The sequence below is a fragment of the Eriocheir sinensis genome, unplaced genomic scaffold, assembly GCF_024679095.1.
Source record: "Eriocheir sinensis breed Jianghai 21 unplaced genomic scaffold, ASM2467909v1 Scaffold1411, whole genome shotgun sequence".
Lineage (NCBI taxonomy): Eukaryota > Metazoa > Arthropoda > Malacostraca > Decapoda > Varunidae > Eriocheir > Eriocheir sinensis.
This window is the reverse complement of record NW_026110753.1, coordinates 1-72,089: the sequence shown is the minus strand read 5'-3', so window position 1 is coordinate 72,089 and position 72,089 is coordinate 1. Positions and strand designations below refer to the sequence as shown.

Below are 72,089 nucleotides of genomic sequence, written 5' to 3'. Positions count from 1 at the left end.
CCCTCCCGGAGCTCATCTTTAATCCTAGAATCTAGAGTCCGGGTTGATAGGTGGTCTTCTGGACAGCATGTGGGTAGTTTTAAGCCACTCGGCGGCGGCTGAAAAATCCCAGCTTGGTGGCACCGTTCGGGGATTGAACTCGCGTCCTCCTGAACGCGGAGCCGTCACGCTATCCGTTCAGCAACCGCTTCCCCATATACGCAACTTCTTTGCTGATTATAAGTTGTAGAGAGAATCTCCATGATGGAAAGTCCGCTGGAGTTTAAATGATGAAACGGGATGCAATTTGACTATTTTATTGCAAAGACAAAAGCATCTGACAGATTACATATTATTGCTCTGCATACAAACACATTGCAAATTCCTATTCTTGAGAGTCCTTTGAGACACTCACACACTAAGAACACGATTAAAATGTTCCTGATAGTTGGTTAGATACACTTGGCACCGATGATATTGTATCTGGTGGAACCACACAGTGGTTCATATGACAGCCATCTTCTTACACCTGCTTGGTCTTCTGTATGGATCACAATGGGCGTATTGAGCAGGGAAGCTGCTGCAACAATCTCTACATCTGTTGCCCACACAGCATTAGCGTTCATACGACTGTTGTTCACGAATTCTTCCATGTGCTTCTGACCTGAATAGTTTTCGAAGTGAGACTTATATTGCTGATTTGTGAGAACTTCCACCACACTGTGTAATTTTCTTGTGGTGGTTCTCAGTTCCTGTAATTTCCTTTGGTAATGCTCGGAACAGGCAGCTGCCATCCCCAAGAACTGAGTCAACAGATGATGGTTCATCTGACAGTATTCCGGGTCTACGTCTGGGGAGTCTTCCCTTAGGAAATGGTACGCCAAGCTTAGTGGCAATGGATTTTCTCCAAGCGCCGTCACTTGGGATGAAAAGACCCTCATATTGTTCCTGTGTTCCAATCACTTCCACATCTTCATTACCTTCCGCATCATCAACTCTAGCCCTGTAATGTTTCATATTGCAAGCATTTGATTTTTTCTTCAGGACTTGAGAAGTTTTAGGGTTCTTCAATGGATACAGTCCCTTACCCACCTCCATGTAGATGTCATATGGACCAGACCAAGGGTCAACGCTTTTCCCTCCTTTCCTGTCTGCACGCTTGCTATTACACAGAACATGATCACCAATTTGAAAGGAAGCCTTGTTGTGTTGTCTCTTGTTGTAATCTTGTCGTTGACGAGCTTGAGAAAAGTCTATATTTGAAGAAACTTTCGGGTACACAACGTCTTTAAGGTCAGCAACAGACCGCAGGCGCTCTTCAAGGGATGATGCATCGAAATCACAATTAGAAGCCTTACATGAGGCATCTTCACACTGAGTTGCTTGGACTTCAGCAGGTAGCACGGCAGTGCGACCATACATCAAATAAAATGGGCTACACCCTGTTAATTTATTCTTGCTTGTGTTGAAAGCAAAGAGCACACCAGGCAGAGCCTGCTGCCATTAACACTTTAGCCCTCCTAACACCTTCTGCAGGGACAACTGTATTGTACGGTTGTTTCGCTCAACTAAACCGTTGGCTTGGGGATGATATGCACTGGTGATTCGTTGTAACGGGCTTGTCGGGGGGCGTTTAAAGGGTGTTGATTAAGACTTCAGCTTCCTTAAGGCGAATTATATTCGTAGCCTTTATGTACAAGAAGCGACGGAGCGAGAGCGACTGTCGTTGTGTGTCAGTCGGACTCTCGTGAAGGAGAGGTGAGTTACAGGTTGGAAAATAATTGTTACAATTGGTCACGTATGTCAAGGTGACCTCCACGCACCATCGGAGTGCGAAGTATACAAAACTGGGACGGTAAACACTGACGGACGACATTCCTATAAGGTGGCGTGATCTATCTGTCGGGTTTTTCCATTGACAATTGTATGCCTAATTCGTGGTGATATTAAATAATAATAATACATTGATATCCTACTATAACACTGCTCGGTCACCTACCAGTGATCGCGACCTCGCGATATATAAAAATCGAAATAGCAGTCTAGTTACCATGAACATACATAGTGGGAGTTTGTCAAGCAGACTGCCTATGATACAATTACATTAACACACTGGCTATGTAAGAATAGATGTGGAGTTATAATATAAATAGGGAGAGGGAAACCACAACGTGTGTGACATGAAACATAAGAAACCTCTCAAAAGATAAATATAAGGACACATGTATAAGAAACTATCAACTGGCATAGTTACAGACAATGAAACGTTCATCTAGCTCCTAAAAAAAATACAGTAGTGAAACACAGTACAATGTTAAGTATAGGAGCAGCCAGGTTTCTGTCCCCTGACTTGTCTGAGAAAAGGAAAAACTACCTTGCCAGTGGCCTCCCTGCATCCAGTCGCCGTGTCTGCACAACCAAATAATCGTGCAGGACAGAGTTTCTCCTAATAAGGTAGCACATGACGACGAGACTGACGAACATCAGAAACATTGGTACAAAAAATCCAGGGTACAGGTAGGGGAGATGCAAATAATCAGGCAGCGTTTCCTCCAGGGTTTCCGCAAACTCTGTTTTGTTCGCGAAAGACAATGAATTAAGGGAATTAGTCACATACGAGATGCTGGAGAAATGAATGTCATCGAGAGACCGTAGAGGAAACACTCGATGGGAAATATTGGCCGTGAAAACCAGACGGATCCGGGACGGGTACGTTGTTATGTTAGTGGAGCGGATATAGCATGCTTCCGCTATGGCATAGTGACCAGTAACCCGTTGATAAGTGGTACCCTCCGGACAGATGACCGATACATAGAATGAGTGAGGGAAATAAAAATAATGCAGACCCTGAAAGTTCTTATGGAAAACAGGCGTTGGTGTTAGCTGCTTGTAGGGGCACAGGGAAAGAGCGTCAGACGCGTTCACGCGGGTGAGGGCGATCTCGCATACCCCTCCCCGAGCTGGAAGGAAGGCAAAGAGAGACGCAGAGCAATAGAATCGCCCGAAGACCGTCTCCTTGCAATACTGCAAGAGTGAGTAGCTACCCGTTGAATACAGAGCGAAATCCTTCGCGATTAGAACAAGAGACGGGGACGTGTCCAAGGCTAACACACTGTGCTTTGCTGAAAAAGGGAACGGGACAATTTCGTGTGCCTCAAACACGTCCGCCGTCTGAAATGGAACATGAATGATTATGGCATCAGGGGTGAGGCTGGACTCAATCAAGGGGTAAAAATATTGACTCATGTCCGGGGTGAATAAAGGCGTTAGGCTATAATTTTGATACCCGATATCCCACCGCTGCCACCAAATGTAACGGGCTTGTCGGGGGGCGTTTAAAGGGTGTTGATTAAGACTTCAGCTTCCTTAAGGCGAATTATATTCGTAGCCTTTATGTACAAGAAGCGACGGAGCGAGAGCGACTGTCGTTGTGTGTCAGTCGGACTCTCGTGAAGGAGTGGCGAGTTACAGGTTGGAAAATAATTGTTACAATTGGTCACGTATGTCAAGGTGACCTCCACGCACCATCGGAGTGCGAAGTATACAAAACTGGGACGGTAAACACTGACGGACGACATTCCTATAAGGTGGCGTGATCTATCTGTCGTGGGTTTTTTCCATTGACAATTGTATGCCTAATTCGTGGTGATATTAAATAATAATAATACATTGATATCCTACTATAACATCGTTGCCCCACACTCAAAAGATCATGTAGCTCCCTCGACACATTGTTCACAAATTCACGACCCTGGTCATTGATTTGGATAGCTGGAACGCCATGGCGACATACGGTCTCAAAGATGAAAACATCTACACCTCTGACAGTCTTGTCCTTCCGCGGGTTCGCTTCAATCCATTTGGTGAAGTAGCTCACCATAATCGCCATGCTGACATAGCCCTCCTCTGATGGTGTCAAGGAGCATATGTCTATGTCAACTTGTTTCCATGTTTTTTTTTTCGGGAATAGGTACAGGATGCAGGTCCAGTGAGATCTTCTGGAACCTAGTCTTCTGACAACGATCACATGTTCCTAGGTATTTCTTCACATCAGCTGCAACACCGGGCCACCAAAATCTGTAAATTAATTTACTGGCATTAGAAGAAAACACTTGCTTATATTGACTGAAAAATGTCGTGAATGACTGAACCACTGAATCTGCAGTGTGTGTGTGTGTGTGTGTGTGTGTGTGTGTGTGTGTGTGTGTGTGTGTGTGTGTGTGTATATGTGTGTGTGTGTGTGTGTGTTTTATAGTGAGTTTGTGTGTTTGTGTGTGTGTGTGCGTGTGTGTGTGTGTGTGTGTGTGTGTGTGTGTGTGTGTGTGTGTGTGTGTGTGTGTGTGTGTGTGTGTGTGTGTGTGTGTGTGTGTGTGTGTGTGTGTGTGTGTGTGTGTGTGTGTGTTACCTGTCCATAATTTTGACCAATGTCTTATCCCTGCCGATGTGGCCTCCAAGAGCTTTTACTGTTTGTAGTTACCAGTACCCTCATGCCACATGGACATTATTCTCTTTGGTTCAGCTTCTTCTGGAATGACTCAGGTGGATAACTGAAATGAAAAGGAAATGAAAATGATGACATTAGATCATTCTCTTAGAAATATGTTGGTTTACTGAATTACTTCTTTTCATGTTCAGACTTTTCTGGATACTGGGTCGGAGACTAGACTTGTTTCTCTGGATTTTTCTTCTGCATCTGATGTAGTTAATCATAAGGCTTTATTTTTTAAACCTTAGTCTGTGGATATTAATGGTTCATTTCTTTTTAATATTTTTTTCTGGATTTTTTTATCTGACAGGCACCAACATGTTGGTATTGATGGCTATTTTAGTAGTTTCTCTCATTTCACGTCTGGTGTCCCCCAAGGCAATGTTCTTGGGCCTCTTCTTATTTTTTATACTAGTGATATGTGGCATGGGATTTCTTCCCATTTGATGGCTTATGCTGATGACACTTCTTTTATTTTGTCATGTTCCTGATCCTTCATTTAGATATCACGGAACAACCCAATTGAGCTCTGATCTTTATTTGATCTTTTCTTGATGCCAGCGTTGGGGTATGAAATTAAGTCCAGTCAAGACCAATATTATCATTTCAAGTTGTTCAAGGACCCTCCATCCCCCTAATCCGGATATTATAATTAACAACCAAGTAAATACATCCTGTAATTCATCAAAACTTCTTTGGGTAACTTTAGATTCTAAACTGACTTTTGAAAATCTTATTAGGATAACTTCTTTCCTAATTTCCCAGAAGATTGATTTGTTGCGAAAATGCAGAGCCATTTTTAATGATGATAAGAATGTTTTAAATAGTTTTTTTTCCCCTTCATTTTACCTTTCTTTGAGTATTGTAGTCCAGTTTGGATGTCAGCTGCTCCATCTCATTTAAAGCTTTTGGATCGTTCTTTTAATTCAATAAAATTTATACCGCCTAATTTTAGCATACATCGTCGAGTCGTTGGTGCATTGACCATGCTTTTCAGAATTGTCAATAATAATGAACATCCTCTTCATAGTGCATTACCTGCTCGATTTCAGCCTGTTCGCCGAATACGTCATAACTTACGTTTCAATGTGCATGCTTTTCAGCAAGTTTTTTGCTCAACCAACCAATTTTCCCGAACATTTGTCCTCAGTTTGACTAAAGTGTGGAATCCACTTTCAGATCCAATTGTTTCAGAAGTTGCTATTGATAAAATCTAAAACAAAAGTTAACACCTTCCTGTTAACTTGCTAAGTATTTACTCCCTTTCTTTTATTTTATCTTTTCCTTTTCATATCCATGTTTGCTCATTGGGAGGACCCTGCTTGGGTCTATATCAGTATTAGGATTTTCCCGTGATGCCCTTTCATGGATTTCAAAATAATGAAAATAATAATAATAATAATAATAATAATAATAATAATAATAATAATAATAATAATAATAATAATAATAATAATAATAATAATAATAATAACAATAATGATAATAATAATGATAATAATAATAATAATTATAATATAAAACTTACTTCTGGGTCATTTTCTGATGCCTCATGCTTGTAAAACAGTTCTGCATTCTGCAAGACATACTTAGATGCCTTCCGACGGAAACTTGACTTCTTTCCATGATCACTCTTGCACCAATCTGGATATTTACTTGACAGCAAATATGTTTGTATTTTACGAAATTCCATTTAAAAAATGCAAGGTAAAAAAAATACTGAAATCAACAGCCTATTTGAGAGACCTCTTGCCCGTAAGGAAGCAGAGTTAAGACTGATGGAGAGTAAATATCCAGACTGGTGCAGGAGTGATCAAGGAAAGAAGGCAAACTTCCGTCGGAAGGCATCTATGTATGTCTTACAGAATGCAGAACTGTTTTACAAGCATAAGGCATCAAGAAATTAACCCAAGAGTAAGTTTTATATTATTCAAAGAATATGAAACGAGAAGTAACTCAATAAACCAATATATTTCTAAGAGAATGATCAAATGTCATCATGACCCAAACTTTTAATTTCAGTTGTCCACCTGAGTCATTCTAATTAGAAGAAGTTGAAAGAAGGAGAATAGTGTCCAAGTGTCAAGTTACCAGTACCCTCACGACACATGGACACTGTTCTCCAGCGGTAACTCCACACAGTCAAAAGCTCTTGGAGGCCACATCGGGAGGGATAAGACATTGGCCAATATTATGGACGGGTAAATTAACTGAAAAAAAGTATTACAGTGGATTACACACACACACACACACACACACACACACATACTGAAAGTTCAGTGGTTCAGTCATTCACAACATTTTTCAGTCAATATAAGCAAGTGCATTCTACTTATGCCAGTAAACTAATTTAGAGATTTTGGTGGTCTGGTGTTGCAGCTGATGTGAAGAAATACCCAGCAAAACGTGATCGTTGTCAGAAGGCCAGTACTAAGCTCCAGACGAATTCATCGGACCTTCACCCTGTACTTATTCCCGCAAAGCAATGGAAACAAGTTGGCATAGACATATGCTCCTTGACACCATCAGAGGAGGGCTATGTCTGTATGGCGATTATGGTGATCTACTTCACCAAATAGATTGAAGCAGAACCGCAGAAGGACAAGACTGCCAGAAGTGTATCTGTCTTCATCTATGAGACCGTATGTCGCCATGGCGTTCCAGCTATCCAAATCAATAACCAGGGTCGTGGTTTTGTGAACAATGTGTCGAGGGAGCTGCATGGTCTTCTGGATGCGGTGCAACGAATCACCAGTGCATATCATCCCCAAGCCAACGGTGTAGTAGAGTGAAACAACCGAACAATACAGTCGTCCCTGCTGAAGGTGTTAGAAGGGCTGAAAGGTCAATGGCCGCAGGTTTTGCCTGATGTGGTCTGTGCTTTCAACACAAGCAAGAATAAGGCAACAGGGTTTAGCGAATTTGATTTAACTTACCTCTAAAGTGATTTCATCCTAGGTCCAGACTACTCTAGAGTGATTTCAACCCGGGGAGTGATCTGAACCTAGTTCCAGCTCACTCTAGAGTGATTTCATCCTTGAGTGATCTGAACCTAGGATGATATCACTCTAGAGTGATATCATCCTAGGTCCAGATTACTCTAGAGTGATTTCAACCCGGGGAGTGATTTGAACCTAGTTCCTGCTCACTCTAGAGTGATTTCATCCTTGAGTGATCTGAGCCTAGGATGATATCACTCTAGAGGGATTTCAACCTAGGTCCAGACTACTCTAGAGTGATTTCAACCCGGGGAGTGAGCTGGGCCTCCTACAACGGCACAGAGGGAAGGCACTTAATGAGCACATGACTCGCAGGGCGCGCTACTTGTTCAAGATCCCAATGCTAATGTAAGTTATAGCCAACACTGCTGCCTCCATTGTGGTGGTGTTCCGGTGGCTAAGGAATCTGCTTGGTGATGACGGTGATTAAGGAACAACCCACAGGCACCACCACCGCCGCCCTGTCATTATCGCTGGTTTTATCGCCACCACCCTAGCTGTTAATTTGTCTGAGCGTTGATTATGCATAAAAAAAAGTTAATGTATTGAACTTGATTTTCTGGTGCAGCAGACGCCCCACCCCGCCCCGCCCCCTCCTGCTGGTCCCGCTCCCTCCCCGCGCGACGGCCCTGGTGGAGTGAGTGTGCCGCCTCCGTCCATTACGAGCTTCTCATCACCACGTCGGGGACCTTTGGCGGCTCATTTTCTTGGCGTAAAGTGTTTCAGATTCTCATCTTCCATAAAGTAATATTACAGTGCATATTTAGCATAACTTGAGGTTTCTGAAGAGTTATCTGATGGTGCAGGGGATGGCTGTCTTGATAATGATGGTGACGATGATAGCGACGATGGTGATGCTAGTGGTGCCGCCGGAGCCATTGTTGATCATGAGTGCAGGCAGGCGCAAAGGATAACCTGATTACCTCGATGAGCCTTGGTGAGAAAAAACACCTGGGTCGGGCTGGCAAGAACTTACTCTCAAGCTACTTAAGCCACACCCAAGCTGATGAGATCATCTGAAACGCATTAACTCGATTTCACGCTCCCCTCCTCAGTAAGAGTGGCATCAGCCTCATCAATATAAGCTCCCGACAGACACGCTCAGCAGCTCCCGTAAAATTTTAATCTCAGACATACGTATAGGGGGCTACGTAAGAATACTCTATGATCTCCAGAATGTAGAACACATCAAGGCAAATATAGTTAACATGATCATTACTATCACTTAGATTTTTAGTTCAGGTCTTGGCCACACGTTCCCACGCTTCCAAAAGGAGGATTACCACAGCTTGATGTGAGCTCAGCAAAGTGAGAGTGACGGCCTGCGATGGGTTTCCAGCACGCTGCCTGTGTTTCGCAGTATATTTTTATTTTATTTATCACCATTGGCTTCGCTTTTAGTTGCACACCAAAAACTCTGACCATGTGTCAGGAGAAAAAATAACTAACATTTACTTTTATATCTATCAGTAAAGTTAACTTACGTGCGTGCCCCAAGAAAATGTGTGTGGAAATGAAAGAGCAAGTGAGAGCCAGTTCGGTACTTGTTAGGTATGGATGGAGACATTGGCTAACATGATTGCTTTGAGAAATTAATAATTAAATACAATTGCTGGCTGACGTGGATCCGAAGCAAGGGTGCGGCCCGTGGAGTCATGTCCCACACGTGCACAGCCACTGTATGGGTGCTGCATCGTGCGCCTGCGTGGCGGTATTTACTCAGCTAATCACAAGGTGCGAGCGAGGCGGACCGATCTATTCCAAGCTTCTCCTTCACCCCGCCATCTTCATGGTGGCAGCTGCCTTAGGAAGGGATCGAAGGACGTGAGTTCTGGCGACAGCATTAAGATCGATCAATCAATCAATCAATCTCTCTCTCTTATATATATATATATATATATATATATATATATATATATATATATATATATATATATATATATATATATATATATATATATATATATATATATATTCCTAGTCATGCGTTAGTAAAATCATGGCAAGTAACCCGAACAGCAGCGTGACCAAAAATACAAACCTTTACTACGTTAGCCCTTCAAGTACTGTTATACTACTGCCACTACCACTGCGGTGACCGTAATAACACATTTTTCAACAAAGAATACTGTGTCTACTAAGCAACGAAAGACAATAACCTGAATTTAAGGAAAAGCAAGCAAACAACAGGTCAACACAACACCAGGTTCCCCAGGTCGCGGCCGTCTGCGTCCGCCGCCGCGAGCCTTGCCGTCGTCGCCACAAGGCCAAGGGCTCCCCCTCGATGCCCACAGCTGCCCGCGTTACAAACCGGTACAGTAATTCTAAACAGGTTTGCTCGTAAAGACTGCCTCGCAAAAGTTATTTCTAAACGTAAAAGTTTCGCAGATAATTTAAAAGAAAAGTGTCAGGGCTTGGGGAGGGCAGGCCGCCATTATTACTGTTATTATTTATCTTTATTCCTGCTGAGTGTTGGGTCAGGCTTCGAAGAGGTGATGCTGATGACGCGTTTGTGATTAGTGCAGTCAAATGATGGCTTGCTCTAACAACCTTATGACCTAATCAAAGGAGAACTCGAAGAATATTAAGCAAGAGGAGAACTTACTATGACTTATTTACAAAATGGATACACAGAAGCCTTGGATTTTATACATTGATGATATGTAATGATCTAGGCACTAATAAACGTTATGAAGCCCTAGGCGAGTAAATGACTCCAACGATAAAATTACGTTGTACTTTTTCTCCCTGCTTTTATTTTTATGGCGCAACAAGTTAAAACATCTCGGAAGAATTAATGTCTTTATCCGGCGCTATGTACGACACCGAATGTTCATCACTGTCCTCATACTATGACAAGGAAAGGCCCCATGGCAAAAAAAGTGGATGCTATTAGATGCTGTAGATAGAAGCTACGATGCTGTATAGTAACGCCCGTCCCTCCACAGCTTATGACGATGAAAGTGTTAGTCATGCATGGCGGCAAACCCTCGCTCAGCCACAGCGCTCCTCCACCGGGCAAGCACATCACAGCTACAAGTAACATAGCCCAAGGCCACACTCCCTCTACTAGCCTAAACACACACCACTGCCTACCATTAGTTTGGGGGCGTTAGTGAAGCGTTGCAGCACACCCAGGCTCAGGCAAAGCACACAGCACCTCTCCCCAAAGTCAAGACAGAACAGCCCACATCCTTCACTCGTTACGCAGCGCCGAGACGCACTCCGACAGTCCCTACACAAGCCTAAACACACACCACTGACTACCATCAGTATGCGTGCGTAAGTGAAGCGTTGCAACACACCCAAGCTCAGTCACAGCACACAGCATCCCCTCCCCAGGCCAACACAGAGCAGGTCACACCCTCAGTCCTTCCACCAGCACGACACACCACTGCCTACCATCAATACAGGACGCTCCATCTGGCTCACCTTAGTATCGAGATGGTTGTCGTCTTTGTAGGTGAGCCAGACCTTGGAGTCGTTGGAGTAAGTGAGGGTGTAGGCCTTGACCCAGTGGTTGCGCCCCGTGTCCCTGCGGCTGCGCGTCACCACCCCGGTCACTAGGTGCGGCGGCCCCAAGTCCCACTGCAGCCACTGGTGCTCTGCAGGAAGGAGTTTAAGGCGGTGCTCTTGGTAACTATGTGGTGACGCATCATGCTGAAATTGCAGTGTGATAACTATCTCATAATAAACAATTTAAATGACCTCTGAAAAAATGCAGTGATCAGTGAAAACGGTAATAAGTAGAAAAGTGTGTTATTCACCATGGTCTGATCAAGTGCTAGACCATGCCATCGCCAGGCAGTACCCTCCCCGAAAGTGCTTGGAGTTGTATAGTGACGGATCTTTGCGTGCGGGTGAAGCTTCACATCACACCTATACATACCCGAGAGGCGGGACACAACCCCCAACTGACATCTGGGACCCATTTACTGCTGGGTAGACAAGGGATACGGATGAGAGGCGACTGCCCCCCGGACATCTTAGTTGTAAGCCGAGTGCGCTAACTACTGTGTGTGTGTGTGTGTGTGTGTGTGTGTGTGTGTGTGTGTGTGTCTCACCGTCCTTCCTGCGGGCACACCAGGCTCGGTGGGAGTTGAGCGCCGCGTCCTTTGGTTGGCATGATTTGCTGCGGCGCAACGGCTTGTGCGAGCTGGCGGTGAGCACCACGTCCGAGCCCTCGCTGATCACCATCTTGCACTCTGCGGCACAAACACATACACAATCAGCATACACTTGCTCTTTATTACGTATATTTACATATTTTTGTGTTCTTTAACACTGCAATACAGATACAACCGCCACACAGACTCAGTGTACGGTCTCTGTGTCATGTTATTTCTATTAGCATCTGCCTGTGAGCTGTAACGTTGTCTGCTAATAATACAAGACTGAATTACGTGTTTTTCACAATAAATTATGAACGCCATTTTTTTATGGTATGCTGGGAGTAGATAAGAACTTTGTGGTGCCCCGCGGGACGCGACACCACTCACTACGCTAGCTGCAGTATCACCATTATCCGCCACAATATCTACCGAGGGCGACAGCGGTATAGCACGTTAAACATTCCCCTTACAAGAACACTGAAGAACACTGAAGACAGCACGGAGCCCGGAGAACATACAGACGAGGCGCCAAGGTGTCCCTAAAACTCGCCGCTTATCTACCAGCAGTCAACACACGAGCAGCGGGACATCCATCGACTCCATCGACGGGTCAAGGGTCACGCAAACCGAGCTGCTCGGGTGCGCCACCTCCCACGTGAGAGCCACCTTCTCATTCTAAGGATTAGAATCCATTAACCATAAGGCTACACACCATAAGGATGTTCCTATGATACTCACCCCCACGTTCCTTGTACACAAAATCAACCGGTGCTAACCCTAGCTCATAATATTGTAAAAGTCAGGCGCGTGAACCAACCTTATAGACCAGCCGGTTAGGAAGATTGTTATATAAGTTTGATGTAAGACTCACACATTACCCTCGTGATGTATGTATGTATGTCATGCCCAAAAACCCATTTTTGCAGGAGAGACCTCAGATCAGCCAGCACTCTGCTCTCTCTCTGTACACTTAGTTGTCCTCCGTAGACAACATGGGCAGAGCACTCATCTTTATTACCGTGAGTACGGAGTGAAGTGGTACCGTAGAGGAAAGCGTATCCATTGTGTTAGTAGTTATGTTTGGGAATATTTAGGAAATAAGTGATTATAATTCTGTAACAGTTTATTTTCGTTTTGTTGAGAACTTCTCAGTGTTATACAAGTATTGACGTCAGTAACCAGCCGTGAGAGAAAGCCTGAAGACTCATTGAGTCTCGTTAAGCCAGTCGCTGGTTTTAACAATATTTTTGCCTCTTTGTAGTGTTAAAATAGTATTAAGGTAGATTAAAATAAATATAAGAAAAGCGACACCGTTCCATCACCCCAATTTACGAGCTCCTTTAAATACTCTTAAAGTACCAGAATCTTAAGTCAATTGTCGCAAGTGCAAGCAGTGTGTTATCTCCCTTTAGAGCCCGCTAGCGGGTTACAACAACTTCATTAATTTGATCTCGTGATTTTTCTTTCTTATTTCATGCAGCGAATATATATATATATATATATAAATATATATATATATATATATATATATATATATATATATATATATATATATATATATATATATATATATATATATATATATATATATATATATATATATATATATATATATATATATATATATATATATATATATATATATATATATATATATATATATATATATATATATATATATATATATATATATATATATATATATATATATATATATATATATATATATATATATATATATATATATATATATATATATATATATATATATATATATATATATATATCTATATATATATTCTAATAAATATTCTTTTCATGTCTTCTTCCGCCTCACTAAGCATCAGGATGACAGGAACAACTTCACGCACAATAGCAAGGGTTTAGTGAGGCAGCTCAGCCGTCGACTCGTATTTACTCAGATTTGATCAGTGCCACTCTGACGCGTACCATCTGTATCTTTTCTTAATTCTTTTCTGCCTTAGACTCGTCCAGAATATCTTGAATCGAATATCCGTGTATGTGAGTAAGATCTTTGAGCAATGGCAAGAGCTTCATACAATTCTGTGAGACAAGTCGTAGTGTTGCAGAGAAAAGGATCCTGCTACCCCCCCCCCCCAGCCCCCACTCCTCAAAAAACAAAGCAGAGAAAAGTTTACGTTCTTAAGTCCTATTTACGCTCACCATCAAGTTTCGCGATGTGTTGTCCTATGTTGCCAACTCCTAAAGACTACTCGGCCCTACAAAGTCCTGAAATTGAACTATTTTTTCTTCATTACCTACGACGACTCAGGAAAAAAAATCTCACTATGCTAGGCAGTACTGTTTGATGTATATGACTATTTATGGTAACAATGAAAAATGTATGTTTTAGGGTTTTGTACAAAAATATCATTCTTATACTATATAAACTATCTTCTGTTCTATAGTAAGTTTGACTCCTACCCACAACTCCCAATTACCCTACGTTTTGTTCTAAATTTCTGATGTTGCTAAATTTTCATACAAACGAAGAAATGAAACTGAATTACTCTCCGGATGGCAACACTGCACGGAATCGAGCTCTTGCAACGAGTTGAGCAACACATCGCGACGCCTGATGCCGGGGGTCGTGGCTGAAGAGACACGGGTAGGTAACACGCTTGGGTTTGTAATGGCTAAGAATGCCTAAAGAAATCGATTTGTTGCAGAAATAAGAAAACAAAGGAGACGAAATATAAGCAGGTACACATTCATAGAAACGAGGGAAGACGCCAACCAACAACGGCAGCACGCTACAAGGTAATATAATCCAGGTGGCAACTGAACTATACATATATTGGGCCTTTGGTCTGTTAAAAAAGGTGAGATGGATCCAAGACTATGAGAAAACTTAAACTCTATAAGAAATAGTTCACCATAAATTTACCGACATAATGGGTGTATTTAGCACGGTAATATCACAATTAGATTCCACTACTCACAGCCTGCACGTTGATTTCAGGTTGCTCATGTGAACATGGCTTGCACGGACAGATCAGCAGTCAATCTTATATTATTTTTTTTTTTTATTCGCCTAAGCACACACACACACACACACACACACACACACACACACACACACACACACACACACACACACACACACACACACACACACACACACACACACACATATATGCACCCGTCCTCAAAATCAAATAAACAGGAAAAGAAAGTAGCAGCATGGTCTTAATATTTATAAAGTCAGCCTCTCACCCGAACTATTTACTTCACTCGAACAACTCAAGATGCATGTAAAGTCTTGTCTTGAGTCTAAACTTAAACGTGGAAACTGTACCAGGGATAGATGGACCAACTAGTTTTCTCAAGAACAACAATATTCACTCATAGTTTACCCATGTTATAACAATACTCCCTTCACTGAATTTGTTTCGTTTCGTGTGAATCGGGGCCGCGGGAGGGGGGGAGGCATGCAGTTAGTAAGTTCAGAAGAGCAGTCAGCATGGAAATATCGATAAAAGATAGAAAGAGATGCAACATGGCGGTGGAATTTAAGAGGTAGAAGACTGTAAGTAAGAGGAAGGGAGCTGATGATACGAAGAGCCTTACGGCCATAGTGTTAGACTTCCCCACTTCCCCATTCCCATCCCATCCCCATCCCTTACCCGTGGCCATAGACCGTAGTGTAAAGCGTCCCCATGTGGTTGGGGTTGCTTTACGCTACCCCGTGAGGGTGCGGATGGGGTGGGAAAAGTGTTGACTCCGCGGGGTGGAGTGCAGGACATCTTCGGCTTTTCCTTCGTATATTTCATGACTAAATAGTGTTCTATTTGTTATTATAGAAGGGCATATTTTGAAAAGCATCAGAATATTTTTATGACTGATATTATATCGCAAATTTTGCTAAGGTTAATATATATTTTTTTGTTTGTAAAGTCTGTGGTGTTTCCATTTGATTGTAAACGTAAAGTTATTCTTGAAAATTCATTTATAATTGTCCCCAAGAATGGCAAAAGACGGCAGATTGATGACTAAATATGTCATTATTATGTGAATACTTAACGTATACTATAAAAATACCATTTCTTGGCCACCACCTTGATTTAAAACAAAAATGCCATAAATGACACGACCTGGTAACCCCGGTGTGGCTGTCCAGGTGTGTGTGACGAGTCATGGATACCAACCTGTCTCATAAATTAACTTACCCGCGTTACTTGTTATTTACTTGTAGATCAACAACGCTATTGTTTTGTTTTATGAGATATAATGTATATGAATACAATGTTGTGTAAAAAATGCATTATTTATTTCGTTTTCTGTAATTATTGGTTTGAAAGTGCTGCCAACATTATTATGACGTGCGGATTGGTGCCTCATATCTGTCCCGGGGATGGGAAGGTGACGGGGCGGCTTGTCCATACCCCAGTCCCGCGTATGGGGATGGGGACGGAAAGGGAATGGGATCTCACCTTTATCTTACCAGGAATAAGTTACCCAAACCATTCCAACAAGTCCATTTAGTATCCACAGATCTACGTAATTCGCAATTTCTCCCGGGTAATAACAACTCTTTTGCAAACGAAAAGATGAAAAAATGACAAAAGGAATTCTTTAACTTTTTTTCCCGTCATCGATTCTAGCATTATTGCAAACTTTGGTTTTTCGATAATTTCTTTGTGGAGTTGAAATCTATGAAAACTTACCCGCCGTCTTTCCCTTTCCCTTCCATCACGGCAGCCACCACGTGACTAATTACCGAACTATCCTGAAGATAACGAGTGTAGCTCGTTTTTCATTCCTTTCCCTTGTATTATGACGATTGTATGAGAAGCCACGCTGGTGAAAAGGTACAGATTCCTGAGATACGAGTACTTGCCAGTTAATAAATAATCACTATCATCGATGACTTCAGTGATTACCTTATCATATAAAAATAATGTTATGAATTATATGAGAGGACGAAATGAGAAAATATTGGAAATGCATACAAATCAAAAGAGTGACAACGATACGAGTGAGTCACACAATAGGTATAAATGGCAGGGACAGTTAGGCAGACAAAACACTTGTGCTTAGTTAAATTTCATCCTTGTAAAACATTCATTCACCTATTTACTGGGAAGGAGTCCAAACCAGATTCTGCCACAGTCTTGCGCTTGTTCTTTGAGTACTTGGATTCCAAGCAAACGCCAAAGGCCGCCACGCTGCAGGCATTACTACGTCCACTCTAGCGGCGCGAGGACTACAGGAAAGGTTAGCGATGATACGGCAGCTCCTTTCAACAAACTCCTATAGTACCCTCCCCCCCCCTTATCATCATGATATATTTCTCTTATGTTATATATTATGTTATTTTCTATGCATCTATCTGTACATCAGCACACACACACACACACACACACACACACACACACACACATACACACACACACACGGATATCCCGATGAACCGTTTCGATACCCACGGGTGAGCAGCGGTATTACTTTAACAACTTTGTCCTCGCCGCATCAACACCCGGGTTTGGTGCAGCCGTCCCACGCACAGCCAGAGGTCAAAGGGCACGTCTGGGCTAGCTTGGATGGCAACAGCTGTCCATAAAGCCTAGGCGAGCTTATTGGAGGCGAGAGAGACAATTTCGCGTCGCAAAACAATGTATGCTATGTAGTATTATGTCAGCACGAACTTGTGTTTGCCTCGTCTGACCGTAGGAAATGTAAGGGTACTGTGAGGTAATTGTAAGGTAAATGTTATGGTAAATGTATAGGGAAGGGCATTGTAAAGAATCACGTGTCCGATAATGCTCGGAGCCTGAGTGCGACATGGGGTTTAGGAGAGGCGGGTGGACTGCTTGGCGAATTCGTTTTATTTTCATATTATTATTATTGAGCTTATCAGAGGTGCCAGTCACACGGTTTCTAGTTGACAGATCACCTCACTACCACCTGCTACCTATTATATTCTGTAAGCGGATACGGGTACTACACATTAATAAATCTACATATATTAATTACGATGAGTGCGAAAACTACATACGATCCTCGAGTCTGGGAGCGGAGGACGGAAAAAAAATAAGGAAGAAAATTGGGAGCAGCGGAAAGGGAGAGATGAATGTCGTGGAATGACTTATACAACTTTTTGGCCACTCCTATGTGCTCTACTCGGGAGCAGTAAGTAGCGGGCTTCTTTTTCTTTATTTTTTTTTCACGCCCTTGAACTGTCTCCATATCATAATCGCCGGAGCAACACCTGAGTGGGAAGATTTCGTGCCTCATTGCTAATTATTCTTGCGTCAGATGTAATTATTATTCAGTATTTCAATGAGCTCCGAACACCATTCCCACCATCTCCGAAGAACTATAACATGGGTCGTATTATAAGACACTTCGTCACCCAAGTACGCATATTTTATAAGGGTTTCGTAGCAGGTGTGGGCATTTCCAGTAGTAGTTTTATGACCCTGGTGTTAGTTTGGCCCTTCTTCTGTACCATGAACCTGAAGAAACACTTATTAGAACCCGAAGGACCCATCTTTGAACTTTAGAAATAGCTGATGTGAGAAGCGAAAGTGTCTTATAATACCGAGCACAGTCTCCAGCTCGATAACCTCCCACCACACTCCTCCCCTGGCCGATCTTAGTCACCTTATCATTGCCATCGCTCCATGATGCCACCACCGCTGTCACTGCCATCACCATCATCATCCTTGCCCACCTTATCATCGTAATCGTTGCTATCATTATCACCATCAGTACTTGGTCCATGTTTATCTCCATATCACCCTCTGTTTTCAGGAATCTCACCTTCCCCCTCCTCCTTCACTCTCCATATAGTCTTATCGCCTCCTTTTTATTACCCTGCTCTGCGTGCTCGGGGATGAAGACTGCTTCACAACAGGTCAGTAAAATCACAAGAGGAAGTGGCGGTTTTGGCAGGGGAGGACACCTGCTGAACCGGACGTACTACAGCGGAACAACGAGGAACATCTGCCACTAAGAGATTTATTCACCTTGAATGCGTTGATACTCTTCATGGATTGCACAAGTTTGTGTGGTACAGCTTGAAAACCCTTAACAACATATAAATAAAAAAATGTTGAATCGATAATAGTGAGCAAAGTTCAACACAAAACTATGCACTGAATGCTCGCCTAGTATGGATAAGGCACTGAAGAAAAGTCATAAAATGTTACGCGGAAGTCAAACGGAGCCGTCTGATAATTTCCTCACAGTTGACTTTCCCTATAATATAGGTCCCGAGGTTATTTATCGATCAGCCCGAAAGGGAGGCTGAACAGCTGGGTGAGGTGCACGTCGACTGCCCGGGCCGGGATTCGATCTCGGGTCCGTGGAGTCGTAACCGGTCACGCTGACCACTGCTCCACTGAGGTGCATACAGTCATAACGTCCCATGTATAATTTCTGGGCGGAGTGCAGACGAATGGGCCCCTGTGCACCCAGCAGTGAATGGGTACCGAGTATCTTTCGGGGGTTCTGTCCTGCCCCCGGGGTGGTAGTCTGGTACCACCCATGGCAAGTAACCTAAGGGTAAATGTCAAAGGTCTTACGACCTGTGACATATGAGCTTGTAGCTCAGTCCATGCAATATATGCAAAAAAAAATCATCCATTTAGTGAGTATACGATTAGGCGAAGCACTCATTCGTGTGAGCTGCGGCGGGATAAGCGAATCGCTAATTAAGTCATAAAACCTCAGAGAGAAAAGCAGTCACAGAATTAGAAAAAAAAAATATTCGTAATAGCCGTATGTATGAACCTAGGTGTGTATATATCTAGTTTACTTTTACGTCTGTTAGACTATTTATCATACTACATGTATTTGTATCTCTGTCTGCCTACATATCTACGTCAAGATATTTATCTTCTATCATAATACTTCTTCCATTTATCATCACTTAAGTATCCCTTGTTATTTAAAAGAAGAAATTTTACAATGCTTTCAATATTTACAAAAAAAATATCATAGCAGTCTATTTTAGTTTAGGAGCAAACAAGCTTAAGAACCTTGAGAACCAAAAACCTTGAGTTTCGTCTAATTCAATGGAAAGAAACAGCGCGAAGAACTAAATGAACCGGCCAGTGTTGCTTGGCATCTTTTCTCTTCACGGTGGCAGCGCGACGCGGCCTTCTGTTTTGTTAAGCCTCTCGGCCCATCTCCTTCATCGTGGAATTAATAATGATAGACGTGACCCTAAAACGAAAGGACACTAAATGAAGGTTCGTCTAGTCATCCGCTTTCTAGAATCTTCGCCACGCCTCGGCGGAGGAAGGGTGAAGGCGACGGTCCTTTAGTTTGACTCACTGGCAATTAAACGCCTATAATGTCCCCCACATGGCGCGGTGCCGATAGTAAAAAATATGGAAATGAGGGTGGCGGCATCTCATCCGCGTAAAGCAGAGAGGAGGACGTCGTGAAAGGAGAAAATTTAAAATCAGTGTCACACAATTCTCATGGGGCCGAAAGGTTATCCTATCGGTGGAGGTTTAACAACCGATCGTGTGGCCGTTCCCTTTAGCCGCTCGCTGGTGTACATCCAAATCCTACTACTCTTCCCTGCCCTTCTCTGCCCTCCGGTCTTTTTCTTTTCTTCCTCAGACGCTTCAGTGGTGCTGGCCGGCGTTGCCAAGCGGGCAGAGTGAAGGGTGACGGACGTGAGGATATGTGGATTCTGCTACGTAAAATTAAAAGATGGAAACGATATTCCTCGGCTAAATAATCATTTGATTGATGGACGACGCGGGTTCGAATCCCCACGCTACCACTCGGATTTTTCAGTCACCGCCGAGTGGCTTAAAATTACCCACATGCTGTCCTGAAGACCACCCATCAACCCGGACTCTAGAGGAAGCCGTCCAAGCGAATCAAGAACGAGTTCCGGGGGGCAGCATGAGCCAATGCAAGATGGCGCCACTATAAACACTCGCCTGCGCCAGAACGGGCTGGGCCGACCATCAGGCCCCACCTGGAAGAAGCCTTGGGCCGACCATCAGGCCCCACCGGGAAGATGCCTACCGGCGCAATAGGCAATCAACGTAAAAAATAATAAAAAAATAAAAAGAATAAAAAAATTGCTTTTTTTCCTGAAATTCCTTCGTGCCGTATCAGGGAATATTTCATTGTAAAGGAAGAGCTGCCTGTATACAAGCCTTTCTTAAGCAGTGGCCAGGAATGGCTGGACATCGGATTGGCGTCTTCACCTAGTCAACCAACGCTGCTAAAAAAAAAAAATGTTATGACATGCTTTCAGAAATGTTAAAATATGCCATGAGAATTTTGCTTTGGTTATCTTTTATTTCGCAACGAGTTTTTCGCGCGCACACACAGACACACACACACACACACACACACACACACACACACACTCACACGCGCGCGCGCGCGTGCGTGCGCACGCAGACGCACGCACACGCACGCACACACGGACGTACGCATGCACGCACGCACGCACGCATCCACACAAAAATAGGGCAAATATAAGTTAACCTTTCAAACCTTGTTTACTGCGACTCATTTTGCTCTAAACATTACCCTCGCGATACGTTTACACGCGCCATTAAAAATAAGAATCTATGGAATGCTTGTTATCCTCGGCAAATTGTATATATGTATACATGTACTTTACCAAATAAATACATAATAAACGTCGATTTTTTGTTACCTATTTTGTGAGGTGGCGACCCATAATTTGAAGAACCTTAGCGTGAGGGACAAGAACACAGAGAAAAGCAGCGTCCAGGATCGCTGGTGTGGAGAGCGTGGTGGGCAGCCTCGACCCTGGAGGCTCCGCGGCCCTTGGCGGGGAACACTTCAAGTCATCGGTGAGTCATCCATCCGTGAGCCGCGAGTCTTAACAGTCACCATGATATTTTTTTTACATCAAATGTCAACATTTTTACGGCTCAAAAAATGAGATATTCATTACTATTGAAAATGCTTTACAGTAATGATCCAAACAAAAGTTTCTGGAGTTAAAACATGTATCTTGTTGCATCGTATTACTCCATTGTGGTTGCATGATCCAGCGCCTGATTCTTCCTGACTCACAGTCCCTCGTCGCCGCGGTGGAGCGTCATTCACAACACCTGAGAGACGTGGGAGGTGTCGCCGGCGGCCCCAGCGGGACCACCAACAAGCCGCAGGTATGTAACAACACCTCACAGCCACACACCCTCCCCCCCCTCTTCACCCCCATACACTTCCCTCCCATATATCCATTATCATAGTTTTTATCCTTCCCTCCCTACCGACATCAGCTATCCAGTCATCCTCTGCCCCCCACACCGGCGCCCCTCATTCTCATTCCTCCAGTGTCGCCTTTTTGGAGAAGTTGTGATTCATCCTGTCTGAGCGACGTCCACACGCCAGCTTTAGGTATTACTAAAATAAATCATGTATAGTATTTTTTACACCAACAGTAAAATTTCTGAATCTGAATTCCAGCAACTTAAAAATAGACGGGTATTATAATGAGGCTTAATTACATCTTCTTAACACACGTAGCTACTAAGTTTGGGATTGACTAATTCATCGTAAGTGAAAATCTATGTGCACACCAGCGTTAGTTTACTTGAAAGAATATTTGGGAAAGCACTAATATATAACAACATAAAAAATCAGCTGTTAAGAAAAATGCTTGAATCTGGTGAGAGAACTGCGGTGATCTCCATAGCTCACACGATTCCCTGCAAAGAATGTACGGCAATGGTCGGACACTCGGATACAGTTTATGGATGCACACGAATTTATACCTCTGAGGAACAGTAGAAAGTTCGCAAGCGGTTTAAATTTAATATAATGAAGCTTCCTTAACTCTCAACGCACAGTAGATACTAATGTCGTTAGGACAACACCCAGCGTCCGCAGCTTAGACTTCAACGGCAGAACCTAATGTCGGAACACAAAACTCGTTCCTCTTTCCGCAAGCGAATTAAATTTCTTCATCCCTTTTTCAAGATTCAAATCAAGTCAACTTATGCCACTGTATATAAGCTTAAAACTTCAGCATTTACTTCATCAATCAGATTACTGGTTTGTGCAGGACGGCACCCTCTAGATAACTGGCCGATTTCTTGAAAGGGGACAGAAATCTTTTTTATATTGTAAGTTAAATTTTTGATTCACTAACTCACTTTACTTATGCATATAATGTACCTAACTAAAGAAAATAATAGAAAAAAACGCATAATCATCTTCATCTATAGTAACGTGTGTGTGTGCGTGTGTGTGTGTGTGTGTGTGTGTGTGTGTGTGTGTGTGTGTGTAAGAGAGAGAGAGAGTTTGGGATCGTATAGTGCCAGTCTGGCGAGGCTACTCCCCCCCCCCCCCACACACACGCACACACACACACACACACACACACACACACACACCCTTCCCTCCGCTCCGGGCAGATGGAATGATACGGTCGTGGGTGGCCGCCGCCGCACGATCTGCGCCAGTCAGGCGGCCCAGCCCCGTGCCCATCTTAGCATAAATTAAGGTTAAATCCAATTAACCACCTTATTAAGGGCTACCAGCAGCGTAGGAGATAGCGTCTCTTTTCCTCCCTATTATTTAAACATATATGCGAGATTGATACGCTGCTTGTTTAGAAAGAATTACGGAATTATAACAAATCCCGGTGTTTGAAATGGTTAACTTCTTGTATTCATATGTCCCATTTTGACAAGAGTTGATTATCTTTTTCATATGGCTGAATGGAGATCAACCTAGCACGGTGGGTGAGGTGATAGCTGTCATCTGCGTTTAAACCTCTCACCACTTTTCAATGTCTTCAAGTGGCTGAAGAGAACTATAAGAGCACGGAGTTGATCAGACCTGACTTTCACTGTACCTCAAGACGATACCAGCAACAGGAGGCAGTATGACCGTCAGGAGATAGATAAATGGATAATTAGATAGATAGATAGAGAGAGAGAGAGAGAGAGAGAGAGAGAGAGAGAGAGAGAGAGAGAGAGAGAGAGAGAGAGAGAGAGAGAGAGAGAGAGAGAGAGAGAGAGAGAGAGAGAGAGAGAGAGAGAGAGAGAGAGAGAGAGAGAGAGAGAGAGAGAGAGAGAGAGAGAGAGAGAGAGAGAGAGATGAAGAAATTGCTTCTAAGTACGCTAATTAGCTTGACGGGGAGGCAATTACAAACGACAATGAACCTGTCCTCACCGGTCGCCGAGGGTCTTTGCACCGAGATGCGTATCAGTTAAGGGAGCAACAAATTATCCACACTCCGGCTCCTCATCCCTTCATCTATTCTGTTTTGTCCTACCACACGTAGATTACTAGTAGTAGCGGTAGTAAACAGACACCCTCGCCGTAGACCGATAGGTCTTCTGGTGTCTGTTCTTCCTGTGTATTCTTATGTATTCCTCCCGTGTGAGGGTCGTGTACGAGAATTGCATTTATTGGAAATCACTTCATCTGATCTGTAATTAGTGGCTGCGTTGCGTGTAGGTGAGGGTGTGCGAGGGGCGGGGTGCGGTGGAGGCCGACTAGATGGGCTGCCCCCCTTCGGCCAAATGCCAACTTGAGAAACCGGAAAGTAAATGCGGATGAAAAGAAATCCTCTTGCTAAATATTCAAACCAGTATTCCGAAGTTTTGAGAGACTTCAGCTCTACGAAACTGAAAAAAAAAGAAAAAAAGAAATGTTACAACTGTAAATTGATATGTATGACGACAAGCAAACTATATATATATATATATATATATATATATATATATATATATATATATATATATATATATATATATATATATATATATATATATATATATATATATATATATATATATATATATATATATATATATATATATATATATATATATATATATATATATATATATATATATATATATATATATATATATATATCTATATATATATATCTATATATATATATATATATATATATATATATATATATATATATATATATTTTTTTTTTTTTTTTTTATCATTATCACTAATTAGATATATTCATAATTTACCGCATATAATTCTAATATGTTTATTGAAAATGTACATTATTAATACTGAATGGACATAACCGTTTTACAGATTAAGTAAAAACAATTTAATTGTGGAATGTATCGATAATCTTTACTCACGATATTTTATTTTATATGATTTTTTTTTTTTTATGTTAAACAAGCGAAAGGCAAAGAAACACAAGAGCAACTGCGTTGAACTGGTAGCGACGATAAACCACTGGCCCTGGTGTGAGGAGTCGCTGCGCGGGGAAGTACTGCCGGCCCGAGCCCCTGACTGTCCTTGGAACGCCAATGCACTCCCTGCCGTGTAATTTACCCACGGCCTGATCACGAGCTAGACTCGTCATCGCCAGCAAGTACCCTCCCGATCTGAGCAAGGCTCATTAGTCGATCTCTGAGTACTGGTGGGACCTTCACACACCACACACCCGATCCCCTTTGCTCAACGGAGGATAGTAATCACTCTTCGTCAGTGGAAGAGTCCCGTTTTTAGCGGGGCTCGAACTGCCTTCTGCCGGACCACGAAGCCAGGCAGCACACAGCTTTATCACTAAGCTACCGGAGCGGTGTGTGTGTGTGTGTGTGTGTGTGTGTGTGTGTGTGTGTGTGTGTGTGTGTGTGTGAGAGAGAGAGAGAGAGAGAGAGAGAGAGAGAGAGAGAGAGAGAGAGAGAGAGAGAGAGAGAGAGAGAGAGAGAGAAAAAAGCGAGGCAAAAAGAGAGAGAGAGAGAGAGAGAGAGAGAGAGAGAGAGAGAGAGAGAGAGAGAGAGAGAGAGAGAGAGAGAGAGAGAGAGAGAGAGAGAGAGAGAGAGAGAGAGAGAGAGAGAGAGAGAGAGAGAGAGAGAGAGAGAGAGCGCGGATGGGGGCTCTTTTTCCTGTTTGTCCGTCAGCCTATTCTTGTCTCTTCGTGTGATTACGTCGAGATAACTGTCTTTTTGCCTGTCAGCGTCTCCGTCTACTTCCTTGCTCATTAATTAGTCTCTCTCTCTCTCTCTCTCTCTCTCTCTCTCTCTCTCTCTCTCTCTCTCTCTCTCTCTCTCTCTCTCTCTCTCTCTCTCTCTCTCACTGAAGTTTCCACTGTTCATTCTTCTGAGAGCAAAACAATATTAAAGCAGCAAACCTTATATTTTCAGAAGTCATTTTAGTTGGTGAGTCTAAGGTCCGATGTTGTCATTCACGGTTAAAGTAAACCCTTACGCCACCGCGCGAAGGAATAAAACTATCCTGTGACGGCCGCTGCTAAACGCTGTTGGTATTCTCAGACGAATTATAATTTCCGCAGAAATGTGATTGTTATTTCGAGTTCTTATAGTCTGTAATTTTCAAACGTGGGCATCAAATGAATGTTCCTGCTGCCTTTGGTCGAGGCCAACACTGTTATCGTCGTCTCTATAAGGAACGGTGCATCTGTACCTCTGCGGGCTGGAAAAGGCGGCTGATGTTGCATTTTTTTAGGGTATAGCAAATAAGAGCATTATCAGCACCTTTCACCACTACATCGTCCCTCACTGGTCTTATGTGTGTCAAGGTCACATCGGCCTACATCAACCACCGGCTGCTGCGTGGCCCACACCCTCCCTGGGCATCACACCACCGAGGCTGCCGTCAAGATCCTCGGTGTGCAGCAGAATCAATGAGCACGCCGCCTCGCTCACCCAGACGGAACCACTCATCCATTAAGACCAGACGCGGAAACCTTCCCACTCCAGCTGATCACCCATCACATTAGCCATCAGCATGATCGATTGACTGGTTTGGCCTTGAAATTAGTGACCGTTTCACTGATCTGTCCCGCTAATAACTGCCTTTTAAAGAGACAGTAAGATATATTTATGTCATATATTTAGCATCGCAATCTCAAATATCCTGGAATTTCTTACAGTAAAGCTAGAAATGGCGAGTAAAGCTTAGGGCAATTTCAGTATACAGGGTTTGTCTGTCATTGGATAATTATCTAAAAGCTGAAACTTTAATTGATACGTTCAGGTTCTTTTCAGTTGTCATGACCCTCAACATAGATAACAGCATAAATACCACGGCAGTGAGGTGCTCTTAGTGTTCACCAAGGTTCTCTAAAGGACAAAAAAATAAGTTACATATACGACTATAGTGTGAGAAACAAAATTCTTGGTCCCACTACTGGCTGTGTCGTCATGAGCTGTCGCAAACTGGCTTGATGAACGCATGGATATATCCATCTGATAATAACTACATGTATGTATGTTTGTATATATCTATATATATATATATATATATATATATATATATATATATATATATATATATATATATATATATATATATATATATATATATATATATATATATATATATATATATATATATATATATATATATATATATATATATATATATATACCCACTTGACAATTTTGCAATTTTTTTATAATTTCTCCTCTTGCATGATCATAAGATTATATTTACCTAGTCAGCTAGTTATTTTATATGCGCTGTTGACAAAAATAGTCATAATCTGCCAGGCTACCAGAACGCAGCGGTGATGAACGCCTTTTTCCATATCATTACCAGAATTCCCATCTTATAAATCTGCGCTAACAGGCAGCGAAATCTCAATCCAAACAAATTTCTCCAGTAGAAAAATGTCAAGAATGACATCTTAATTTATATTTTATCAACACCATAAACTTGAAGCATATTGGCGAGTCTAGGATCTGTTTGGACACCTGTCTCTGAGCGCCCGAGGCCGTGTAGAGACAAGCCTACGCATCGCGGGGCGTGGGGCAAGGGACGAGAGGAGCAGAGCCACACGAGCTGCCAGGCCCACCAGGCCGGGCGCCGCCACGCTGTAATCGTTTCCATACTGAGCTAATATAATAATTTATACTTTATATTAAAACTAATAAAGGTTATAAATGATCTCTTAAATAAGTTTTCAAATTAGTCTGTGATAGCTATGTGTGCGTGGGTTATTGTTTTATAGAAAAAAAAAACTCAAACGAAAACTGCATAACAATCAAGGAGAGAGAGAGAGAGAGAGAGAGAGAGAGAAAGTGGTGTCAGCTGTTAAGTTATATACATAACAATTACCACCTCTTGAATCTTGCATTTCCCTTCCGGCGCGTGCTGATGTTGCGTTTAAGAAGTGGCACGTGACAGGAGGCCTCGGCCAGCGATCTGCTGACGGCCGTAACTATAACTGTTCGGCAGAGAAATAACAGGTACAGGTGGAGACACATGCTGCAGCTGCGCGTGGCGTCGGTGCTCGTCTCTCTCTCGCTGGCCAAAGATCACGTGGCGGGTGCTGCCCGGGTACAGGTCCGGTGTCATGTGCGAGGCACCACAATCTATAATCTCCACGTTTCCCCAGGTGCCCATTTATTGACGAGCCCGAAAGGGAGGATGAACTGCTGGGTGCGCTGCGTGCCGACTGCCCAGGCCGGGATTCAAACCCGGACATGCAGATTCGAGTTTATCGTGCTAACCACTTCCCCACGAAAGAGCCGAGGTAGTAGACAGGCTCTCACATTGTGTATCAAGAGCTGCGCCCAGCCAGGCCTACATCTATGTCTTTATCAAAACCCTGATCTATTATTTTCACTGCATCTACAAGCACTGTCTGAATGCCTCTTGAAAAGAGCTATCTAGGCCTACACTCACTCCCCTGTAGTGCGGGAGATTTTTATCACTTCCTTATTATAAATACTTTCTCCTCACCTGAGCGGCGTGACCGTAACCATGCACACATTCCTCAGAGACTCTCCTAAACTGAGGACATCACCTCAACCTGCCGTCTGCTGTCTCCTGCTGGACGCGTCGGAGTTGAAGAAATTTGCGTCCCTTCAAGATCTTTGAAACTCATTATTCGCAATCAAATCCAGGGTTTGCTGAGAGGTGCCCCAGCGTTAAGGTTTACTTGTCCCGACACAACTTTGGTAAACTGGACTTAAACTAGAATGAAATGAAACATCGGCTGACCCTCACCGAGTAAAGGCTGTTTCTTGAAGAAGGCAATGTCTCGTTGGTGCCGCACCTGTCTCGCTGATGGGAAGAGCAGCCATAATGTAGTGCCGAGAAAATTTTGCTTTATGAATATCTCCTTTAACGTTTTTTTTTATGAATGCCTGCTTCAGTCTGCCCTTCCACGTGTTTATTTCGTTGTTGGTTGACAGGACGGCCATTCATCCGCCTGTGTGTCTGTGCGTCTGATGCGTTCTTATTTTGTGTCTTTCTCTCTGTTTGTCTACCTGTCTCACTAAGACAGACAGCCAAACAGACGGATACATATACAGTGTGTGTGTGTGTGTGTGTGTGTGTGTGTGTGTGTGTGTGTGTGTGTGTGTGTGTGTGTGTGTTTCATAAGAGCCTGTCAACATTTTAATTATACCAAGAAAAAGTAGGAGCAGATAAGTGAGAGTAAGCCAAGAAGACTTGCATCGAGGGCCCGAGGGCTGGCGTGGCGGCGCCTGGGTTGGTGGACCCGGCGCCTTGGGTGGCTCTGCTCCTTTCGTCTCCTTCCCTCACACCCGCGATACGTAGGCTTACTTCTACACAGTCTTGGTCCCTCAAAGACAGGTTTCCAAACAGTTCCTAGACTCGCCAAAATGGTACCGATTTTCGGTGTTGATAAAATATGAATCAAGATCTCATTACAGACATTTTTTTCGTCTGGAGAAATCAGTGAATTAAGATTTCGCTGCCTGCTATCGTATATTAAGAGACTGGAATTCTAGTAATGATCTGGATAAAGGCGTTGATCACCGCTGCATACCGGTGGCTTGGCAGACTATGATTGCATACTTGTCATAAGCGCAAAGTCGATAACTGTGGGATTGAATAGTTTTTTTTTTTTTCTTGTAAGAAGGTAACTGATAAAAATGTAGCAAAGCAAAGTAAAAAGTTGCATGCATTATAAATGTATTATATTAACTATAACATGAAGGAAAAAGCTACTTTCTTTTAGGAGGATGTCAAAATCAATGAGTTACCCAGAGTGAAGCACTTGCATTCTCTAGAAAGGCGAAGAGTGCGAGACATGATCAAGGTTTATAAATGGATGAATGTCTTTAATAGCGGAGATATTCATAAGGTTATGTTGGTAAGAGAACCAGGTAGGACACGTAGTAATGGTTCAAACTGGATAAATTCAGAATCAACAGGGACGTGGGCAAAAATTGGTTTACTAACAGAGTGGTAGACGAGTGAAACAGGCTGAGCAGTCATGTGGTGAGTGCCAATACAATTGTCACATTCGAAAATAGAATAGATAAATTAATGGACAGTGATATCCGGTGGGGTTAGATACACAGGAGCTTACGTTCAAAGGAGCTGCTTGATCAGGCCTGCCGGCATCTTGCAGACGCCTACGTTCCTATGTTCGTATGTTCTACTCGAAATTGACGCAGCCAAAGTAATGAAGAAGACTTCTATATGACTTCGTTCATATCACAGATGCCCCGTGAACGGTGTGCACACGTTGAACGTACACCTGTGCAGTGCTGCAGACAATTTCCTTAGAGCCATGTTACGTAATGCATCAGAGTAACAGTGAACAACTAGGCGAGAAAAGTGCCCTCTTGACAGGATGCGTAAGGGAAGTGAGAGCCAGCCATTGGCGGAGAAAAAAAAGCCAATTGCCGATAAAGTCAGCTGAGGAGCGGTAGTTTTGAATTTTCTACGGTGAAAACGTTCAATTCCTTTGGTGGCTGCGGCGCACTTATAAGATCACCAATCAGCGCGGCGGTCCTCGGCGAGTGTAGCAACTAGGACGCCGGGCGGCAGGTGAAGGCTCTATCGGATGGATCAGGTTTATGCGGAAGAGTATATTGCGTTGTTCTTTTTTAATCCCTTCCAACAGTCTCTCTCTCTCTCTCTCTCTCTCTCTCTCTCTCTCTCTCTCTCTCTCTCTCTCTCTCTCTCTCTCTCTCTCTCTCTCTCTCTCTCTCTCTCTCTCTCTCTCTCTCTCTCTCTCTCTCTCTCTCTCTCTCTCTCTCTCACACACACACACGCTTATCTCCTTCGTTAATTTTGTACAAACACATTCCGCAGTTTTCGTTTTAGCCGCAGGACACTTCTGCACAAATTTCAACATCTTCCCATTGGCAGGCCACTCTTGCCGCTGTCGAGCTTTTTATTCAACACAAGTCCACACACGGCCCAGCTTAGTACACGTAAACCAACGTAAAGAGGTTTAGAGTGACGTTAATATTCATATACTGACTGAGTCTGAAAGTTGTTTGTCCGTCTGTTTTTTTTTTTTTTTTCTTCAGAACTTTTGGCACGTTAACGCAGTCATTTAAGACCTTGTCAATTGCATGTGGACGCGATTAATTTTAGTAAGGCTTATTTACAATAAACATGCATGTAAGCTTGCAATATATTACGTTAGTCGTGTTTGACTTTCTTTTATACAGATGGATGTAAACAGTGCTTGGAGTAAATATATCAGTGATGAATACAAAGTGGCTTCCAACAGCTGAAATAGGTTAGTTATGTCTTGAGAATAAAATATTTCTAAAGGTATTTTCAATGCAAAATGCAATACTGAAAAGTATATCAAATGCACTGTTTTCAAAATCGACACAGAAGAAAACGCAACTTGTGAAATTAATACGATGGTGTCTTTTATTCAGATCCGTTTCAAAACGTAGGAAAACACAAGTTTAAACATTAAAAAAAAAACATCATGATGTACTTACACACACACACACACACACACACACACACACACACACACACACACACACACACACACACACACACACACACACACACACACACACACACACACACACACACACCTATTTATGAGATTCAGAAGTTAAGGTTAGTGTTATGGTTTCTGCACCAGCAAGGGGAGGGAGATGGTTTTCCTTAAGAGCGCAACTTTGGGCAGAACTCATTTTTATCCCAACAATGAGAATTGCACGCATCTCTCCAAGACCACTGATGACGGCTTTTAGTCTGAAATGTCTATCACGCATTTTTATCGACCATTCCTTCTGTGTAGTTAAATAACTGTTCGCCTTGACACGAATCCAAGTATCTTTTAATATTTGTCTCTACAGCAGCATTAATTTTCCGGTTTCTGAACACGACAGCGCAGATAAATCAAGGAGTGTGCGTGCGTTAAACGCCTCCTCAAAAGGCATAATAATTCCTCCCGCCTGTGTGTGCGTGGGTGGAATAGGCGCACCTAACAATACCATAGCCGATCCAGGATTCAGGACGTTTCCTAAGTTAAAGAAGGTAATGTTATACTTGTATTTCGTAAAGAATCCTTATAACCAAAAACTAGCTAAAATGATGAGTATTCTTTTTTTAACACAACATTCAATAAACAACAGAACAATAATATGAAAATACGTATAGCTACCGTTGCCAGATTGTCGTACTCAGAGCATATTATTTAACGGTTTCTGACATCTAAATATTGCCAAGAAACATCAGAATCTTACTCTTTTAACGATAACTATAAATAAGTTTCGTTTTTGGAGCCCAGAAGACAGTTTTGGGGCAGGAAGTCGGGAAATATAATCGGCTGAGTACGACAATCTGGCTATCTGTGGCCGAGGCAGCAGCAGCCTGCCATATTGCGGGTGTCAGATACCTAAAATAGCATACTTTTACTGCGCAAAGCAGGTGATGTCACTTATTGTGACTTCGTGAGCTTTCATATTCATCTATTTATGTATATTTCATGGTGGCAAAACTTAAATTACTAGTTTCATTTTTACTAGTGACACGAATTTGTGTCTGTTTATCACAATAGAATTTCACTCTAATAAGTGAATCAGACTCCACAGAAATGTTGCCAGTGTGTGTATGAATGAATACAAAGATAAGCACATCCCTTGATTTAACTCTAGGATGTCTCGTGGATCATAAATAAATATAAACAAAATATCCGGCTAAGCTATCCTTCAGCCATTACCTTTAATGGCGCCCAAAAAACAGTCCCTCCGCCAAGTTTTTACCCACATTTGGTCATGTTAGGTGCGCCTATTAGCAACACCAAAGGCGATGGGGGGAAAAAAATACGAGTCTGCAAGTACTGCGATGTTTACTTCCCCCACAACATCGACCACCTGCAAAATTTCATCACTATTTGTTTGCCACATTAGTTTGCGCTTTTGTACCCTGCGCCACGCTTCTTCACCGAGGCGTTAAATGGTCGCGCAAAGTAACATCCAGGATCGAAACTCACTTCATGTTTACTAAATACCGACGGGCTTTTATAGACTGCATAATACAACAACTTATAGGGGCTTAATAAACAAACGCTATATTTTTTTGTTTGTTTAGGACAGTAAAGGCTTGCGTGCACCACAACCGATGTCTGCTGGGATGCTGAACGAGACACAAGAGGCGATAATGAGCGTATTAGCCAAAAGGAAAATGAGAGGAAGAAGGAGTTATGACCCTTTACCACGAGTACCTACTGAAGGTGGAGTGGAAGCCCTGAGGGACGCCGAGCTCCTTCATGAGGGTGGAACGTAACTCACTGTGATGCATTGCAACAATTTACAAAGGTTATAAGAAACCCTTCCTAGGCTGCCCTAACCAGATAGCACGGTGGTCGGGTTGTAAATACTCCTCGTTAGTCACCATAAGACATGGGGCGGTACTACAGCACCTCGACACACTCCGCATCCCAAACTCCACCACCACCACCGCCACTACCACAAACACCTCCGCCAGCACCACTCTGTCACCCCTACCACACAGACCACCATTTCGACACCATCCCCACCACCATCACTGCTACACCATCCCTATCACAACACCTCCACCACCATCACTGCTACACCATCCCTACCACAACACCTCCACCACCATCACTGCTACACCGTCTCTACCACAACACCTCCACCACCATCACTGCTACACCATCCCTATCACAACACCTCCACCACCATCACTGCTACACCATCCCTACCACAACACCTCCACCACCATCACTGCTACACCATCCCTATCACAACACTTCCACCACCATCACTGCTACACTGTCTCTACCACAACACCTCCACCACCATCACTACTACACCAACCCTGACCAGAAACATCAACACCATCATCACTACACCAACCCCTACCACAAGCACCTCAGCCAGCACCTCTACACCAACCCCTACCACAAACACAACCATCTCAACTCATTAACCTGGGACACAAGGCAAGAGTGACATCTAAGTTATCACAGACTTTCCCTTAGGAGTTCCAAGATATCCATTTATCGACCGGTCAGAATGTGAGGATGGACAGCTGGGTGAACTGAGCACCAATTGCCCGGGCCGGGATTCGAAACCAGGACCGAGGATTAGTAGTTACGCGTGCTAACCACTTCACAACGGAGAAGTATGGCTTTTCACTGTAGATTACTAATAAATGGTAAACGGTGGAAGGCGTCCAAATAAGCTGTACGGCAGAGCTGCGACCAATCAGCAGAGTCCAAATGACCCAGTTTCCATTCCGCAACACCTGCCTTCAGTGCTGCCATGAATCATGAGTCATGAATCCCTGCTTATAAGATGAAAGTGTGACAGAGCAGTAGCCGTTGCTTACTGTTCGACGCGTTCACATTGTTCACTAACCATGGATCCGTTAAGCCGCGGGGTCCTGCTCTCAGCTTGCCATGCTTAATTTACTTTACTGATAAAATTCAAGGTAACTGAAAGCAATATTCGTACATGATGGAGTATTTAGCGCAATGCAGTGAGGTTAGCCATCTTGGATATACTTTCGTCGACATCCTCCCGCAATGAATCGCAGCAGGGGACATATTTACCATTCCAGTGAGTGTTGCTGAGGGGTCTGTTGTAGGGTTCGTAGAAAAGAGAAATCTGGTCATTATAGTCGTATCAGAAACTGAGCTTTTTTGTCGACTCCAGGTGTGTGATGTGATTGAGTGGACGCAGATATTATTGTTCCATAACTCAGGTGCGGCAGCCGGCCTTGTGGGGGAGCATCAGTAAACGGGACATACATTTTCAGTTGGGGTTCTTGCCGGGTTTCGGAGCCACTCTACCTCTCCTACCACCCATACCACTCTCCTCCCTCTTGAGCACCCTTGTGGCTAGTTTTTGTTGCCGCTTCCCAAATATTTACATGACGTTCTTAATAGATTTATGACATTAGTTTGTGCCATTATACCGGCAAATCCTCCTTCGTCCTTGGGGAAACCTGTTCAGCAATTTACGACCTTTTCCTAAGTATACTACCACTACCACCACCACCACCACCACCAAACACCTACTATCCTCATCACGACTAGTCTCCACCACATAGATGTGGCGGTGTGTGTGTGTGTGTGTGTGTGTGTGTGTGCTTGGAGGCGCCCTGAGATGGTCGTTTTGCCACCTACTTCCCACTTGCACTGCGGTCTCCTTACTTTTCTTCGTTACTGTGGTTCCCTTCTTCCTCTTTGTTACTCTCTCTCTCTCTCTCTCTCTCTCTCTCTCTCACTAGACAAATTGAATTTTCCTTTATTTTGTTAATTATTATTAAACAACATGAAGAAGCGTGTTGCTGCAGCCCTGTCACCCGCCATCCGACGCGTGAACTGCACTACTTAGCCGACTAGGCAAGATTACAGCAGAAATAATTTGCTGGAGGCCAGTCGGTCTTCATGGACATAGCACCTCCTGTTGTTACCTAACACCGATTTCCTCGATATACGGATATTTTTTATATCACATCGAAACAACGATGGGAAACTCTGCATCTCGACAGAAATTCAACGTGTGGGTAACCCTGGAGCGAGGCTCCTCCCTGGTGGACTCCATCAAGCTCTCGTGCAAGGACTCCACCTGCTGCCTGAAGAGGAGGCGTACGGTCGCCTCCGTCAAACTCCCCGTGGAAGGCTGGTCTTGCGTCGCAGGGATTCAAGGCTGCCACGCCGAGGGTGAGCTGCGTGTGCCCTTGGCGAAGCTGTGCAAGAAAGACGGCAACGCGGCCGTCAGGGTGCAATGTGCCTCGCTTAGGAAGCCAGTCTTCACCTCTTCCATGCCGCTGGCCTGGCTGCTGGACAACATCAGCGGCCTCCACTTCTCTCTCTTCTGTGACGACGGGTCCGCCTTCACCAGCCTCCGGTGCAACGGGAGGCGGTGTGGCGAGCCCGTCCGGGCGGTGAGCCCTGCACCGCGTGCGGCCACTGACGGAGTGGCCAGGACCGATGAGGCTGATGCATGGGCAGCCTTTGAAGTGACGACCCATGATGACTGGTCCGTGGAGGCTGATGATTCATGGGCAGCCTTTGAAGCAATGACCCGTGATGACTGGTCCGTGGAGGCTGATGATTCATGGGCAGCCTTTGAAGCAATGACCCGTGATGACTGGTCCGTGGAGGCTGATGATTCATGGGCAGCCTTTGAAGCAATGACCCGTGATGACTGGTCCGTGGATGCTGATGATTCATGGGCAGCCTTTGAAGCAATGACCCGTGATGACTGGTCCGTGGAGGCTGATGATTCATGGGCAGCCCCAGACTTGGTGACCTCCGCTGCTATGGTCGAGGCTGATGATCCATGGGCAGCCTTTGAAGCAATGACCCGTGATGACTGTTCCGTGGAGGCTGATGATTCATGGGCAGCCCCAGACTTGGTGACCTCCGCTGCTATGGTCGAGGCTGATGATTCATGGGCAGCCTTTGAAGCAATGACCCGTGATGACTGGTCCGTGGAGGCTGATGATTCATGGGCAGCCCCAGACTTGGTGACCTCCGCTGCTATGGTCGAGGCTGATGATTCATGGGCAGCCTTTGAAGCAATGACCCGTGATGACTGGTCCGTGGAGGCTGATGATCCATGGGCATCCGCCGAATTGGTGACCGCCATCACCGATGAGGCTGATGATCCATGGGCACTCTTTGAAGTAACGACCCGTGATGACTCGTCTGATGAGGGTGATAATCCATGGGCAGTCCTTGAAGTGACGACCCGTGATGACTCGTCTGATGAGGCTGATGTTCCATTGGCAATCTTTGAAGTGACGACCCGTGATGACTCGTCTGATGAGGGTGATAATCCATGGGCAGTCTTTGAAGTGACGACCCGTGATGACTCGTCTGATGAGGGTGATGATCCATGGGCACTCTTTGAAGCAATGACCCGTGATGACTCGTCTGATGAGGCTGATGTTCCATTGGCACTCTTTGAAGTGACGACCCGTGATGACTCGTCTGATGAGGGTGATGATCCATGGGCACTCTTTGAAGCAATGACCCGTGATGATGAGGCTGATGAGGGTGATGTTTCATGGGCACTCTTTGAAGTGACGACCCGTGATGACTCGTCTGATGAGGGTGATGATCCATGGGCACTCTTTGAAGCAATGACCCGTGATGATTAGTCTGATGAGGGTGATGATACATGGGCACTCGAATTGATAACCAGTGATGACTGGTCTGATGAAGATGATGATCCATGGGATGCCCTCGAATTGATAACCAGTGATGACTGGTCTGATGAGGATGATGATCCATGGGATGCCCTCGAATTGATAACCAGTAATGACTGGTCTGATGAGGATGATGATCCATGGGATGGACTCGAATTGATAACCAGTGATGACTGGTCTGATGAGGATGATGATCCATGGGATGCCCTCGAATTGATAACCAGTAATGACTGGTCTGATGAGGATGAGGATCCATGGGATGCCCTCGAATTGATAACCAGTAATGACTGGTCTGATGAGGATGATGATCAATGGGATGCCCTCGAATTGATAACCAGTGATGACTGGTCTGATGAGGATGATGATCCATGGGATGCCCTCGAATTGATAACCAGTAATGACTGGTCTGATGAGGATGATGATCCATGGGATGCCCTCGAATTGATAACCAGTAATGACTGGTCTGATGAGGATGATGATCCATGGGATGCCCTCGAATTGATAACCAGTAATGACTGGTCTGATGAGGATGAGGATCCATGGGAAGCCCTCGAATTGATAACCATTGATGACTGGTCTGATTAGGCTGATGATTCATGGGAAGCCTTTGCCATGGCGACCCGTGATGACTGGTCCGTGGAGGCTAATTATCCATGCCCATCCACCGAATAGGTGGCCGCCATCACCGAAGAGGCTGATGATGCATGGGCAGCCTTCGAGATGATGACCAGTGATGACTGGTTTGTAGAGACTGATGCCTTCCTGGACGTCACGGCCATCTGTGCTGTCGTTGTGTAAATTGTCATGCTTCACTAAGCAGCCTGGTAACACACTCACCAGTGACCCCCGGCGCAGGCGCGAGCCACATCGTGAGCCACACTCCCGGGGAGCGAGACACCCTTCAGTGAGGGTCGCTCTTATTACACCTTCAGGGGAGGAGCTCCAGCTGTATTTCTTATCTTATCAATGAAAACCTTTACAATAAAACTATTATCCTATTAATGAATTTACCTTACCTATTAATAATAGTGTGCCTATCACAGTGAAATTCACCACATGCACGACTGCCAAGCCTCTTCCATTCGACTACCATTCTATTAGCAAACCAATTCCTGCCTGCATGTTTAACAAATCTATATTGATCTAACGACCCATGGCTAAGAGTGCATGCCCTTTTACGAGCAGACCCTCATCAAAGGCCGTCACCCATCTATAAACTTTAATGAAGTCTACTCGCATCGTCCGCCTTTCCAGGGAATGCAAATTTAGACGTTAAGGGCAACCCTTTTTACGGCACGCTTATCCTTTACTCACCAGTTACGGTCATATTGTACATTACACCTTTTTAAATATATTGGAAAACAGTACAAGAAAACTACTACTACTACTACTACTACTACTACTACTACTACTGCTACTGCTACTACTACTACTACTACTACTACTACTACTACTACTACTACTACTACTACTTTTTTTTTTTACTTATTTTTTTTTAGAACGGGCCTCCATCTATTAGAGTTGCGTTGTGAGCGGTATATTTTCTCATATCCTGTCACAAAGCAATTCATTGGCCCCACCCCGCCAATGACTGTGGCCGACAACCATCTTTATTTAATATTGCAAACTTTACTAAACATTTTATTTTTAAGCTAACAGAGCTTGTGGTTGATACGACTATCAACCACCGTCGCCTCAAAGTCCAGGTCAGCAATGCGGGTGGTTTTGGGTGCAGGTGACCTGGTTCCTCTCAGGCAGACCAAGGCTGACCTCAGGAGGGAGAAGGACAGCCTGCATCTCATCCAGGCGACCACACTGCTTCTTGGCTGTTGTTTCTTATCCGCCAGTGTTTCGGCGAGTCTTGCGTAGAAGCTCTGCGCCCTTGGTCCCATCCCTCCTGCCGTCGTGAATACTACCGGGGTGAAGGAGCCCTGGTCCACATTCTGTATTCTTTCTTCATATGCTCTGTTCTTCTCTTGTTCGTTTCTTCTGTGGGCTGCATCAAGGGTCAGGTCTCTGTGGCAATGGGCCATGGGATCAAAGATCCTTATATCAAAGTATGCTCTTTGTCCACGAGTCCAAAACCCTCTGGCGCTAACATCCACTCGTGCCTCGTTCGAAACATTAGCGGTGCGTCTGGCGAGGTGTTCGCCTTGCAGAGGGAGCAGCATGGGTTCCACAGTCACGTCGTGGCAGACTTCTTTCAGCATCTGAGCTGTTACGTCTCTTACTTCATGTCTCATGCAGACGAAACCTCCTCTCTTGCATGTCATGGCATGATTTTGGTTGAAGGGTGAGCCACAGTTACACATGTTTGGGAGCCCATCCACTGGCCAGCCATACCTGAGGGCAAGGGCATCAGTAAATTCTTTTTTGTTTAAGTTGAAGCCTTTTGCCCTGATAGGTAGTGTGGTTAGCCAGTTTGAAGCGCCCACTTCCTGTGCAATATCTGTCCTCCTCCTTGTGTCTTCTGGGAGTTCTCTCATTAGGTCACTCAGAGTGTCTCTCTGTTTTCCTTCTCTGTTTTTGGAGATTTCATTCCTTAGTGACCTAATATCTTGAGGGTTGTCTTCTCCCCTTTCATTTTGATTGGTAATATATCCGGTCAAGGAGGCTGTGATTCGGATTGAGTTCCCGAATTCAGACTCAGCCAGATTTTGCGGGTTGGTGATGCCGAGCCCACCCATTCTTGGCGGCAACTCCAGCAATCTTCTCTCCTGGTCACTGGGACATCTCCCATTTGCTATCGCCGGTATGAAGGTGTTTCTGATAGCATCTTCCAGAGGTTCTAGTAACGGAGCAACATCAGGAACTGTCCTCATGAGGTAGTTCCATTTATGCTTGACACCGTACGTAAATGCTGCGTAGGCTGCCTGCGGTTCTGTTTTGGCGATCTCGCTCAGTCTCTGCAGTTCGGACTCCCAGCGCTTTACAGCCGTTTTCACATATTCTGTTTTGTATTCAGCTGTTCCAATGGCTGCCCCGAGGTGTCTTTCTCCAGTCACTGACAGTTTCACGTTACTGCCCTGGAATGATGTTTTGGCCCGATCGTATGCCTCTGGTTTTACAATCACCACAGACTTCGTGGCGTTGGGATGGTACCCTATTTTAGGGCCATGTTCATTGACGAGGTCCCACCATTTCCTGAGGTCTGCAGACTTTCCTACCCCGGTGAGGTCATCCGCATACGCCACCTGTTTGACGTTGGTGTTTTCATGGCGGATGATGTCCTGCAGCTTCATCATTCCCAGGGCAAACATTGCCATGGCCACTGGGTCCCCCTGGGTGGTGCCCTCTGAGGATTGTATGGCCACCGGGTCTCCAAGTCGTTGGTCATTATGACTGCTGATGAACAGTCTGGCAGGTTCCTTGTATGTATTTTCAATATATTGGGCGAATATAGGGCACTTGATTTTGATGTTGTGCAGTGCTGTTTCCCTATTGATGTTGTTGAACGCATTTGCAGCGTCCACCATCAGCACCGCCTCGCATTCTGGGTCTTCGAACATTCTCCTGACAGCGTGAATGGCCGCTTCACATCCAGCCTGCTGACCCGCACACACTTGGAGGTTTCCCACCGCCTTCCTCACGTCGTCCTTCACCACCTCCATGACAGCCTTGCCTTGCTACTACTACTACTACTACTACTACTACTACTACCACTTCTACTACTACTACTGCTATTACTACTACTACTACTACTACTACTACTACTACTACTACTACTGCTACTTCTACTACTACTAGTACTACTACTGATGGTACTAGCCCGTTACTACTACTACTACTACTACTACTACTACTACTACTACTACTACTACTACTACTACTACTACTACTACTACTGCTACTACTACTACTACTACTACTACTACTACTACTACTACTACTACTACTACTACTACTACTACTACTACTACTACTACTACTACTACTACTACTACTACTACTACTACTGCTACTACTACTACTACTACTTTTTTTTTTTTTTTTTACTACTACTACGGGCCTCCATCTATTAGAGTTGCGTTGTGAGCGGTATATTTTCTCATATCCTTTCACAAAGCAATTCATTGGCCCCACCCCGCCAATGACTGTGGCCGACAACCATCTTTATTTAATATTACAAACTTTACTAAACATTTTATTTTTAAGCTAACAGAGCTTGTGGTTGATACGACTATCAACCACCGTCGCCTCAAAGTCCAGGTCAGCAATGCGGGTGGTTTTGGGTGCAGGTGACCTGGTTCCTCTCAGGCAGACCAAGGCTGACCTCAGGAGGGAGAAGGACAGCCTGCATCTCATCCAGGCGACCACACTGCTTCTTGGCTGTTGTTTCTTATCCGCCAGTGTTTCGGCGAGTCTTGCGTAGAAGCTCTGCGCCCTTGGTCCCATTCCTCCTGCCGTCGTGAATACTACCGGGGTGAAGGAGCCCTGGTCCACATTCTGTATTCTTTCTTCATATGCTCTGTTCTTCTCTTGTTCGTTTCTTCTGTGGGCTGCATCAAGGGTCAGGTCTCTGTGGCAATGGGCCATGGGATCAAAGATCCTTATATCAAAATATGCCCTTTGTCCACGAGTCCAAAACCCTCTGGCGCTAACATCCACTCGTGCTTCGTTCGAAACATTAGCGGTGCGTCTGGCGAGGTGTTCGCCTTGCAGAGGGAGCAGCATGGGTTCCACAGTCACGTCGTGGCAGACTTCTTTCAGCATCTGAGCTGTTACGTCTCTTACTTCATCATGTCTCATGCAGACGAAACCTCCTCTCTTGCATGTCATGGCATGATTTTGGTTGAAGGGTGAGCCACAGTTACACATGTTTGGGAGCCCATCCACTGGCCAGCCATACCTGAGGGCAAGGGCATCAGTAAATTCTTTTTTGTTTAAGTTGAAGCCTTTTGCCCTGATAGGTAGTGTGGTTAGCCAGTTTGAAGCGCCCACTTCCTGTGCAATATCTGTCCTCCTCCTTGTGTCTTCTGGGAGTTCTCTCATTAGGTCACTCAGAGTGTCTCTCTGTTTTCCTTCTCTGTTTTTGGAGATTTCATTCCTTAGTGACCTAATATCTTGAGGGTTGTCTTCTCCCCTACTACTACTACTACTACTACTACTACTACTACTACTACTACTACTACTACTACTACTACTACTACTACTACTGCTACTACTACTACTACTACTACTACTACTACTACTGCTGCTACTACTACTACTACTACTACTACTACTACTACTACTACTACTACTACTACTACTACTACTACTACTACTACTACTACTACTACTACTACTACTACTACTACTACTACTACTACTACTGCTGCTGCTACTACCTTTATTTATATATTTCTTTACATCTTGGCCTATGGTGCCGGTAGGCTTTCTTTGGGGGCCTGGTAGTCGGCTCGAGACCACCGCGGCGCAGGCAAGTGTTTATAGTGACGCCATCTATTCGTGGCTCATGCTGCCTCCCGAGCTCATTCTTGATTTCCCTTTGACAGTTCCTGTAGACTATAGACCATAGCCACGGAAAAACTCAGCACAACGCCCATACTCCAAGTTCCAACTACGTGTTTCCAGACCTTATTCCTATGATATCAACTTTCCACGAACCACTTTACTAGATGATGAACACCTCTAAAAATTATCCATATATCTCATATTTACTGTAATAATGATCCAACAATCTGATGTCCACTGTTACTAATAATTTGACGCAAATGTGCAAAGCAAAAAAAGTAATTGGGTGTAAAGTACTATATGTGGAATTCAAAGAGGGTGAAAAACTATAAAACCTGCCGTTGAGTAGTAAATGAGAACTTTGTATTTAGCGATGAAAGACTGAGTACAATATGGAGAGGCATAGGCTAATACTAGTTGAAACACTACTACTATATACCATGATGATAACAGTAGTAGTAATAATAATAATAATAATAGAGCAAGTAGGTATTGGATGTCCTCTGGTCTCATTAGTAACAATCCAGGGGTGTAGTAGGCAGAAAGGCAACTAAAATTAAGAAATCGCAATGGACGGACACGGGATAAAGGGAACAGATATGGAAGGAAAGAGTACCTACGCGACACACTGGGAAATAACTAATGTATAAAGAACCCAAGGCATGTTATCCACGCATTGTGCATGAAATAAAACTTGAACACGGTTATTTTTTCTTACTTATCAAGATTTATTTGCGAATAGTTGCCATTCAAAAGAATTAAGAATATTCTATCTATTCCTTTATAGTTTAGCAACAGCCCTGTCACCCGCCCACACCACAAGCAGTAGCGGCAACATGACCACCAACAACAACTATCACACAAAATACTTCCACCATCACTATCATCACTACCTCCATAAACCGTAAAATTCCAATACCAATGACAATATTAATCTTACCACCATCAACACCACCATTAATATCAACAGGAATACCATTACCAATATTAGTACCATCAACAATACCATTACCAGCACTAGTACCAACAACAACAACAACAACAACAACAACCATTAATACAACCACCACCCGCATCCCCAGCGCCGCCCGAGTCAGGTGTTAGTGGAGGCCGTGCGGCGAGACAGCAGGCAGCAGCGGGCGGGCCAGGCAGCCGCACCTCACCTGGCAGACTCGGGTTCTCCAAGGGGGCCTCCGTTGATATGATGGGCGGAAGGAAATCGTCGGCGTCGTCAGGCAGGAGCGGAGAGTCTCCCTGGACGCTGCTGGTATTGTAACTATACTCCTCCTGCCCCAAGACTTCCACGGCCGGCACCTCCTCTGGCGTGACGGGTGGAGACTCACCTTGGCTCTCCGCGGGGGGCCCGGCGGCGGCGGCCTGTGGTGGCAGCAGCAGCAGCAAGAGAAGCAGCAGGAGCAGCCAGTACCCCTTGGACGCCACGCCCTGCACCACGGCAAGGGCTCGCCACCATCTTGGGTCCTGCAACGGAAAGAATTATCTGTTAGATGCTTATAAGTGTTTATTTATTAGTGGTCCCCCAAAGTACCAAGTAGGTCTATAGAGATAAAATACCGGGAAAACAGAGAAGAATGCTTAGGGGTGTGTGGGGGAGGGGGGGGGGGGATGAAAACCACCCATGTGCGTTTAAGTTAATATTACAACACAAAAGGTAACTCATCATTTTTACTGGGGAAAAGTTTACATATTATTATGCAGTTCGTGAACAAACTGCTCCGGTGTGCGGCCGACTTCAAAGAAACTCATTATTTCAGCGTTACTTGTAGGGCGAGCCAACCTCACCTCCCGACCGTGAATTTCCACCAAGCAGTAATTAACGGGGTCTCACCAGCACTTACGAAAACTTCATCATATTTAACCAATGAAGTTTCCAGTGCTGAGTCATGTAAGTTTATTCCATTCAAATTCCACTCTTTAGTTTTATCAATTCGTCCTTCCTTCCTTCAGACCCCTTTCCCCTCTCACTAACAGGTTACACAAGGTTCGCACTGAACTCTGACTCTTTTCTAAGTCTAACAATACATCTGCCATCGCCTTAGAGGTTCCAGCCCCTTGATCATTCGACGAGTAAGGAGGCAGGAGGCTGCCGTGGGTGATTCCTCCACTTATCTCGCCTATAATCCGCGGCACACAGAGAAGTCTGACATTAAGCCACAACCTTACTGTCAGCTTAACCTTATCTACCTACCGAGGTCGACTTCCCTCAATGAAAGGTTGATTTTATTAAGCAGATCCCCGGGAGTTGCAACCTCCCGACTTAATCCATACCTCTTCACCGGTAAGAAAAAAATATAAATAATCCTTAGAATTCCTTACTGACCGCCGAATCCAGTCGACACTTCCCGTCGAATTCTTTACGTCTGGCGCCTACTAAAGGAAGGCTTAAAAAAGTTGGCGTTATTTTATTTGGCGTTTGGGATGAGGCGACCATATCACATTTCTCAAGCTTTCAGCGGGGAGAGGAAAGGGCGGCGAGCTGTGACGGTGATGGTTACATAATTCTATACTTTCCTGAACTTTTCCCGCAATCAAGGAATGAAGGAAAGCCACACGAGTTACAGTGAAAACATTTCTCGCAGTAATGTATTTATCGCATACCTTGGAGAAGGCTGTGTGTGAAGAAGCGTCCAAGAGTTACGGGCAGTGAGTAGTTTCTCCATAAATACTTAATTTGAAACGCCTGGTCATCCGGGGGTGGGGGCGAGGTGGGAGCTTGGCGGGGCGCGGCGGGCAGGTAGGACCCCCCACAGAGTTGTTCATCGGTGGCGTCGCGGGAGAAGCTACTTTGCTGATCCGCTTTTATTTATGAAGAGTGAGGAGAGAGTCGCCGCCTTTCTCTCTAAGCCGACCGGCCGCGCTGAGTGGCTGTGTCGAAACAATCCTCAACGTCTTCGTTATCAGATGTGATGAGGAAAGCACACACACACACACACACACACACACACACACACACACACACACACACACACACACACACACACACACACACAGAAAGGAAGTTTTATTGTGTGTGTGAGTGTGTTTGTGTGCGTGGTACGTACTAATTTACTTTCTACGTAAATCTGTGACGGAGAAGCAGCTCAATTTTCCTTTACGTGCTGAGCAAACAACAGATTAAGTTTTACAGTTTCTATCCAGACTCTTTTTTTCTATTTCTGATTAACGTATTTTTTTTCAAGAATTGCGAAAAATGGAGGAGTGATTACTGGAAAATAATCATAACCCTTAATACTTTCTTACACGTTTTCACTGTTACCGCCTCCGGCACTTGGCGCACGCAGCACGGCCGTCATGTGTGTCTGGAGGGAGCTGTGTAAATGTTTGGGATGTCCACCCATGTGGAACTGATAAATATATTCATCAGATTTTTATGTATTTCGGTAAGAAAAATAACAGACAGGTAAACAGACCGACAACGACGATTGTTTCTTTCCTCATTGTCCGTCGCTTTCATTGTCTGCCCCCAAGTTGCAACATAAATATATATGTTACAAGTTATTGTTCTTGCTTAAGCAAGTGCCCGTGTGTCCTTAGCCCGGAACTCCCCGATGACAGCCTCGCCCTCCCATGCAATACTTCACCTTCCACCTTTCTATCAGGTGCCCGTGTGTCCTTAGTCCAGAGCTCCCCGATGACAGCCTCGCCCTCCCATGCAATACTTCACCTTCCCCCTTTCTATCAGGTGCCCGTGTGTCCTTAGTCCAGAGCTCCCCGATGACAGCCTCGCCCTCCCATGCAATACTTCACCGTCCACCTTTCTATCAGGTGCCCGTGTGTCCTTAGTCCGGAGCTCCCCGATGACAGCCTCGCCCTCCCATGCAATACTTCACCTTCCACCTTTCTATCAGGTGCCCGTGTGTCCTTAGCCCGGAACTCCCCGATGACAGCCTCGCCCTCCCATGCAATACTTCACCTTCCCCTTCGCAGGTTGGGTCTCAGCGACTCCCAAAGCGGCAAGAACACAACAGAGGAAGTGAATGAATATCTCGCGCTCGCCATTGACAGACCTAGGAAGGAAAATTGCAAGCCGTTCCTCCCTACGTTCACTAAGCCCAGCGTGGAGAAGGTGTGTGAGAGAGAGAGAGAGAGAGAGAGAGAGAGAGAGAGAGAGAGAGAGAGAGAGAGAGAGAGAGAGAGAGAGAGCATTATAGATATATAAACGAGCCTTTCAATCACTATACGTAGCTACTTTTACGCCTGTTTCAAAGCCGCTGGTGTGTGCGTTACCTAATCTACAGAGAGACTGTAAACGAGGTTGAAGTGAGTTCGTTCCATATTCCTAAACGTCTCGGCTCAGATTAGGACTATTTTCCAAGCCCACAGAGAAGATTAACTGGGTTTTCACGGGGGTGTCCCGTTGAGGGTGCAGAGGTCGTGTATGACTGTCACCGGGATCACGAGACAGTCCGTGAAAAACCCTGAAACTTCTACGAGAGGCTTTTAAACAGGCGAACCGAGGCGCCGACGGGTTAAGGATACGTGCCGTGCAGCCTTACTGACCCATCCCTGCAGCACTGTCTGTGTGTCTGTTTACAGCTGACGGTGTGTGTGTGTGTGTGTGTGTGTGTGTGTGTGTGTGTGTGTGTGTGTCACTGTGTGCTCTAATCTCTATGCCTACCCATTTCCCTGCAGTATAGATGTATTTACACATTTCGGAGAGTAGAAACCAGTCTTGCTAATCACTCTATCCGCTTAAGTGTCTATTTCAAGTGTCTGGCCCCTCAGTTCTCTTGTTTGATAAGCCTCTCGTACTTACAAGTTGCTGGGCTTTCCGTGGACTGTTTTGTGATGCTGGTGATAGGTTTACAGGACCTCTGCTGCACCCTGAACTGGAAAACCACCCATGAAAGCCCGGTTAATCCTCTGTGGAGTAGTAATGACAGCCCGATACTGTTAAAAATAAGGCCCTCAGACTTACGCATCTTGATCGGGAAAATCGCGCATGATCATCCAGCTCATCTTCCCTGCGGCCTTGGGAAATAGTCGCCATGGGGGCTGATACGTTCAAGAATTCGGGGTCAACATTTCGTCGCCCAAGCACGCACACGTTTGCCAAGGCTTCCGTAGGAGTTGTGGGCATTTCCCGGGGTAGTTTCATGACCCTGGTGGTAGTCTGACCCTTCTTTTGTTCCATCAGCCTAAGCGAACACTCATTAGAGCCCGATTAATGTCCTCTTTGGGCCTTGAAAAAGTTGATGTGAGAGGCGGAAGCGTCTGACAATGGCGACCTGAGTCTCGTATTCTTAACGCTTTCCACCTCACAACAAACGTTTACAAAGGCCACGAAGGCGAGTAATCGAGTTTTCCGGAGTATTTTCAAGATCCCATCACAGAGGCTTCGTCAGACAACCGCCAGGGCCGTAAACTACCCCTGGACGCGCCCACCACTCCACGACAGCCTTGCCCAGTGTGTGTGCCTGGACGCCGAAAGGTTTACCAACATGACCCCCGAAGTAGCCGGTGACGCGTGATTCAGGGCGCCGCGACTGGCTCGGGTCCCGCATGCATGGCAGAGTTTAAAGGCCCATCATTCATCCCTGCGCCGCCCTCAAGGTCACGCTGGCCTTGGCCCCGCCCCGGCACACGATAGAAAACGAGTGTTTTGTAAGGCAGACTCCGGGATTTGATGGCGCTCCCTGCTGGAGTGACTGACTTAGTTTAAGAATGGCTGATTGAACGCCTTGACTGACTGACTGACTTATCTTGACTAGCTGACCATGCTGATGTAAGTGACTGACTGACTGACTGACTCGCTGGCTGTGTGGCTACGAAAATAACTAACATTGCCTGACTGACTAAATGACTAACTGACTGACTGACTGACTGACTGACTAGCTGTCTGACTACCTACGTAACTGTCTGACTGCCAGACTAACTAATGCATAAATGACTGACTGATTTGGCTGACTGACTGACTGACTGACTCTGTGGCTACGTAAAAAAAAATGATTGATTGCCTGACTGACTAAATGACTGACTGACTGAATGAATGAATGAATGAATGAATAGCGAACAGACTGACTGAATGAATGAGTGAATGGTTAACTATCTAACTGACTGGCTATCTGACTAACTGAGTGACTGACTGACTGACGGACGGAGAGAGAGAGAGAGAGAGAGAGAGAGAGTCACTACGTACGAAAGGAGAATAAGGGAGCTAAATTTAAAGAAGAGCAAATGGAGATAATTGATGAAAATATACCGAAATGTAATACAATGAAAGCATCAAGCTATTTATTTTCCGTCCCTTGTAGTTAAGCCGATGACATTATTAAAGTTTTGTCCATGTGTAAATATGACAATGACAACAAAAACAGCAGGAAATGATAATACCTATACTACAACAGTAATATCAGCAACAACTATTGCTACGATAACAACTATTACTACTAACACCGCTATTGCTACTACTACTCTTTCCCCTACTACTTATATTACTACTACTATTACTACTACTATTAATATTACTATTACTACTACTATTACAACTACTACTACTACTACTACTACTACTACTACTACTACTACTACTACTACTACTACTACTTTTACTACTAATATTACTACTACTACTACTACTACTACAGTATAATACAGGCCTCCATCTATTAAAGTTGCGTTGTGAGCGGTATATTCTCTCATATCCTTTCACAAAGCAATTCATTGGCCCCACCCCGCCAATGACTGTGGCCGACAACCATCTTTATTTAGTATTACAAACCTTACTAAACATATTATTTTTAAGCTAACAGAGCTTGTGGTTGATACGACTATCAACCACCGTCGCCTCAAAGTCCAGGTCAGCAATGCGGGTGTTTTTGGGTGCAGGTGACCTGGTTCCTCTCAGGCAGACCAAGGCTGACCTCAGGCGGGAGAAGGACAGCCTGCATATCATCGAGGCGACCACACTGCTTCTTGGCTGCTGTTTCTTATCCGCCAGTGTTTCGGCGAGTCTTGCGTAGAAGCTCTGCGCCCTTGGTCCCACCCCTCCTGCCGTCGTGAATACTACCGGGGTGAAGGAACCCTGGTCCACATTCTGTATTCTTTCTTCAAATGCTCTGTTCTTCTCTTGTTCGTTTCTTCTGTGGGCTGCATTAATTAATTAAGGGTCAGGTCTCTGTGGCAATGGGCCATGGGATCAAAGATCCTTATGTCAAAATATGCCCTTTGTCCGCGAGTCCAAAACCCTCTGGCGCTAACATCCACTCGTGCTTCGTTCGAAACATTAGCGGTGCGTCTGGCGAGGTGTGCGTCTTGCAGAGGGAGCAGCATGGGTTCCACAGTCACGTCGTGGCAGACTTCTTTCAGCATCTGAGCTGTTACGTCTCTTACTTCATCATGTCTCATGCAGACGAAACCTCCTCTCTTGCATGTCATGGCATGATTTTGGTTGAAGGGTGAGCCACAGTTACACATGTTTGGGAGCCCATCCACTGGCCAGCCATACCTGAGGCCAAGGGCATCAGTGAATTATTTTTTGTTTAAGTTGAAGCCTTTTGCCCTGATAGGTAGTGCGGTTAGCCAGTTTGAAGCGCCCACTTCCTGTGCAATATCTGTCCTTCTCCTTGTGTCTTCTGGGAGTTCTCTCATTAGGTCACTCAGAGTGTCTCTCTGTTTTCCTTCTCTGTTTATGGAGATTTCATTCCTTAGTGACCTAATATCTTGAGTGTTGTCTTCTCCCCTTTCATTTTGATTGGTAATATATCCGGTCAAGGAGGCTGTGATTCGGATTGAGTTCCCGAATTCAGACTCAGCCAGATTTTGCGGGTTGGTGATGCCGAGCCCACCCATTCTTGGCGGCAACTCCAGCAATCTTCTCTCCTGGTCACTGGGACATCTCCCATTTGCTATCGCCGGTATGAAGATGTTTCTGATAGCATCTTTCAGAGGTTTTAGTAACGGAGCAACATCAGGAACTGTCCTCATGAGGTAGTTCCATTTATGCTTGACACCGTACGTAAATGCTGCGTAGGCTGCCTGCGGTTCTGTTATTTCGATCTCGCTCAGCCTCTGCAGTTCGGACTCCCAGCGCTTTACAGCTGTTTTCACATATTCGGTTCTGTATTCAGCTGTTCCAATGACTGCCCCGAGGTGTCTTTCTCCAGTCACTGACAGTTTCACGTTACTGCCCTGGAATGCTGTTTTGGCCCGATCGTATGCCTCTGGTTTTACAATCACCACAGACTTCGTGGCGTTGGGACGGTACCCTATTTTAGGGCCGTGTTCATTGACGAGGTCCCACCATTTCCTGAGGCCTGCAGACTTTCCTACCCCGGTGAGGTCATCCGCATACGCCACCTGTTTGACGTTGGTGTTTTCATGGCGGATGATGTCCTGCAGCTTCATCATTCCCAGGGCAAACATTGCCATGGCCACTGGGTCCCCCTGGGTGGTGCCCTCTGAGGATTGTATGGCCACCGGGTCTCCAAGTCGTTGGTCATTATGACTGCTGATGAACAGTCTGGCAGGTTCCTTGTATGTATTTTCAATATATTGGGCGAATATAGGGCACTTGATTTTGATGTTGTGCAGTGCTGTTTCCCTATTGATGTTGTTGAACGCATTTGCAGCGTCCACCATCAGCACCGCCTCGCATTCTGGGTCTTCGAACATTTTCCTGACGGCGTGAATGGCAGCTTCACACCCAGCCTGCTGACCCGCACACACTTGGAGGTTTCCCACCGCCTTCCTCACGTCGTCCTTCACCACCTCCATGACAGCCTTGCCTATGATTCTCCTGGGCACCTTCCCCATCCCGATGGGGCGACAGCCTGGTTTTTCATCCAACGGGATGAGCCGGCAGGCCATCAAAGGCTCGAGGTGTTGGCAATTCTCTGACGCCAATTTTATTGCAAGGGCGGCTATTGCGTCGCGAAGATCCACAGCTGGATTACCAGAGACGTTCTTACTGAGGAGGTGTTTCCACCCCTTGGCATCCAAGCCTGATGGTCCAGCCGCTCCCTGCGTGTGAAGGGCGTGCATCCAGATCACGTCACCGCTGATATGGTCGAAGGCAACTCGATGCGGCGGGGTTTAGTCCCCAAGGAACTTCATTTCTGGGTGTGCAGGTCTAGCATCTGGATGCTTGTCCTTAAGGATCTGGCGTGTCTCTTCCGTCATGGGAAGGACTCCCGCTGCCTCATCTTCTATTGACAGTGATCTAGTTGCCATGGCCACTTTGCCTTGTCTCATCTTGTCAGCAAAGTTTCTAGCCCTGTCGTTACTGTCCTTCTTGCGACTGTTACGTCTGCCTAGTCTCTCCTGCAGTGTTTTAGCCTCGTCAAGTAGCTTCCGGACGTCCCCTTTCCTCCACAGCTCCATTCTTCTTTGTACCGCCTTCACGTCCTCAGATTGTTTCGACTTTTTGTGAGTCCGTTGGCATATGAGGTTCGGTAGTATGACCAGAATCTTTAAAGCGTAGGGGGCGATTTGCGTGGAGTTGTTGTGCGCTCTAATGAGGTAGGTTTTCTCCTCTATCAAGGTTTTGGTGGCGTTACATCTCGGGGCCTCAAATACGTTATTGGGAGTAAACGTTACCACATGATTGTACGCGTCTCGCACCCACTCCTCTGTCTCCTCGAGTGTCCACCTCTGCCAGAAGCGGAGCTCGCGCGAGGCGTCCTCACCCTGGTCACCCTGCCCATGTCTCTCGCCACCTGCACCCCCCTCCACCTGATCATCTCCAGCGCCTTCATTGGCCTGTCCACCCAGCACCCCTTCTGGTTGCTCACCATTTTCCACATCCTGCCGTTGAGGGTTTGAGTTTCGACAATCTCCAACTCTTACAGCTCACACATGGCTGGCCTCGTCTTACGCACGAGCACTGAACACAGTTTTGATTTCGAGACGAACAAATGCAACATTGAGGGGGCTCCATTTCGGTGCCATTATGCATGCTAGTGTATCTAAGATGCTATTTATGGTGATGAATAGAGCAATAGTAGTAGATCCCACTTTGACTCTTGTTTCCCCCTATATACCTACACACAGACATACACTTACATATGCTTACTCTGCCCTTACGGTAATACTAGAATGATTGTTTATTTTTCACTACCATTTCTCCTCGCCAACACTTAGATATATAGATAGGTTTATAATTAATACAATAGGCTGACACATTGTTTTCAAAGTGAGAGAGAGAGAGAGAGAGAGAGAGAGAGAGTTTACATAGATTTACATAGAAAATCAGACCACACAGACCCCATGGTCCAGACTAGGTGGTCTGTCCTTAAACCTAAGTGATTTTACATTAATCAGATGGCTCCAAAACGTTGCTCTTCTACTCCAGTTAATACTAAGTTCAAGGAAGTGATGGTCGAGCTTGTTTTTAAAGGAGTCAATCGTGTTACACTGGACCACTGATGGTGGGAGTTTATTCCATTCTCGCACTATAACGTTGGTGAAGAAAAATTTGGTGCAGTCTGAATTTACTTGTCTACATTTGAGTTTGATGCCATTGTTCCTCGTTCGCAAAGTGTCATCGATCATAAACAATTTTGTTCTGTCTACATTCGTGAAACCATTAAGTATTTTAAAACATTCGATCAGTTTTCCTCGGAGGCGACGTTTCTCAAGAGAGAACATGTTAAGGGTGGAAAGCCTTTCTTCGTAGGATTTGTTGCGCATGGAAGGGATCATTTTTGTTGCTCGACGCTGAACACCTTCTAGTTTAGTAATGTCCTTTGCATGGTGGGGAGACCAAAACTGTACCGCAAATTCCAAGTGGCGTCTGACTAAACTATTGTAGAGCGGAAGTATTACATCTTTATTCTTGAATAAAAAGTTTATTTTAATGAAGCCCAACATTCTGTTCGCTTTATTTGCTGCATCGATGCATTGATGTGAGAATTTGAGGTTTGACGCGATTTTAGTCCCCAGGTCCTTAACGCATTGACCGCTTGTGAGTTTAACGCCGCGCATTTCGTAATCGAACTTAATTTTTGCTCCAACTTGAAGGACCTGGCACTTGTCTACGTTAAGGGCATCTCCCATTTATCCGACCAAGCTGAAATTTTGTGCAAATCCTCTTGGAGGCTTTGCCTGTCTTCGTCAGTGAGAACCGAGTTACCAATCTTTGTGTCGTCTGCAAATTTACTAATGCGATTATTGAGTCCAACATCCACGTCGTTGATGTAAATAATGAAGAGCACTGGGCCAAGAACCGAGCCCTGAGGGACGCCACTAGTGACCGGCGCCCACTCTGAGTTAAATCCGTCAATCACAACTCTTTGTTGTCTGTTGCTCAACCAATTCGCGATCCATTGGTTTACTTGACCGTCAATGCCTATTTGCTTTAATTTATAAAGTAATTTATGATGTGGGGCTTTATCAAACGCTTTCTGGAAATCAAGATAGACTACGTCCACTGATTTGGTTACGTCATAAATTGAGAAGAGATCGTTATAAAAGGTCAGTAGGTTTGACAGGCAGGATCTTTTGTTACGGAAGCCATGTTGTGAATCCCCAATTAATGAGTGGCTTTCGAGGTAACTCACAATTCTGAATTTTAATTATGCTCTCGAGTAGCTTACCTACAATTGAAGTTAGACTAATGGGTCGGTAGTTACCTGGTATTTTTTAGTCTCCTTTCTTAAAAATCAGTGTCACGTTAGCCTTTTCCCAATCCGAAGGGACGATGCCTTGTCGCAAGAACATATTGAATACGGTAGTGAGGGAGGAGAGTATCTCGCTCTTTGTTTCTTTAAGCAGTATAGGATATACTTTGTCGGGTCCGGGACTTTTATTTGTTTTAAGTGAATGGAGAGCTTTAAGGACTTCATCGGTTGCTATTTCAAAATTAGCCAATGCATGCTCGAGATTTACAATAGTTCTGGTGTTGGTGGTAGCGAGAGGAAGACTGTTAGTATTAAACACCGTGGAAAATTAATTGTTTAAGAGGTTTGCAATGTGTTGGTTGTCAGTCACTAGTGCACCGTCGCTGTTTGTTAAAGGTCCAATACCACTTTTGATCGCCTTTCTGTTGTTTATGTAACAGAAGAAAGATTTCGGATTATTTTTACAGAGAGAGAGAGAGAGAGAGAGAGAGAGAGAGAGAGAGAGAGAGAGAGAGAGAGAGAGAGAGAGAGAGAGAGAGAGAGAGAGAGAGAGAGAGAGAGAGAGAGAGAGAGAGAGAGATTTATTATTATTATTATTATTATTATTATTATTATTATTATTATTATTATTATTATTATTATTATTATTATTATTATTATTATTATTATTATTATTATTATTATTATTATTATTATTATTATTATTATTATTATTATTATTATTATTATTATTATTATTATTATTATTATTATTATTATTATTATTATTATTATTATTATTATTATTATTATTATTATTATTATTATTATTGTTATTATTATTATTATTATTATTATTATTATTATTATTATTATTATTATTATTATTATTATTATTATTATTATTATTATTATTATTATTATTATTATTATTATTATTATTAATTATTATTATTATTATTATTATTATTATTATTATTATTATTATTATTATTATTATTATTATTATTATTTTTATTATTATTATTATTATTATTATTATTATTATTATTATTATTATTATTATTATTATTATTATTATTATTATTATTATTATTATTATTATTATTATTATTATTATTATTATTATTATTATTATTATTATTATTATTATTATTATTATTATTATTATTATTATTATTATTATTATTATTATTATTATTATTATTATTATTATTATTATTATTATTATTATTATTATTATTATTAATTATTATTATTATTATTATTATTATTATTATTATTATTATTATTATTATTATTATTATTATTATTATTATTATTATTATTATTATTATTATTATTATTATTATTATTATTATTATTATTATTATTATTATTATTATTATTATTATTATTATTATTATTATTATTATTATTATTATTATTATTATTATTATTATTATTATTATTATTATTATTATTATTATTATTATTATTATTATTATTATTATTACTATTATTATTATTATTATTATTATTATTATTATTATTATTATTATTATTATTATTATTATTATTATTATTATTATTATTATTATTATTATTATTATTATTATTATTATTATCATTATTATTATTATTATTATTATTATTATTATTATTATTATTTTTATTATTATTATTATTATTACGTATTATTACTATTCTCTTCCATCCTTCCCTTCCTTCCTTCCTCCTCTCTTTTTTCTCCTTTCCTTCCTTTTGTCCTTCCTCCTTTCATACTTATCTCCCTTCCTTTTCCTTTTCTCTCCCTCCTCTTATTATCTTTCCCTTCCTCCTTCCTCTTCCTTCTCTTCCCTATCAACTTTATTTTACATATATATTTCTTATTTTCTTCTTCCTTCCCTTCTTCTTCCTTCCCTTCCTTTCCTTCCTTTTCCCTCCTTCCCTCCTTTTCCTTCCTTTCCCTTCCTTCCCTTCCCTTCAATTACCTTCTCTTCCCCATATTTTTTGTAAATATTTTTTCTCCTCCCCCTCCTCGTCCTCCTCCACCACCACCTCCTCTTCTTATAAGCTTTTAATCCTCTCAGCTGTTCCTCATTTCTCTCTCTACCTTATGATATACAAATCCCTGTTTTCCTCGCCTTGGTGTCTTTACCTCACAGTTATTCCTCGTTTTAGTTCTCTCTTATAGACTAGCTCATGAAATAGTCGTGACCTCTATTTTGTTCTCCCTCTCTTTCTGCATCATATTCATCATCGTTATTCATATTCCCATGTCTTCTTTTCTAAATATCCTTCCTTCAGTTAGTTATCCCATTAACTATCTTATTCCCCATCCTTTCTTCCTTCCTTTTTCCTTCCCTTTCTTAATTTGTATCTTTCCTCCTTTTTCTTTTTCTTAGACTTTTTCTTTCATCCTTTCTTTCTTTATTTTTTTCTCATTTTGACGTATTCGATGTTTTTATCTTTTTCTCAATATTTCAATCTCTTCTCTCTTCTCCGTTTACCGTTTACCGTTGATGATGTTTCAGGCCCCGCTCCGCTGCTGGTGCATGGCTCTGCGAGGGCCGTCAACAATTACGATGTTAGCCTCGATAACAATCCCCGATGCACTTATTCACAACGTCGTAGTGAGTGAGTGAGTCGTGATTGCTTTCATGAATAGCCTACTGATGTCCTTTTGATAAAACTTGGCATCATCAAAGTCACTTGGCCGTGTTTGGGTTCTGATAAATTATTTCCAACACATTGAACATTTAACACACAATTTGTCTTTGAGTACAAACACTAATTAATAGCCATGATCGGTAATGTTACGAATTCTCTCAATTTCGGTTTGAAGTACTACACAACACTGATCATTCACTGAGTGTTTGATTTCAGGCTTCTTGTACCTCACACAATCCTTCAACGCAATCCTTCGATTTGTGATCGTCAGTGCATTTGAAACATTTGTGGGCCTTTCCATTGCTCTTAACAGTACAGTTGACCTCAAAATGGCCGTATCTCTGACAATGATAGCATCTAATTGCACGGAATCTGTCTCTCCCTGTTTATATTCTCCATTCTAATTTCTTGGAGATGTGCCCTTCTTAACCCCAACACAGCTGTCCGTTTTTTCTTTTCTTTTTTTCATTATCTCTTTCTGTCATTACACACACACACACACACACACACACACACACACACACACACACACACACACACACACACACACACACACACACAGATGCATACACATGAATCCCTTCACCTCTCTACATTCGTGCCCGTCAACTCCTTATCTTTCCCCTTTTTCCCTCTCCCTTCCCCTTTCCCCCTCTCCTTCCCCTCCCCCTATTTTTTTTCCTGCTCACCACCTCCCCCCACCTTACCAGTACTATCGCAATCCCTTCACCTCTCTACATTCGTGCCCATCAACTCTCTCTTTCCCCGTTTTCCCCTCACCTCATCCTTCACCTCCCCTTCACTCCGATTCCCTCTTCGTTACCTTCTACAACGTTACCTAACTATCCCATCACACTCACCTTATCCTCCCTCTCGTACCCACCAACTGTCTCTATCTATTTCTTTTAATCAAGGGTAGAGTAAAAAGAGGAAGTGGGTTAGTGGTGAAGGTACAGGTGGGCGAGAAGGAAAGACAATAGGAGTGTACAGTTGTGTGGTGTAGGTTCGTTTGTTGTTCTGGTGTTGTTTATTGCGTGCTGTGGGGAGGGGGGGGGGGGTGATTTGTTTGTGTGTAAAACTCTGTCTTACTCTCCCCCTCTGTCTTGACATTCCTCTTCCCTTCCCCATTTTCCTTGTGTTACCCTTCCACCTCACCTAACCACCATCAGCACTACCACCACAATTCCTTCCACTTAATTCTTCCTTCCGTACCCACCAACTATCTTTACCTTTATCTTTCTCCCCTGGGGCTGTGTCGGGTTAAAGGTTCTCTCCCACCACAGGCCTCAATGACCAATGGGACGGAGATGAGCACCGCCTCCACGCGCAGCTATAGCGTATGCTCCCAACTTTACCTTTACTTTACCTCTTCCCTCTTTCCCCTCCTCCTCCCTTCCTCTCGGCACCTCGTTACGGCCTGGGTCACTTCTTTTTCCCCTCTCACTTCTCCGTAACACTCGTGGTTTTGTGCTCTAAAGGAAATGCATGAATACTCAATTACTAGAGAAGGGGAGGGAGGGGGAAAGAGGAGGAGGAGGAGGAAAGAGAAGGGGGGGAAGAGAAAAGAGGAGGAGGGCTAGTGGAAAGAGATGAGGAATAGAGGAAAGGGATGAGGAAAGAAGTGAGGATTAGAGGGAAGAAGGTGAGGAATTCAACAAAAAGGAAAGAATAAGCGAAAGAGGTGAGATAATATACAAGAAAGAGGTTAGGAATAGAGGGGAGGAATAGAGGAGAGAGATGGTGAATAGAAGAATATGATAAAGAATAGAGGAAAGAGGTAAGGACAAGAAACGAATGAAGATGGGAGACGGGAAGAGGAAAGAAAGGAAAAGAAAGGAAAGGAGAGGAGAGGAGAGTAAAGGAAGGGAAAGGAGGGAATACAAAAAAAGAAGGAATTAAACAAATTAAAATGGAAAGGAAAAAAAAAGAAATAGCAGAAAAAGAGAGAATAGAGGAAAAGGGAAGATATAAAAAAATGAGGAGAATGAAAACAGGAAACCAGGGAGTGGGGAAAAGAGAAGGGAAATGAAAACAGAGTAAAGAAGAGAAGAGGAGATAAAAGAGATGAAAGGGGAAGAGAAAAGGGTACAAGAAAGCACATCAAAGGTTAGAGTACGAAAAATAAGGAGGCAACGAAGAAGAAAAAAAAGCCGGTTAGGGGACAGAAAAGAAAGGGCTGAGGTATGGGGAAGAAAGGGGAGGGGAGGAAAGAAAGGGGAGGGCAGGAAAGAACGGGAAGAAAAGGAGGGGGACGGTAGAAAGGAAGAGAAAATTATGGGTGTGTTAAATATATACAAGGAAGAATTTGTGACGAAATGAGAAGAGGAGGGAAAGGAAGATAAAGAAAAGGGAGGAATTGGAAGGGGAGGAATGAAAGGAATGGAGAGTAATGGAGGGAGATAATAAAGAAAATGGTGGAGAAGACTTTGTTACGAGCAGAAGAGAAAAGAAAGAAGGATAAAGAAGAAAAGAGAAGGGAGAAAAGGTAAAAAAAAGAACGGGGAGAAAACTAAGAGCAATGGATAACAAAGAAAAGGGTAAAATGTAACAGAATTAGCGAAAGAGGAAGAAAAATGCGGCAGATAATGAAATAGGAAGAATGAAACAAATAATAAGATTGAGAGCAAAGGAAAGAAGAAAAGGATAAGCATAGAGAAAGAGTAGAGAGTTAGTAGAGAGGTGAGAGAAAGAGGAGGAAGAGAAAGGGGAAGAGGAGAGAAAAGGGGAAGCAAAAAGAAGGGATAAGTTTGAAGGAAAGGAAGGAAGGAAGGAAAAATACGAATATATATAATCGTTGTTAGTTTGTTTGTTTGTTTGCAGTTTACGACGCGAAATAATTCTTAGCTATTTTTCTTCTTCCTTAATTCCAACTTATGAAGATTTTTTCCGGCTTACGTTTTAGAGCAACAGAGAAACAGTATTTTAGGGATAATCTTATGCAAGGTACACAGAGAGAGAGAGAGAGAGAGAGAGAGAGAGAGAGAGAGAGAGAGAGAGAGAGAGAGAGAGAGAGAGAGAGAGAGAGAGAGAGAGAGAGAGAGAGAGAGAGAGAGAGAGAGAGCGAGAGAGAGAGAGAGAGAGAGAGAGAGAGAGAGAGAGAGAGAGAGAGAGAGAGAGAGAGAGAGAGAGAGAGAGAGAGGCTTCAATAAGGGGGATATTAATAAGGTTTCGATGGTAAGAGAACCGAGTAGGACACGAAGTAATGGTTTTAAACTGGATAAATGTAGATTCAACAGGGACATGGGCAAAAATTGGTTTTCTAATAGAGTGGTGGATGAGTGGAACAGCCTGGGCAGTCATGAGGTGAGTGTCAGTACGATAGTCACATTCAAAAATAGCTTAGATAAATTCATGGACAGTGATATTAGGTGGGGTAAGATTCACAGGAGCTTAGGTTCACAGGAACTACCTTGTACACTGTACAGGCCTACCAGCCTCTTGCAGACTCCTTCCGTTCTTTTTATGTTCTTATGTTATCTGCCACATCCCCAACTAGTCATACACTCTGTCTAGTTCATCCTGGATCTGAGCCGCTCCATTCAGCGCCTTCACCCGAAAATCGAAACCGGCTCACGATGACTCAACAGATCCGAGTGATCTGTTGTGATCTTGCTGGGGAGGTGGCTATGATAACAACAACAACAGAATATCTAGATTGATAAGAAAGACAAGAAATGATAAGAAATGCTAAGAAACATGGTGCTAAGGCGGCCGTCACGGGTCACAGGCATGTCTGTGGCTCGCTTACTGAGCCTCAGCGGCCTCGCGCCTCCGCCACTCGGCGATCTCGTCGCGTATGTGTCGGTGGCACCGCAGGACAGCATCCCTGTCGCCCTTGATGTGCAGGGTTCGCTTGACCCGCACGATGCTGACGCCGTGGCTCCGCCGCAGGTCCTCCAGCTGGCGGTCACTGGGTCCTGCGAGGCGGGAGATGAATATCTGCGCCACGGTGAGGCTGCGGTAGGCGAGGGAAGCTGTGGCGGGGGCGGCAGGGACGGTCACTGGTGAATGGACTTCGCCCCGAGAGGCTTCTCTGTGCAGTGGTGCCTCCTCTTCTGTGGCACCGACATCAGAGGCTTCCTCCCCTCCTGTGGCACCGACATCAGAGGCTTCCTCCCCTCTTGTGGCACCGACATCAGAGGCTTCCTCCTCTCTTGTGGCACCGACATCATAGGCTTCTTCCTTTTCTACGGCAGGAACATCAGAGGCTTCTTCCTCTTCAGCGGCACCGACATCAGAGGTTTCTTCCTCCTCTGCGGCGGTAACATCAGAGGCTTCTTCCTCTTCAGCGGCACCGACATCAGAGGTTTCTTCCTCCTCTGCGGCGGTAACATCAGAGGCTTCTTCCTCTTCAGCGGCACCGACATCAGAAGTTTCTTCCTCCTCTGCGGCGGTAACATCAGAGGCTTCTTCCTCTTCAGCGGCAGGAACATCAGAGGTCTCTTCTTCCTCTGCGGCGGTAACATCAGAGGCTTTCTCCTCTCCTTCGGCACCGACATCAGAGGCATCTTCATCCTCTGCGGCAACGACATCAGAGGCTTCTTCTTCTTCCTCTTTCGCGGCAGGAACATTTGAGGCTTCCTCCTCTTCTGTTGCATCGACATCAGAGGCTTCCACAACCTCCTGCGCCGCCTCGCCAAAGTCTTTATCTTTCACCGTAAGCACCCTTTCCGGGAGATCCTTCCGTTCGTTGTAGGTGTCATCGTCATTGTAGGTGTCATCGTCATTGTAGGTGTCGTCGTCATTGTAAGTGTCATCGTCATGATCTTCCACCACAAACACCTTTTCTAGGTAAACTTTCCATTCGTTGTAGGTGTCTTCATCATTGGCGGTGTTTCCTTCAGTATACATGGCCTTCTTTCCCTTGTCGGGTTTCTGTTCCAGTGGCCATGTTGTGGGAAGGGCCTGGAACTGCTGACTGGCTTGCTGGAGGCCGACTTTGTCTTCATAGATGTACAAGTAGAAGCTGCCAGGTCGCCCTCCATCCAGCAGCGACTCCAGGAGCTCCTCCAGGCTAACGCGGGCCTTGCGAGTTGCACCGCGGCGGTACGCCACACAGATCTTGATCTGCGTGGCTTCGGCGTCTGGTTTCCCGCTGCACTTGAAGAGGTACTCCAGGTCCAGCGGGGCAGTGACGGAGGTGGGGCCGGACGCCTCCGGGAAGGCGAAGGCGGCCACCTTCCGCGAGCTGAGGGCTCGCCAGCACCCCCGACGCCGGCAAAGGGTGATGGTCACCTTGTCGGGCCGAGCCCCGCCGCTGGCGCCGCCGTCGGCGGCCAGCACGACGCAGGTGCCGAGCACGGTGCGTCGGATGTTGTGCTTGCTGCAGGTTTTAGGGAACATTCTGCTCACTAATTTTGTCTTCATTTGTATTGTAAATGTTTGACAAAAGTCATGGTGAACGAAGCGGCGGCAGTTACAACAAAATAAGCTGGTGGCGGCCGCCGCCCCTTGCCCGACAGAGCCTGCCCCCACTGCTGCCAAGGCTCAGTTTCCTGCAGTGTGTGTGTGTGTGTATGTGTGTGTGTGTGTGTGTGAGTGTGAGTGGTGAGAGAGAGAGAGAGAGAGAGAGAGAGAGAGAGAGAGAGAGAGAGAGAGAGAGAGAGAGAGAGAGAGAGAGAGAGAGAGAGAGAGAGAGAGAGAGAGAGAGAGAGAGAGAGAGAGAGAGAGAGAGAGAGAGAGAGAGAGAGAGAGAGAGAGAGAGAGAGAGAGAGAGAGAGGGGGGGGGGGTGGATCTACATACATATAAGCCATAAATTCTGAGTGCTCCCCATACACACTCGGGGTACAAAAAAAAACAATGGTAAACACAATGAAATATAGAAACGACGCAGAGGCTTTTCTTTACGTCCGGAGCAAGAGGAGGAGAAGGAGGAGGAGGAGGAGAAGGAGGAGTAGGAAGAAACATGGAAACATGGACTAGCAGGCAGCAGAAAGCCTGTTGGCTCTTTACTAGGCTGCCTGCGTTCAGTGATTCAATCAATCCGTTTGCCATAGGAGTGGCTTGCAGGGAAGGATTAAAGCACTTGTGTATCTACTCTTGGGAACGTTCAGTTCACTCCCGATGCAGCAAAGTGGCGATCAATGCGTTTCTTGAAGGAGTTGATGGTCTCTGCGCTAACCACTTCTGCAGGAAGGCTGTTCCAGTGGCGAACAACTCTATTCGAGAAATAATTCCTGCCGATGTCGGTATTGCATCGCTTTGCTTGAATTATTTTTCCGTTGTTTCTTGTTCTCAGGTTGGTTTGTAGCGTGAAGAGTTTGGAGTGATCAACGTTGCTGAGCTTGTTCAGGTACTTAAAGACTTGTATCATGTCTCCCCGCAGGCGTCTCTTTTCCAACGTGAAGAGGTTGAGTCGCTCGAGTCGCTCTTCATAGGGCCTCGTCCTCAGTGATGGTATCATCTTCGTGGCGCGGCGCTGTACTCTCTCAAGTAATTCAATGTCTTTCCTGTAATTAGGAGACCAGAATTGCACGGCGTATTCCAGGTGGGGCCTTACCAGCGAATTGTACAAGGATAACATAGCTCCCGGCGTCTTGTATTCGAAGTTCCTCGATATGAACCCAAGCATTGTATTGGCTTTCTTACAGGCGGACTTGCAGTGTTTTATTTGTTTCAAGTCACTGCTGATGGTGACCCCGAGGTCTCTTTCCTCTTGCACAACATGTAGTGGTTCGCCACCCATGTGGCATGTGTGGTTGCTGTTTCTGGATCCGATATGCATTGCTTTACATTTGGCAGTGTTGAAGGACATCTGCCATTTTTCTGACCAACGAGTGATCTGGTCCAGGTCTCTCTGGACAATTTTGCAGTCTGCCGCTGTGAGGGCCCTCCCACCCACCTTTGTGTCGTCGGCAAATTTTGAAAGCTTGGATTTCAATCCTAGTTCTAGGTCGTTGATATATGTATATGATGAAAAGTATGGGTCCAAGCACTGACCCCTGGATGGTGAGAGAGGGAGAGAGAAAGGAAGGTAGGTAGGGAAGTGAGAATGAGGGAGAGGAAAGGGAGGAAAGGAGGGAGAAAGAGAGAAAGGAAAGGAGGAAGGGAGGGAGAGTAAGGTAGGGAGGTAGGGAGGTGAGAATGAATGAGGGAGAGGAAAGGGAGGGAAGGGAGGGAGAAAAGTGTCAACCCACGGCCATTAAATGTTTGTTGTGTGGGTCGAGATGTGATTTATGACCGTGATTTGTGTGTGTGTGTGTGTGTGTGTGTGTGTGTGTGTGTGTGTGTGTGTGTGGACGGTATCCCCCCGCACACACACACACACACACACACACACACACACACACACGCCATTGATCCCCACGAACATAATATTTCTCGTAAATTATACCACCTTTGTCTTCCTCCTCCTCCTGGTGGGTGACAGCATTGTTAGAGAACAACTGACTGAGTTCTGTGGACGAAGTATCAAGAACAGGAGACGCTACTGTATTCCTGGTGCAAAACTACAAGATATAGAAGAAGCAGCAGACCTCGTCTCAGACCACGGAACAGGACACACTCTTGTTTTGCACGCTGGGACGAACAACGTTCAAACAACGCGTACAGAGGAAACTTTAGCCGACTACCGACGAGTAATCCGCCGCTACAAGGAGAAGTCACGCCACATCATTGTCTCCGGGATTCTTCCGAGAATCAACGCCTTTACAGGCTTCCACAGAAAGGCGTCAAACATCAACAACAGACTGAAGCACCTCTGTCAGGACAACGAAGTTTCGTTCGCAAATGTGTGGGATCATTTCTTTGATAACCCCGACCTTTTCCGTCCTGACGGTCTTCACCTCAATGCGATTGGCTCAGCACAGCTTGGTAGGCTGCTGAACGAGGAGGTACTTTTGTACTAAAAAAACTCCGAGCGCGGGAGGGGCACCAAAGTATCGTAAACAACCAACCAATAGAGCCCGCCCATCATACACCAACGCCCCCAACAGAAAACACACGCAGACACCGGACTACTGTGCCTCGAAGCACTGAAGTCAAGAAGGACATTTCTGTCCTATACACCAACGCGAGGAGCTTAATACCCAAACGGGATGAGTTACTTGCCTACGTTGACGTAGAAAGTCCGGACGTGATTGCCATCACCGAAACGTGGGCCACCTCTGACCACCTTATGACCGAATTCTCAATTCCAGGATACGAGAGCTTCTACAAAAACAGACTTCACAAGAAAGGAGGAGGTGTTATCTGTTACGTCAAGAACAAATACCCTGCCGTGGAAGTAACCAAAGGAGACTCAGAGAAATATGACACAGTATATGTTGAACTGCAGACTAGCAAGCACAACAAAATAACGATTGGAACCGTTTACAGACCTCCAAAGCAACAAGAAGCGGACGACGAAGCGCTGTACGAAGAAATCCATACCGTAACGCAAAACAAACAATCAGTCATTATCGGGGACTTTAACTGTGCCAACATTGACTGGACCACGATGATTGGAGATCGGGAGGGTAACAGATTGCTCGAAATGTTAGAAGACACTTTTCTTACTCAGATTGTTACCCAACCGACGAGGGAAAATAACATATTAGACCTAGTACTCGTGAGTGATTCAGATCTCACATGAGATATCAAGTCGGCGAAAACTGGATGGTTGGGTGACCATCACCTAATCCGCCTAAAGCTCAGAACAGACCATGAACTCACCGAAAACACGTCCAAGATTCCAGACAACCAAAGAGCCAATTTTAATTTCGCTCGTGAGCTGCTAACCCAGACAACTTGGGAACCCATGACCTACACTCCTGTGGACGGAGCGTGGAATGGCCTCAAGAACAAACTCCTGGAGGTAGAGAGAACAACTGTTCCCATGAAGACAAGGAGAACAAATAATGCCACAAGCCCACCATGGATGACTACCCAGGTTCGACCGGCGATTAATTTAAAGAAGAGAAAATACAACTCGCTCAAAGAAAACGGCACTGACGAGGCACACGAACAATACCATCAAAGCCTCAGAGCTTGCAGAACACTCATTCGCCAGCGTAAACGCGACTATGAAAAGCAAATTGCACGCGAGGCCAAGTCCAACCCGAAAAAGTTCTTCACGTATATAAGGCAAAAAGAAGACAAAAAGCAATATCGGTCCCTTAAAAGATGAAAGTGACGTACTAACTCAGGACAGTAGACAAATGGTCGAAATCCTAAACAGAAACTTCGCGTCTGTGTTCACGGTCGAGAATACCCAGTCCGTACCCGAGAGCCCTACCCCACCGATGGGAATCACTCCCCTAGAAATTGGCACAATCGAAGAACGGGATGTGAAGAAGTACCTAGACAAACTCGAGACAAACAAGTCTACCGAACACGACGACTTGTCACCCAGGCTGCTCAAGGAACTCAAGCAGCAAATCCTCAAGCCACTCACCACCATCTACAATCTGTCACTACAACAAAACAAAGTCCCAAAAGACTGGAAACAAGCGAATGTAACTCCGATCTACAAAAAGGGAGACAAAAGTGTGGCCCTAAACTACAGACCAATCAGCCTGACCTCAGTGGCAGGAAAAATCCTCGAGAAGATCATCAGAGACAAACTCGTTAGGTTCCTTGAAGACAGCATCATTTCCGATGCTCAGCACGGTTTCAGGAACAAGCGCTCATGCTTGACCAATTTATTGGACTTCTTCCAAGGTATCTATGAAAACTGGGATAATCATATCCCCAGCGATGTTATATATCTAGACTTTCAGAAAGCCTTTGACAAAGTGCCACACGAAAGACTCCCCAAGAAACTCAAGTCGGCGGGATTAGGCTGCAATCTAACAGCGTGGATCAAGAACTGGCTCACTGGAAGAAAACAACGAGTTGTACTCAACGGACAGGCCTCCGAGTGGCTCCCGGTCACAAGTGGAGTGCCACAGGGGTCAGTGCTGGGACCCATACTTTTCAACATATATATCAACGACCTAGAACTAGGATTAAAATCCAAGCTTTCAAAATTTGCCGACGGCACAAAGATGGGTGGGAAGGCCCTCACGACGGCAGACTGCGAAATTATCCAGAGGGACCTGGACCAGATCACTCGGTGGTCAGAAAAATGGCAGATGTCCTTCAACACTGCCAAATGTAAAGTAATGCATATCGGATCCAGAAACAGCAACCACACATACCACATGGGTGGCGAACCACTACATGTTGTGCAAGAGGAAAGAAGACCTGAGGGTCACCATCAGCAGTGACTTGAAACAAATAAAACACAAGTCCGCCTGTAAGAAAGCCAATACAGTGCTTGGGTTCATATCGAGAACTCAAGCAAAGCAAGCGTTGTGAGCAAAAGAACTATTTGTAAGAAAGGTATCATGGAAGTGTCATAATATGTCCAAAAAATTATCCACAGCTTGCTTCGAAGTGCATATTCAAGAAATTAGAGGTGAGATAAAGTCAATAGACAGTGAATCTCAGTCACAGGTGATTTAGGTACTCTTGATAACTGAGCCTGTGTGAAAAGTTACTACTGAGTGATTGACAAACTTCACAGACTCTGGAAGTAAGTCTAAAAGATAAATATGAAGAAGAAAACGTACGTAAATCCATTCCTATCATCACATTGTAGTATCTCTGCCAGATTATGCAGTGTGTTTTAATTGGCCTGGTTGGCAGAGCAAGGGCATTTGGTGCCTATACCACCAGACTTCTAATTTTCTCTTTTAGACTTCAAAAGGGGCTGAGAGGTAACTTAGCTATTTTTTCAATGCCAATTTGCAAAGAGAATTACGACATTGTTGTTGTAATGTAATATGATTTTGAAGACATGTCGCATATAATACTATGATTATTATATACCTGAGCATAATGGAGATATTTTTTATCATCTTTTTAGAATAAAAATCATCTGTACATAAACGATTATTCTTCAGAAGTGAAATGTGAATAGTAGCAGAACCTGCATTATTGTGTCAACTCAGACTTGAGAAATAATAAACTACAGGTCCTTTTGTTTTGATTGTTCATTCATATCGAACATACCATCGAGTGCTGAGGAGTTGACACCTGGGCCTTCTTGAGTAGAAGTCTGGGCAACATACTGACCACATGCCACCAATGAGCTAAAAGGTCACGCGCCAACAGAGGCCACTTCTCTGCGCTCCATACCTGTCGCCCAGCCTCGCACTGTGGAGTAAGCGGTGGTGCAGTCGGGTATGCTGCCCAGACTTCTACTCAGAAGGTCCGGTTCAATCCCAGGCACTCAGTGGTGTTCATTACGGGATTTTTCTACTTCTGTTATTGCAGTTTCTCCTAATACACTGTACACATGCTTGGAGAATAATCATTTACGCTATGAGGGTTTTATTTTACAACATGATAAAAATTATGTTAATATCATCTTTACATTGCTCTGGCAAATCAATCTCAAATTCTCTTTTGCAAATTGGTATTGAAAAATAGTTTAGGCCACTACTTTGGCCAAGGGAAGTTAGGTAGAAAATTAAGATTCCAGTGATAATAGGCACCAAAAATCCTTGCTGCTAACGGGCCCAATTCTCATCATCATTACAGTATTCACTCACCAAAACTGTAGTGGAGCCTCCCTTCCGTTATTATAATACATTCAATACAGGAAAACTAATTTCTCCAGTTTCTCTTCCTTAGTTTAAGCACTCCACCCACAATCTCTCCACAGAAATAAGCTCCTTGAAACCTTCAATTCCCCACTTAATCTTGCATCAATTAAAAAAAAAAGTGAACTGCCACAATCAGTGAGAAGCTTAATAAAGCTGCTAATCTGCTTTGGCTACATTAATATTGTGTAAGATCAACTATAGACCTAATCAGGTGATTTAGATGATTTAAACTAACTCAGAATCGTACGTACACAAAACTCCTGTAGTCACAGAGCCCTAGAGCCTGAAAAATACCACATTCATTCACAAAAAAAGATGGATTACTTAACAAATTAGGCTGAATAGATAACTTACACTTTCAGCAATAGGCACACTATCCCAAGGCTCAATAACAGCTGATTGAATGTGAGTCAGATTTGCTTTTAAAAACACAGATAACTTAACTTGAATAATAAATACTACTGTTGATTTTCCTAATAACAAAAAAATAATTTGCAACATTATTTATGCAAGAATTATGTCAGCCACAATACTCTCATCATGATAGGTAGCACCCACCCACTCAACACATGTCTCCAAAAATACAGTGCCTTCTGTCATCATACTATTCTCACCACTGCCATATTTCTTGTCAAAAGGGCAGTCAGCCTCAATCTCCTCCTGTCCTTTTCCCAGGTTGAGGAGCGCATGTGCATCCACAGGAGGTGCTGACCGAGCTTGACATCTACCACCCGCATCCTCCGCTTCACCAACTACTTCATCGCCATGGTCAACAGAACATCATCCCTCTCAAGCTGGAGCTGCCCTTGGTGGGAGCAGCGTCTTCCCTCACCAAGGGCCTGCGCATGAACGTTGAGATGCTCCTCTTCTGGGGTCCTGGGCACCCTTCAGAAACAACTGGCACCTCCATGATGAGTACAAGCGGCCGGAAAAAAGGCATGAATTGGCTGAGCGTCTCAACCAGCGGTTTTGTATGTTGGGATAGCCAACCGGTGCTGTTCCTTGTGCTGCTGTTCCAGATAATGTATTCCTTCTTCTACTACGCCGAGATGATCAGAAGCGGGAGCCAGGCAGCCTAGGGAGCCGCCGCTGGTCGCACTACGGGAGGTTTACTTGCGTCACTTCAATGAGCTGGACCATGAGATGAGTGCACGGCTGAATCGTGGATACCGCGCCGCCTCACAGCATGAACATTTTCTCATCCCCGTGATGGCCGTGGTGGCGCGGCACGTGGCCTTCATCTGTGGCGCCGTGTTTGCCGTGCTCGCCGCGCTCACTGTGTTCGACGAGGATGTTCTGCAAGTGGAACACGTCCTGACCATAATGACCATCCTCGGGGCAGTGCTGGCCGGCTGCCGGGTCTTCATACCGGACGAAAACCTGGTGTTCTGTCCCGAGATGCTGATGCGAAGGGTATTGGCGGAAGTGCATTACCTCCCTGACCACTGGCGGGAGAAGGCACACACCTCCCGCGTCCGCAAGGAGTTCTCGCAGCTGTTCCAGTACCGCGTTGTGCACATGGTAGAGGAACTCATCTCCCCCATTGTCACCCCAATCATCCTAATCTTTCGCCTCCGCTTCAAGGCTCTCGATATAGTGGACTTTTACCGCAACTTCACAGTGGAGGTAGTGGGGGTGGGGGACGTGTGTTCCTTCGCCCAGATGGACATCCGGCGACACGGTAGCCCCACCTGGCAGCCGGACCTACTCCTGGATGACATGATGAGTCAACCTGGAGGTCTCCCAGAAGCCAGAGATGGCGACGGATGGTGGCAAGACAGAACTATCTCTCCTACATTTCACCATGACCAACCCCAAGTGGAAGCCTCCCAGGGTCCACGGCCTTCATCAACGCCCTCCGCACACAGGCACAGCGGGATGTGAATGCGCTACCCACCCTACAGGAGGAAAACGCTCTATTTTCCTCTCTCAATTCCCTGTCGGGCGGGGCCGGCCTTGGTATGACCACCACGAGCATACTGCAGCAGCCACCGTGGGTTGGAGGACAGCTGCAACAGTCCCTCTGGTCTCCCAGGGGCCTCCAGGTAGAATGTCTCAGGTGGAGGGCTCCCGCCATGGCCCCACTGCTGGAGGCATCCTCTCCTCCCTCCAGCAGTCTAACCTGGGCAGTAGCATGACGTCTGGTCCGGCAGGGGACCCAGTAATGGCCCCAGCACCCTCGGCCCATCGAGCATGATGGGTCGCAGCCTGTGCCTCCCTCAGCCTGCCTCAGGACCTCACCACGGTGGACATGAGCCTCAGCACCCTGTGCCTGCATGAGCTGCACCAGCGGCACCGCCACCGCCACAGCTACTCCGACGCGCCGCATCAACCTAACTCTGGGCCGCAGGGTCCGCCTGGTGGGGTGTTCACTCTGCACCCTCCACCCTCAGGAGCCGCCGGTTGTGTCCTTTCAGCGGGCGCAGGAAAGACTCCCCTTGGCGAGCCGTGAGGTAGGACTGTGTCAGCCTCAGTGTTGCCACTTGACATACTTAACAGTAAGGGTCGAACGAGGTGGTGCCGCCAGCCGCTGGTGGGCTCGGTGTGGCGGCGTGCTGCCCCTGTTGTGTTTGCTGTGCTGTGCCGTGCTGTGACCGCTCACTAGCCCGCGCAACCTAACGTGCTAGTCCACCACTGTTTGATTCATTACGACATAATTATGTTTGTAGGTGTAGTTTGAACCTTACCCGTGACAGCTCTTGTAACCGACAAAAGTACGGCAATGAGAATTAAGAATTTTATTGTGTATAAAGTGTATCATAATTAAGAATTTTGTATTTTCTTAAAAGTTTATTGGATCGTGATTTCTGTGCATCGACAGTGAATGAACCGCGCATTCACTGCCCTTCCCATGCAGTGCTTTTACGCAATAAAGCAACTTTCCTTTGTACATAGTTTGAATAAATAAGTTGTAACTAAACTACGTTTCTGATTTCTCTGCTTGACAGGAAATTTTTTTACTAATATAGCAGCTAGTGTAGTGGTAACGACGCACACCAGCATGGGTAGCTATCTAGGAATTGTAAACATTCCATTACACAGGGGAAATGGTAGGTATTGTGGCATGACGCGGTACAGTTAGTAAGGCAGTCAGGCAGGCAGTCGTAATGCCACACTGCAAGACACGTAACCTGTAAAGGGATGGTAGAGTAATAGGGAGTGATTGGGGGAGGGGGTGCGTGCTCACCGTCTGTCCAGCACAGCCACGAACCCACCACGCACTGCCCTTCAGCGCGCTTACTGGCAGGACAGGCGGGAAGGAAGGGCGTTAGTAAAATAGCACCTGCTGACGTCGTTTACAATGCTGTCTGACATAGCAAACAGCGAAGAAGTAATATCACCCATAGAGTTTTGCTTACATAATTTTCTTGGTGGTTGGGTGAGTTAGCTAACAAACCTTATTCTTGGACACTCGGGGCAGGGCAGAGGTAGAGCTTTGTGTTGTGCTTGGCAACAGTCGAGGTGATGACGTCACTTTCTAGGTGGTGGTCGGTTGGGGGCGGGGGCACGCAGGTGGGGTGGGAGCAGCAGGGGCACTACATTATTATTATATTTCTCTCTCTCTCTCTCTCTCTCTCTCTCTCTCTCTCTCTCTCTCTCTCTCTCTCTCTCTCAGCGTCGTAGTGAGGGTTGTATTATCCTTTGTTGTATTTATCAGTTAACTTTTTATTCTGTTATCGTTATCGGCTTATATCATATTCTAAATTATTCCTTTGTGCGTGTGTGTGTGTGTGTGTGTGTGTGTGTGTGTGAGAGAGTGTGTACCCCAACCAACCTGTCATTATTAATCGATACGGAACAGTTTCATATTTCTCTCTCTCTCTCTCTCTCTCTCTCTCTCTCTCTCTCTCTCTCTCTCTCTCTCTCTCTCTCTCTCATAATCAGCACTCTAGAAACCCTCCCATCTATTTCTCTT

General features: G+C 44.6%; 1 protein-coding gene and 1 pseudogene across 1 annotated transcript; one reads left to right on the top strand and one right to left on the bottom strand.

The window, feature by feature from the left end:
* Nucleotides 1-35,245: 35,245 nt before the first annotated feature.
* LOC126990017 (mucin-20-like) lies at nt 35,246-61,945 on the bottom strand. The gene is made up of 4 exons (XM_050848594.1): nt 61,452-61,945; nt 60,372-60,557; nt 36,149-36,803; nt 35,246-36,037 (listed from the first exon to the last, which is right to left on the bottom strand). Exons 1-4 carry the CDS (start codon nt 61,943-61,945, stop codon nt 35,426-35,428), a joined length of 1,947 nt encoding a protein of 648 aa, XP_050704551.1. The 3' UTR covers nt 35,246-35,425.
* Nucleotides 61,946-66,926: 4,981 nt separating this feature from the next.
* LOC126990016 (autophagy-related protein 9A-like) lies at nt 66,927-70,626 on the top strand (annotated as a pseudogene).
* The last annotated feature ends 1,463 nt before the right edge of the window (nt 70,627-72,089 follow it).

Bases quoted from the DNA above. Each gene is read 5' to 3' on its own strand.
- LOC126990017 (XM_050848594.1), bottom strand. From the start codon at position 61,945: ATGTTCCCTAAAACCTGCAGCAAGCACAACATCCGACGCACCGTGCTC. The intron at 36,804-60,371 runs GCGCGAGGCCGC...CACTTCAAAGAG, and splicing joins GAGATCGCCGAGTGGCGGAG to TGCCCATGAAACATCACCCT. The intron at 36,038-36,148 runs GTCACCAAGTCT...ATAGCAGCGGAG, and splicing joins CCTCGACCATAGCAGCGGAG to GTCACCAAGTCTGGGGCTGC.